We start from the raw sequence: 70931 nt of genomic DNA, 5'->3' as shown, positions 1-70931 counted from the left end.
AAATAAAAGTCCTCACTAGCAAGTTAGCATTGTTAGCATGGTTAGCATAGTTAGCATTGTTAGCATAGTTAGCATTTTTAGCACAACTGCTAAAATGATTAGCTAAGTTAGCTAATCAACGTGGTTAGCATTGTTAACATAGTTAGCAATGTTAGCATAGTTAGCATTTTTAACAATACTGCTAGAAATCATCAGCTAAGTTAACTTATCAACCTGGTTAGCATTGTTAGCATAGTTAACATTTTAGAATACCTGTTAGAAATTATTAGTTAAGTTAGAACAGGAATGTTTAAGCTTTAACATGTCTACCTTAACACTATCAACTTTCTTTAAACTATGCAACCACCATGTTTACCCTAGCTACACCTTAGTAGCCATATCTACAATTTTTTGCATTTTCATGCACTGGTAATTCCTTGGAATTGCATTTCTAGTTATTAAACTTCTTCTAACGCTCGCAATTCAGCTTCAACCGTTTAACGTAGAAACTTCATTCAAACTTTGTTGCGTAGGTCTTGCTTATGCCATATGTGCTTTGTATTTTTCAACTTTGTAACTTTTATACTTTTTAAACTATTAGTTAAAAACTATCACCATTTCCCCCATAGACTTAACATTGCTCATTATGACATCACGGCAGCAATTAGAATGTTACCCCAGCTGGTCAGCCACCTGGGCACCAACTGTCAGTTTCTCTCAGGCTCCTCTCTGAAGACTACATATTCTGTTCCCCTGTATCCTCTGCGCACAACAGTATCAAAATAAGTCCTCCTAATTCCATCCAACTTTATATCCATTCATCTTCTTCAAACCATTCACTCATCCACCCATTCTAAACAGTCTGCCTATCAACAACATCAATTAGACACTCTACATTGAACTTTTAAACAATCTACTCTGTCTCAGGCTGGCTCTCTTAAGACTAGCCAGTTAAATTGATTACACCTGTATCTGTATCCACTACTCTCAGTAGAGAGCTGTGTCTCTCCATTCTACAAGAATATAAGGCACATTCCATCCAACATTCTATCCATTCATCTTCTTCAGACCATTCACTCATCCACCCATTAAACTGTCTATCAACATCTATTAAACAATCTGTCTATCAACATCCATTAAACTCTCTGTCTATCAACATTAATTAGACTATCTACATTCAACTTTTAAATTATTTACTCTGTCTCAGGCTTTAAGATACTCTGGCTCTCTTAAGACTAGCCAGTTAAATTGATTACACCTGTGTCAACTACTCTCAGAGAGCTGTATCAGTGTCTCTCTTAACAAGAATATAAGGCACATTCCATCCAACCTTCTATCCATTCATCTTCTTCAGACCATTCACTCATCCACCCATTAAACTGTCAATCAATATCTATTAAACAATCTGCCTATCAACATCCATTAAACATTCTATCTATCAACATTAATTAGACTATCTACATACAACTTTTAAAGTATTTACTGTGGGTCCCTCTCAAGCAGCGTTTATATGTCCTCCCTCGCTCCTCGATCCTCAATGATCTACATAAAGAAAGATAGAAGAAGGGCTAGACTATCCCATTGTTGCCGCTCCATCATTCTTTATGTAGATCAGTGAGGAGCGAGAGAGGACGCGTAAACGCTATGAGAAGCACCTTCTGTCTCAGGCTTTAAGCATACAATCTCATTAAGACTACAGATCCTGTTTCACTACTTCCTCTGTCCACAACTGTTTCAAAATAAAGGTCCTCACTGCAATAATACACTATTAAATCATTTAACCATTGAAACTACTCAACTATTGAACTGTTCAACCATTCCAACTGTCAGTTATCATCCACTATGCCTCCAGTCAACTACATGAAACCTCCATGTACCTAGCAACCAACATAGCAACCATTAAAACGTGTTTATGACCGTTTCCATAGCAACCAACATGATTATACTGCAGTAACTTCTTGTTTCCTGATAGTGGCCACCATGGATACCCTAGCAACAAATGTTTCAAAATAAAAGTCCTCACTAGCAAGTTAGCTAGTTACCATGGTTAGCATAGTTAGCATTGTTAGCATAGTTAGCATTTTTAGCATAACTGCAAAAAATCATCAACTAAGTTAGATAATCAACCTGGTTAGCATTGTTAGCAAATTTAGCATTGTTAGCATAGTTAGCATTTTTAGCATTACTGCTAGAAATCATCGGTTAAGTTAGCTAATCAACCTGGTTAGCATTGTTAGCATTGCTAGCATAGTAAGCATTTTTAGCGTAACTGCTAGAAATCATTAGCTAAGTTAGCTAATCAACATTTTAACATGAATAGAAATCATTAGTTAAGTTAGAACTGGAACGTTTCATCTTTAAACTGTCTACCTTCACACTATCAACTCTCTGTAAACTATGCAACCACCATGTTTACCCTAGCTACACCTTAGTAACCATATCTACATTATCTATCTATTTTTGCATTTTCATGCACTGGTAATTCCTTGGAATTGCATTTCTAGTTATTATAGTGCATGAAAATGCACTATACTGTTCTTCCAAAGTATTCTTATTATTAGAGTGCATGAAAATGCACTCTACTGTTATCCGGTTTCTTCTTATTAGAGTGCATGAAAATGCACTCTACTGTTATCCGACATCTTCTTATTATTATTAGAGTGCATGCAAATGCACTCTACTGTTATCCGACATCTTCTTATTAGAGTGCATGAAAATGCACTCTACTGTTATCCGATTTATTCTTATTACAGTGCATGAAAATGCACTGTACTGTTATTCCAAGTCTTCTTATTATTATTATTATTAAACTTCTTCTTCTAACGCAGCCAATTCAGCTTCAACCGTTTAACGTAGAAACTTCATTCAAACGTTGTTGCGTAGGTCTTGCTTATGCCATGCCTGCTTTATATTTTTCAACTTTGTAACTTTTATACTTTTTAAACTATTAGTTAAAAACTATTACAATTTCCCCCATAGACTTAACATTGCTCATTATGACATCACGGCAGCAATTAGAATCTTACACCAGGTGGCCGGCCACCTGGGCACCAACTGTCAGTTTCTCTCAGGCTCCTCTCTGAAGACTACATATTCTGTTCCCCTGTATCCTCTGCGCACAACAGTATCAAAATAAGTCCTCCTAATTCCATTCAACTTTATATCCATTCATCTTCTTCAAACCATTCACTCATCCACCCATTCTAAACAGTCTGCCTATCAACATCAATTAGACAATCTACATTCAACTTTTAAACAATCTACTCTGTCTCAGGCTGGCTCTCTTAAGACTAGCCAGTTAAATTGATTACACCTGTATCTGTATCCACTACTCTCAGTAGAGAGCTGTGTCTCTCCATTCTACAAGAATATAAGGCACATTCCATCCAACATTCTATCCATTCATCTTCTTCAGACCATTCACTCATCCACCCATTAAACTGTCTATCAACATCTATTAAACAATCTGTCTATCAACATCCATTAAACTCTCTGTCTATCAACATTAATTAGACTATCTACATTCAACTTTTAAATTATTTACTCTGTCTCAGGCTTTAAGAGTACTCTAGCTCTCTTAAGACTAGCCAGTTAAATTGATTACACCTGTGTCAACTACTCTCAGAGAGCTGTAGTGTCTCTCTTAACAAGAATATAAGGCACATTCCATCCAACCTTCTATCCATTCATCTTCTTCAGACCATTCACTCATCCACCCATTAAACTGTCAATCAATATCTATTAAACAATCTGCCTATCAACATCCATTAAACAGTCTGTCTATCAACATTAATTAGACTATCTACATACAACTTTTAAAGTATTTACTGTGGGTCCCTCTCAAGCAGCGTTTATATGTCCTCCCTCGCTCCTCGATCCACAATGATCTACATAAAGAAAGATAGAAGAAGGGCTAGACTATCCCATTGTTGCCGCTCCATCATTCTTTATGTAGATCAGTGAGGAGCGAGAGAGGACGCGTAAACGCTATATGAGAGGCACCTTCTGTCTCAGGCTTTAAGCATACAATCTCATTAAGACTACAGATCCTGTTTCACTACGTCCTCTGTCCACAACTGTTTCAAAATAAAGGTCCTCACTGCAATAATACACTATTAAATCATTTAACCATTAAAAACTACTCAACTATTGAACTGTTCAACCATTCCAACTGTCAGTTATCATCCACTATGCCTCCAGTCAACTACATGAAACCTCCATGTACCTAGCAACCAACATAGCAACCATTAAAATTAAGTGTTTATGACCGTTTCCATAGCAACCAACATGATTATACTGCAGTAACTTCTTGTTTCCTGATAGTGGCCACCATGGATACCCTAGCAACAAATGTTTCAAAATAAAAGTCCTCACTAGCAAGTTAGCTAGTTAGCATGGTTAGCATTGTTAGCATTTTTAGTATAATTGCAAAAAATCATCAACTAAGTTAGCTAATCAACCTGGTTAGCATTGTTAGCAAATTTAGCATTGTTAGCATAGTTAGCATTTTTAGCATTACTGCTAGAAATCATCGGTTAAGTTAGCTAATCAACCTGGTTAGCATTGTTAGTAAAGTTAGCATTGCTAGCATAATAAGCATTTTTAGCGTAACTGCTAGAAATCATTAGCTAAGTTAGCTAATCAACATTTTAACATGAATAGAAATCATTAGTTAAGTTAGAACTGGAACGTTTCATCTTTAAAATGTCTACCTTCACACTATCAACTCTCTGTAAACTATGCAACAACCATGTTTACCCTAGCTACATCTTAGCAACCATATCTACATTATCTATCTATTTTTGCATTTTCATGCACTGGTAATTCCTTGGAATTGCATTTCTAGTTATTATTAAACTTCTTCTTCTAACGCTCGCAATTCAGCTTCAACCGTTTAACGTAGAAACTTCATTCAAACTTTGTTGCGTAGGTCTTGCTTATGCCATATGTGCTTTGTATTTTTCAACTTTGTAACTTTTATACTTTTTAAACTATTAGTTAAAAACTATCACCATTTCCCCCATAGACTTAACATTGCTCATTATGACATCACGGCAGCAATTAGAATGTTACCCCAGCTGGTCAGCCACCTGGGCACCAACTGTCAGTTTCTCTCAGGCTCCTCTCTGAAGACTACATATTCTGTTCCCCTGTATCCTCTGCGCACAACAGTATCAAAATAAGTCCTCCTAATTCCATCCAACTTTATATCCATTCATCTTCTTCAAACCATTCACTCATCCACCCATTCTAAACAGTCTGCCTATCAACAACATCAATTAGACGCTCTACATTGAACTTTTAAACAATCTACTCTGTCTCAGGCTGGCTCTCTTAAGACTAGCCAGTTAAATTGATTACACCTGTATCTGTATCCACTACTCTCAGTAGAGAGCTGTGTCTCTCCATTCTACAAGAATATAAGGCACATTCCATCCAACATTCTATCCATTCATCTTCTTCAGACCATTCACTCATCCACCCATTAAACTGTCTATCAACATCTATTAAACAATCTGTCTATCAACATCCATTAAACTCTCTGTCTATCAACATTAATTAGACTATCTACATTCAACTTTTAAATTATTTACTGTCTCAGGCTTTAAGAGTACACGCTGGCTCTCTTAAGACTAGCCAGTTAAATTGATTACACCTGTGTCAACTACTCTCAGAGAGCTGTATCAGTGTCTCTCTTAACAAGAATATAAGGCACATTCCATCCAACCTTCTATCCATTCATCTTCTTCAGACCATTCACTCATCCACCCATTAAACTGTCAATCAATATCTATTAAACAATCTGCCTATCAACATCCATTAAACATTCTGTCTATCAACATTAATTAGACTATATACAACTTTTAAAGTATTTACTGTGGGTCCCTCTCAAGCAGTGTTTATATGTCCTCCCTCGCTCCTCGATCCTCAATGATCTACATAAAGAAAGATAGAAGAAGGGCTAGACTATCCCATTGTTGCCGCTCCATCATTCTTTATGTAGATCAGTGAGGAGCGAGAGAGGACGCGTAAACGCTATATATGAGAGGCACCTTCTGTCTCAGGCTTTAAGCATACAATCTCATTAAGACTACAGATCCTGTTTCACTACTTCCTCTGTCCACAACTGTTTCAAAATAAAGGTCCTCACTGCAATAATACACTATTAAATCATTTAACCACTGAAACTACTCAACTATTGAACTGTTCAACCATTCCAACTGTCAGTTATCATCCACTATGCCTCCAGTCAACTACATGAAACCTCCATGTACCTAGCAACCAACATAGCAACCATTCAAATTAAGTGTTTATGACCGTTTCCATAGCAACCAACATGATTATACTGCAGTAACTTCTTGTTTCCTGATAGTGGCCACCATGGATACCCTAGCAACAAATGTTTCAAAATAAAAGTCCTCACTAGCAAGTTAGCTAGTTAGCATGGTTAGCATAGTTAGCATTGTTAGCATTTTTAGCATAACTGCAAAAAATGATAAACTAAGTAAGCTAATCAACCTGGTTAGCATTGTTAGCAAATTTAGCATTGTTAGCATAGTTAGCATTTTTAGCATTACTGCTAGGAATCATCGGTTAAGTTAGCTAATCAACCTGGTTAGCATTTTTAGTAAAGTTAGCATTGCTAGCATAATAAGCATTTTTAGCGTAACTGCTAGAAATCATTAGCTAAGTTAGCTAATCAACATTTTAACATGAATAGAAATCATTAGTTAAGTTAGAACTGGAACGTTTCATCTTTAAACTGTCTACCTTCACACTATCAACTCTCTGTAAACTATGCAACCACCATGTCTACCCTAGCTACACCTTAGTAACCATATCTACATTATCTATCTATTTTTGCATTTTCATGCACTGGTAATTCCTTGGAATTGCATTTCTAGTTATTACAGTGCATGAAAATGCACTGTACTGTTCTTCCTAGGCTTCTTATTCTTCTTCTTCTAACGCTCGCAATTCAGCTTGAACCGTTTAACGTAGAAACTTCATTCAAACGTTGTTGCGTAGGTCTTGCTTATGCCATGTGTGCTTTGTATTTTTCAACTTTGTAACTTTTATACTTTTTAAACTATCAGTTAAAAACTATTACAATTTCCCCCATAGACTTAACATTGCTCATTATGACATCACGGCAGCAATTAGAATCTTACGCCAGGTGGCCGGCCACCTGGGCACCAACTGTCAGTTTCTCTCAGGCTTTAAGCATACAATCTCTCTGAAGACTACACATATCCTGTTAAACTGTTTCCTCTGTCCACAACTGTTTCAAAATAAAAGTCCTCACTGCAATAATACACTATTAAATCATTTAACCATTGAAACTACTCAACTATTGAACTGTTCAACCATTCCAACTGTCAGTTATCATCCACTATGCCTCCAGTCAACTACATGAAACCTCCATGTACCTAGCAACCAACATAGTAACCATTAAAATTAAGTGTTTATGACCGTTTCCATAGCAACCAACATGATTATACTGCAGTAACTTCTTGTTTCCTGATAGTGGCCACCATGGATACCCTAGCAACAAATGTTTCAAAATAAAAGTCCTCATTAGCAAGTTAGCTAGTTAGCATGGTTAGTATAGTTAGCATTGTTAGCATAGTTAGCATTTTTAGCATAACTGCAAAAAATCATCAACTAAGTTAGCTAATCAACCTGGTTAGCATTGTTAGCAAATTTAGCATAGTTAGCATTTTTAACATTACTGCTAGAAATCATCGGTTAAGTTAGCTAATCAACCTGGTTAGCATTGTTAATAAAGTAAGCATTGCTAGCATAATTAGCATTTTTAGCGTAACTGCTAGAAATCATTAGCTAAGTTAGCTAATCAACATTTTAACATGAATAGAAATCATTAGTTAAGTTAGAACTGGAATGTTTCATCTTTAAACTGTCTACCTTCACACTATCAACTCTCTGTAAACTATGCAACCACCATGTTTACCCTAGCTACACCTTAGTAACCATATCTACATTATCTATCTATTTTTGCATTTTCATGCACTGGTAATTCCTTGGAATTGCATTTCTAGTTGATATTTTTCTTCTAACGCTTTTTGTGCGTCTAATTGAGCTTCAACCGTTTGACGTAGAAACTTCATTCAAACTGCGCTGCGTAGGTCTTACTTAGGACACTTCAGCTATATATTTTTCAACTTTGTAACTTTTACACTTTTTGAACTATTAAATAAAAACTATTAAAAATTCCCCATAGACTTAACATTGGATTATGACATCATAATAGGGCAATTAGAATGTTATGCCAGGTGGCCAGCCCCACCTGCAGCAGCTCTGTCTCTCTCAGGCTTGAAGCATACAATCTCTCTGTGAAGACTACATATCCTAAACTGTTTCCTCTGTCCACAACTGTTTCAAAATAAAAGTCCTCACTGCAATAATACACTATTAAATCATTTAACCATTGAAACTACTCAACTATTTAACTGTTCAACCATTCAAACTGTCAGTTATCATCAACTATGCCTCCAGTCAACTATATGAAACCTCCATGTACCTAGCAACCAACATAGCAACCATTGAAATTAAGCGTTTATGACCGTTTCCATAGCAACCAACATGATTATACTGCAGTAACTTCTTTATTCCTGATAGTGGCCACCATGGATACCCTAGCAACAAATGTTCCAAAATAAAAGTCCTCACTAGCAAGTTAGCTAGTTAGCATGGTTAGCATAGTTAGCATTGTTAGCATTTTTAGCAAAATGCTAGAAATCATTAGCTAAGTTAGCTAATCAACCTGGTTAGCATTGTTAGCATAGTTAACACTGTTAGCATAGTTAGCATTTTTAGCATAACTGCTAGAAACCAGTAGCTAGGTTAGCTAATCAACCTTGTTAGCTTTGTTAGCATAGTTAGCATTGTTAGCATAGTTAGCATTTTTAGCATAACTGTTGGAAATCATCAACTAAGTCAGCTAATCAACCTGGTTAGCATTGTTAACATTGTTAACCTACTTAGCATGTTTTGCATTACCGTTAAAAATCATTAGCCAAGTTAGCTAATCACCTTGGTTATCATTATTAGCATAGTAAGTATTGTTAGCATGGTTAGCATTGTTAACAAAACTGCTAGCAAACATGAGCTAAGTTAGCTAAGCAATCTGATTACCATATTAACATTATTAACATTAAACATTCATTAAACTATATCTATTGGCATCCATTTAAAATGATTTACCTATCAACATCAATTAAACTATCGGTCTGTCAACATTCATTCGATTATCTTTTTATCAACAGCTTTTAAGCTATTCACATTAAATTTTAAACTGTCTATCTTCGCACTATCAACTTTTGTAAACTAAGAAACCACCGTGTCTACCCTAGCAACACCTTAGTAATCATATCTACATGATTTATCTGTACATTTTTGCATTTTCATGCACTCGTAATTTCCCTGGAATTACATTCTCTAGTTATCGATATTATTCTTCTTCTAACGCTTTTTGTGCGTGCAATTCAGCTTCAACCGTTTAACGTAGAAACTTCATTCAAACTGCGCTGCGTAGGTCTTACTTAGGTGACTTCAGCTATGTTTTTTTCAACTTTGAAAACTTTATCGTTGAATTTATATTAATTTTTTAAAACATTTTTTCTCCCATAGACTTAACATTGGATTATGACATCATAATAGGGCAATTAGAATCTTATGCCAGGTGGCCAGCCCCACCTGCAGCAGCTCTCTCTCTCTCTCAGGCTTTAAGCATACAATCTCATTAAGACTACAGATCATGTTTCACTACTTCCTCTGTCCACAACTGTTTCAAAATAAAAGTCCTCGCTGCAATAATACACTATTAAATCATATAACCATTGAAAATACTCAACTATTTAACTGTTCAACCATTCCAACTGTCAGTTATCATCAACTATGCCTCCAGTCAACTACATGAAACCTCCACGTACCTAGCAACCAACATAGCAACCATTACAATTAAGCTTTTATGACAGTTTCCATAGCAACCAACATGATTATACTACAGTAACTTCTTTATTTCTGATAGTGGCCATCATGGATACCCTAGCAACAAATGTTTCAAAATAAAAGTCCTCATTAGCAAGTTAGCTAGTTAGCATGGTTAGCATAGTTAGCATTATTAGCATAATTAGCATTTTTAGCATAACTGCTAGAAATCATTAGCTAAGTTAGCTAATCAACCTGGTTAGCATTGTTAGCATAGTTAGCATTGTTAGCATAGTTAACATTTTTAGCATAACTGTTAGAAATCATCAACTAAGTTAGCTAATCAACCTCTTTAGCATAGTTAGCATGGTAAACATTGTTAGCATAGTTAGCTAATCTGGTAATCAGGTTAGCTAATTCAATTTTAAACTGTTTATCTTCGCACTATCAACTTTCAAAAACTATGAAACCACCATGTCTACCCTAGCAACACCTTAGTAACCATATCTACATGATTTATCTGTACATTTTTGCATTTTCATGCACTCGTAATTTCCTTGGAATTACATTCTCTAGTTATTATTATAGGCGATTATTCTTCTTCTAACGTTTTTGTGCGTGCAATTCAGCTTCAACCGTTTAACGTAGAAACTTCATTCAAACTGCGCTGCGTAGGTCTTACTTAGGTGACTTCAGCTATGTATTTTTCAACTTTGTAACTTTTATACTTTTTGAACTATTAAATAAAAACTATTAAAATTTCCCCATAGACTTAACATTACATTATGACATCATAATAGGGCAATTAGAATCTTATGCCAGGTGGCCAGTCCAGCTGCAGCAGCTCTCTCTCTCTCAGGCTTAAAGCATACAATCTCTCTGTGAAGACTACATATCCTGTTAACCGTTTCCTCTTTCCACAACTGTTTCAAAATAAAAGTCCTCACTGCAATAATACACTATTGAATCATTTAACCATTGAAACCACGCAACTATTTAACTGTTCAACCATTCCAACTGTCAGTAATCATCAACTATGCCTCCAGTCAACTATATGAAACCTCCACGTACCTAGCAACCAACATAGCAACCATTAAAATTAAGCTTTTGTGACAGTTTCCATAGCAACCAACATGATTATACTACAGTAACTTCTTTATTTCTGATAGTGGCCATCATGGATACCCCAGCAACAAATGTTTCAAAATAAAAGTCCTCACTAGCAAGTTAGCTAGTTAGCATGGTTAGCATTGTTAGCATAGTTAGCATTTTTAGCATAACTGCTAGAAATGATTAACTAAGTTAGCTAATCAACCTGGTTAGCATTGTTAGCATAGTTAGCATTGTTAGCACTGTTAGCATTTTTAGCATAACTGTTAGAAATGATTAGCTAAGTTAGCTAATCAACCTGGTTAGCATTGTTAGCATAGTTAGCATTGTTAGCATAGTTAGCATTTTTAGCATAACTGTTAGAAATGATTAGCTAAGTTAGCTAATCAACCTGGTTAGCATTGTTAGCATTTTTAACAACTGCTAGAAATCATTAGTTCAGTTAGAACTGTAATGTTTAAGCTTTAAACTGTTTACCTTCACACTATCAGCTTTCTTTAAACTATGCAACCACCATGTTTACCCTAGCTACACCTTAGTAACTATATCTACATTATCTACTGTATCTATACATTTTTGCATTTTCATGCACTCGTAATTTCCCTGGAATTACATTCTCTAGTTATTATTCCACTACTTCTAACGCACGCAATTCAGCTTGAACCGTTTAACGTAGAAACTTCATTCAAACGTTGTTGCGTAGGTCTTGCTTATGCCAGGTGTGCTTTGTATTTTTCAACTTTTATACTTTTTAAACTATTAGTTAAAAACTATTACAATTTCCCCATAGACTTAACATTGCTCATTATGACATCACGGCAGCAATTAGAATGTTACGCCAGGTGGCCAGTCCAGGTGCAGCAGCTCTCTCTCTCTAGCTGCGTTTCCATTACAAATATGCGCAAAAACTTTGCCGATATTGTCTTAATGTCGAAAATCACAATTTTCGCAATTGCGGTGTTTCCATTACATTCGGCTAACTAAATTAATTCTCGCGTGCTGTCATCAATCATTAGGAGACATGGCGGTTATCAACATAACCCAGATTTACACTAAATGCATTCGAAATAGCCACCACGGCACTAACGCTGATTATCAGTCATTAGGCTATTAAGCCATCAGCGGAAGAGGCCTACGTTTTGGTGGGGCAGAAACATAAAATTAAAAATGACATATTTCACAGGAGTTTGTTGTAGGCCTATGCTTAAATCATGTCACAGCCATGTCAATGGACTATTTCGTAGATCAGCCCAGTTGATTAGTTTCTAGAACTAGAATCTAGAATCTAGATCTCTTTCAGCATCGTTCTCATCACGTTAAACCAGCAAAGCATAGCAACGTTGTTGCTATGGGTAAACAAAACTAGTTGAGCGGTTGCGTAGCCTATGCAGCGTTTTTGAGAAGGTGTTGTCGGTGAGTTCACAGAGGAGCTGTGGATTCAACATTTTAGAATGACACGAGCCACTTTTAATGAAAAATATATTATTTTTTTTACATTATTCTCCCGGTGCCACTTCCTGTTGACAGTCTTCTTCGTCGGTTTCGTTCCTCCTAACATCCGGCTGTTGGATCACGTGACTAGTCAGATGCGAAAAAAGTGTTTCCATTGCAGTTTTGCGAAATATACACATTTCGATACGCTCGAAATACCACCTCACCCGAGCGCAAAAACTTTTTATCGAAACATGTGAGTTTTTTCGAAATGTGCGTGTTTCCATTAAGCACATTTATTTTCGCAATTCTTAATTTGCGCAATTTAATGGTCAATGGAAACGCAGCTTCTCTCAGGCTCTTGAGACTACATTTTCTGTTCCCCTGTATCAACTGTATCAACATAAGTCTTCCTAATTCCATCCAACTTTCTATCCATTCATCTTCTTCAAACCATTCACTCATCCACCCATTCTAAACAGTCTGCCTATCAACATCAATTAGACGATCTACATTCAACTTTTAAACAATCTACTCTGTCTCAGGCTTTAAGCAAAGTAAGCAAGCTCTGTCTCTGGCTCTCTTAAGACTAGCCAGTTAAATTGATTACACCTGTATCTGTATCCACTACTCTCAGTAGAGCTGTGTCTCTCCATTCTACAAGAATATAAGGCACATTCCATCCAACTTTCTATCCATTCATCTTCTTCAGACTATTCGCTCATCCACTCATTAAACTGTCTATCAACATCCATTAAACTCTCTATCAACATTAATTAGACTATCTTCATTCAACTTTTAAATGATTTACTCTGTCTCAGGCTTTAAGTAACACACTGGCTCTCTTAAGACTAGCCAGTTAAATTGATTACACCTGTATCAACTGTCAGTTTCTCTGGCTTTAAGCATACAATCTCTCTGAAGACTACATATCCTGTTAACTGTTTCCTCTGTCCACAACTGTTTCAAAATAAAAGTCCTCACTGCATAATACACTATTAAATCATTTAACCATTGAAACTACTCACCTATTTAACGGTTCAACCATTCCAACTGTCAGTTATCATCAACTATGCCTCCAGTCAACTACATGAAACCTCCATGTACCTAGCAACCAACATAGCAACCATTCAAATTAAGCGTTTATGACCGTTTCCATAGCAACCAACATGATTATACTGCAGTAACTTCTTGTTTCCTGATAGTGGCCACCATGGATACCCTAGCAACAAATGTTTCAAAATAAATGTCCTCACTAGCAAGTTATCTAGTTAGCATGGTTAGCATTGTTAGCATAGCTAGCATTTTTAGCATAACTGCAAAAAATCATCAACTAAGTTAGCTAATCAACCTGGTTAGCATTGTTAGCAAATCTAGCATTGTTAGCATAGTTAGCATTTTTAACATTACTGTTAGAAATCATCGGTTAAGTTAGCTAATCAACCTGGTTAGCATCGTTAGTAAAGTTAGCATTGCTAACATAATTAACATTTTTAGCACAACTGCTAGAAATCATTAGCTAAGTTACCTAATCAACATTTTAACATGAATAGAAATCATTAGTTCAGTTAGAACTGGAATGTTTCAACTTTAAACTGTCTACCTTCACACTATCAACTCTCTGTAAACTATGCAACCACCATGTTTACCCTAGCTACACCTTAGTAACCATATCTACATTATCTATCTTTTTTGCATTTACATGCACTGGTAATTCCTTGGAATTGCATTTCTAGTTAATTCATTTAGTGTGTTGTAGTGTAGTGCAGTGGTAGCACAGTAGTAGCCTACAGTATAGTATAGTATAGTTTAGTATAGTGAAATAGTAGCATAGTGAAGAAGCTCATTGTTCAACATGTATTTGTTAATGAGTGTGTGTGGTCACACGTTTTTAATTCTCAGGTATAGAGTCATTCCAGTTTCAACTGTCAGGATGCTGGTTGTCAAATATGAGTGGGGACATTCAAAAGCAAAAAAAGGGTTAGCAGAGGCACTCTGAGATTTTTTTTAAATATCTGTTTTATGAGTGGGGACATTCTTTAGCCTCTAGAGGGCAGCAGGGACTCCTCAGGCTGGTTGTGAGCCTTGGTCCTAGTCTTGAGCTCCTGACTCTCTCTCTAGTTTAGATCACTGTTTATTTAGTAGTTCATCTGTCATCCCAAATCCAACGTTTGCACATAGGATACATGCATTTACATAAACATAGAATAGAATAGAATAGAATAGAATATATACTTTTTTGATCCCGTGAGGGAAATTCAGTTCTCTGCATTTAACCCAATTTAACCGAATTAGTGAACACACAGCACACAGTGAACACACAGTGAGGTGAATCACACAACCCAGAGCAGTGAGCTGCCTGCCCAACCAGCGGCGCTCGGGGAGCAGTGAGGGGTTAGGTGCCTTGCTCAAGGGCACTTCAGCTGTGGTGGACTGGTCGGGGATCGAACCGGCAACCCTCCGATTACAAGCCCGATGCGCTAACCAGTACACCACGGTTGCCCTCAAAAACATAAACATATACTTAGCATCGCATCTGAGAGTCCTGTACACACACACACACACACACACACACACACACACACACACACACACACACACACACACACACACACACACACACACACACACACACACACACACACACACACACACACACACACACACACACACACACACACACACACACACACACACACACACACATTTGGTTTAGGTTAAATCATTAACAAGAAGTTGTGTTTGCTTAGATTCCTTTCGTTTTCTACTTAGAAGGGGAACTGCCCAAACTGGATATCATAACCGCATACGTATGTGTATGCCATGTCCAGTTATCTACAATCTAAACTTCAAATGATACCTCCAGCTCAGAGATTTTGTAGATAATTGCTAGATAAATGCTCAGTCGGTGAAACTCACCTAAGTATTTATTTTGATCTATTTACCACTTACCGGGATCTGGCTTATTGCCTCTAATTCTCTTTCTTTGCCTCTTCAACTTCCTAAAGCCTTCTCATTAAGTAGAAAGTATCTTCCATTGCTTTTTTTGCGATGATATATCATTTCCAGTATTAGTTGTGGGTTTATCACTCTTTCATTCTCAAATGAGATACCTTTTTGTATATTTATCTATTACCCATCTCAGAGGCCCATCTTTAGGGTCATTGTGCTGTTCTTATTGTCCCGATGGATACCACTATAGTGTTTTCCCAACCTTCCTGCCCAAAGAGCCCTACATGTAAATAGCTCCCCCTACCACCTGCATCTCTGAAACAAACACGAGGAATACTGTAGATAGAGGATGAACTGGTATGAACAACTGATGAGCCAGACAGATACTGAACAATGAAGACTTTTTTCTTTTAAAAGACTCATGATGCAACAGCAGTGTTTTCTTTGTTTTAGACCAGTGTTTCAAAACCATCTCCCTAAATATCCCCCCAAAACAATACTTACTTCAACAGCATAATACAAAATACTTGCTCAACCATTTTGAAGTCTTTGTACCATGCTTGTGTCAAAAGGATTTATTTTATATTCATTCAACTAACCCTGTCTTGACTCATCACATAAATTTAAGAGTAACATGACGTAACTATTCACTTGGGCAGCCGTGGCCTACTGGTTAGGGCTTCAGGCTTGTATAACCTGAGGGTTGTCGGTTCAATCCCCAACCAGTCCACGGCTGAAGTGCCCTTGAGCAAGGCGCCTAGTAACCCTTCACTGCTCCCCGAGCGCCGCTGGTTGGGCAGGCAGCTCACTGCTTTGGGTTGTGTGATTCACCTCACTGTGTTCACTGTGTGCTGTGTGTTCACTAATTGGGTTAAATGCAGAGAACTGAATTTCCCTCACGGGATCAAAAAAGTATATATTCTATTTACCTGTCTGGCGAGGTTTGTCTGAGACATAACTTCCCAAACTACACCAATTTAAGTTTTCGATTTCACAAAAATGCCTGTACTCTCAAAAAAGAGAAGGCTCTGTCAAACAGCGCACTTCATCTGTTCTGATCATTATTATGACTGTCTGAAGGGGAAGGGCCAGGGCTCACTCAAACCAGACTGACGGCATGTTTCAACGGTTTGTCAACACGTGAAGAGGAAACGATATCACAGAAAATTATTTGGGAGTCTCGTGTGTCAAAATGAACGCCAAGTGATTTGGTGTGAATTTAGACAACAGTCAATGTCAATGTCAATGTTAATTTATTTGTATAGTACCAAAAAACAGTGCCAAATGCTATACAGTTATATGTGTGTTAAGCATTGATAGTTTGGAAAAAGATAACATGAGTTTTGCTATTAAAATGGTCTTTCTGTCCAGGTAACATCAACATTTAAGGCATTCAGAACTCTGTTTAGATTTAGCTAAAAGCTCAGAAGATATGGGTTGTCAAAGCTATTAACTCTAATAAGAAATTATTTGATGATTTATGGGAAAGACAACAAGACCACAATATTACTTATGAAATCATTGGATGGGTGGATTTTAATATCAAGATGCAAAACAAGTGTTGAGAAGAGTAATAATATGGTTCATCATTGATGACATACAGTAGAACAGCCTTTAGTCATACATATTTAAGTACTGTCATTTATTAAATTATTTACAGCTTCAGTGGCATATCAAAGTTCATACAGAGTATTTACTTTAAATTCATCATCAAACTGATTTCAGTACAATGACACAGTATCCATATTCAATCAATAATTCAGGCAGATGTACAAAAGATTCATTTAAAAAAAAAAAAACATTTTATGTTTGCTATACGACTAATGTACGTTTATTTAGCTGTAATGATGAGGTGGTCTGTGTTATTCCTTACATATACTTTGCACAATATATTTAACAAATAGATTACACATTTACATGGTTTACAGTTGCTTTTCAATCCATTTCCTCTATCTCTAAGTCCGCAACTGACCCAAATCCTGATGTCCCATGATGCATCCATTGGACGACCTTTCGAAATGAGTGATCCAGGTCATGCATATCAGCTTCAGATGAAACATCTGCTGGTTTTAAAACATAAATACTATACATACAACTTCATATATTCAAAGTCAATATGTTTAGAATTGAAAGACAGACATTTTATATGGACTTGTTTTTCCTAGAGACAATTCAAGACAATTCAAAAAAAAAAATATGAACTATTTAGACATGCAGTCTTACCCGATTGTCTTAAGTCTGATAACATACGCTGCCATCTCTCTGTGATTCCCGTCTCCCATCTGCTCCACTCCATCTCCAGCATTTGTTTCATTTGCTCCAACTGAGCAGCGTGTGTCTCACCAGTCTGCTTCTGGCCTTCACATCCTGGTTGGTCACATGGGTGAGTATTAATGACACAATAAAACTCACTGAACATTTCACTGAAGATGCTGACAAAACCTTTGTTGAGCGGAATCACACAACGCAAACACCACACATTTGATTGTGACTGAGGCAGACTATAACATCAAACCATTCCTACTTAAGCAATATGACATGAGTGGGAGTGGGGTAGGGAAAGGATATCACTACGGCTGTAGTACGAGGCCGAAGGCAGTTACAGCCATGGCAATAACGTTTACCTGGCGGGATAACGACAAATGCATTGACAGCAAAGACAGTGCCTCACGCTTTGCACTGCAATGCACCAGGTCTAAGATGGGATCCTAGGACATTAGTGTAACTTTTGTATTTTTAAATTCTGGTCAGCTCTTCAACCAAAAAATTATTAAAAATGGAGGAATATTAAATGCATGAAAATAGAAGATCTACAGTAAAGCTGTCCATTGTGGTAATACTCTTTTAAAGATATTTTGAATTATCCACCTGTGAATCCTGTAGATATAGCTGTAGATTCCTTGATGTAGGATTGAGCCTTAGAGGATCTCAGTGGATTTGTACCCTTTCCTGAGTTGATTTCCTCCAAAGTACCTTCAGAAGATGGATGACTGCTACTAACTGATTACAGAAAACAAACCATTAGAACTAGATGGTATATTTTCACTGTTTAAGCTATCACAAAATACACACAAATTGACAGACATAGGAATGTTGAGTAGATAGAAAGATGTGAAAGAAAAGAAAATAGACAAGATGAAAACGTACAGTCCATATCAGCAGTCTTGCTTGAAGTAGTTTCCTTCCTGATGATATTTTTTATCTTCTCCTCCATTTCCTTATCCATTCTCTGCCATTTCTGATCCAACAAACATGCCATCTGTCTTTGCACTTCTTCCTGTTCCTCTGTAGTTTCTTCAAGCACCATTTTCTGTGCTTTGGGCTCTGGACTAAGTAAACTGTTACTGGCCACCATTTCTTCGGTCTTCCTCAGCAGCCCCATGACTTTATCTTCTTTGTCATACCAACTCTGGACATGGTATCTGTTCCTACATTTCTCCACAAGCCACTGCAGTGGTTCTCCTTCACTCTCAATGTGCTCCTCAATGGTTGTGTCTCCTAGCACATCCCCACTTGTGAACAGCACCATGGTGTGCCTCCAGATATCATCACCAAACATCTTCATGTTGTCTTCGGTGATTTTCCTCTGATCTTCCCGGAAAGTTGTGTCAACCGGCACTGCCAGAAGAATGGCATGGGGAGCTTTGGAATCAAGGACCAGCGCTCTCTGCAACTCCGTCTTCACCCATTCTGGATTGCATTTGGCAGGTAAGTACTTCCACCAGCCAGGTGTGTCCACCACAGAGACTTGTCTTCCAGCAACGTCTCCAGATGTTCTCTCAGACAGAAAAGGTTTAAAACTCTTTACAGCGTCCACGCCCAGAATGGTATTCTTTGCAGATGTTTTTCCAGAGGCTTTCCACCCCAAAAGAAGAAACCTTAGCTCTGGTAGTGAGTGGATAACCCCTAAAATGGACAGATTTGCAAATAGTAAGATTTATCATTTGCACATCTGTCATTCAGTTGTCTTCATAGCTTTCTCTGCCTGTTTAGTGAATAAGTACATGAAATAATCTACGTGTGTGTGTGTGTGTGTGTGTGTGTGTGTGTGTTTGTGTGTGTCATCAGTGAAAACTATGGAACTCTGGAGGGGTCATTGCAAGACATTTTTTGGTAAATGTCCAGAAAACATGCACTCATTTTACTAAGCTGTGCGCATTTTACATTTCATGCACACAATTGTGTTCTCAATTTAGTAAATTGTGCGCAATGATACCTCCTGAGCTCACAGATGAAGATCTGATCATATTTCAAGTCAAATGTGTACCTTAATGTTTATCATTCCAAAGGGATCAATTACTTATTCTTGTCGGTTATTAAAGCTATACTCACCATATTTATGTAGCATTTCTCTTTGGTCCATTATCTTCTGCTGTCTCATCTTTGCTCTCTCCCGATCAGTGTTCCTTTTCTCCTCAACTTCCCTCAATATTTCCTCATCAAGCTTAAAACTGATGTTGCCATACTTTGCCACAATTCTATCAATTTGAGCCAGTATCTTACCTACTTTATTACAACCTTCTGTTGTGTCATTGTTAAACATGTGGCACCTGTTCCCACATTTCTCTACCACCCACTTCAGAGCCTCTCCCTGACTTGCTATATGCTGCTCTATGGTTTTACCCTCCAGATACTCTCCTTTCGCGAACACCATTATGGTGTGTTCCCAAACTTTCTCGCCAAAGAGGCCTACATGCTCCTCTACAGACCTCCTGTTCTTCTCGGTGAACGGGACATCAATGCTAACTATCAGCACAAAAGCATGAGGTCCTGGTGGACACTTTGTCACACTCAGCACAAGCTCCTGTTTAATGAACTCAGCTGTCTCAGTCAACGGATAATCCCTCCACCAGCCTGGGGTGTCAATAAGGATGAGCTTCCTGTCATTGACCTTCCCCTCTCTCCTCACACAGGAAGCAGTTCTTTTCCCGACCTCTGGCCCTGTCTGACCGAGTAGAGTGTTTATTACTGAGGCCTTACAAGACAAATATGCACCCACCACCACCACTCGCAGCTCTGAAAAAAGAGAGAACACATTGGTTGACACTGGTCTTTTAATGTGCGTATGCCATTATACAATAGCGGGCCACATTACATTTTATTTTTAGAATTCATGGCTATTTCCAGTAATCAAATTGTTTCCTGAATATGAGTCTTTCAAAATATATTGAATAATTGTATTTGTTTTATTGTCCTTTATGAACAGTGGGTCTTACTACCTCTTGTTTTTAAAAATGTCCTTGTTTCAGAAGGCAGAGGGCTGAGTGAGTCAGGGAGGGGTTTTCTCATAATTTCTTATAAATAATAAAGGGGTAGTTAGTCTTAACAAATTCATGATCAATTACATAAGCCTGTCAGGATCTGATCCTGTGTTCCTGCCATGTGTGTTCACCTGTCTGTCATCTGTCCTTGTCTCCGCCCTTGTCCTTATATCTGCACTTCCTGTCTTGTTAGTTTTCCCTCCATTTTCTGCTGCCACCTGTTCCCTGTTATTGTCTTTTTGGTTTGTCCAGTTGTTTTGTCATTCTGTTACTGTAATTAGTCTGTGTATTTTAACTCCCCTGTTCCTCTATCCTTTGTTGGTTCGTCTCTTTGTCTGTCTTCTCTGTCACTTAAGTCTGTAAGTAAGTTAAGTCAATTTGTAAAACGTGTTTGATTTCAGAAAGAGTCTTGCGCTTGGGTCCATCCCCGTTTAACGTGACAAAGCCAATGAGGTTATCAGTTTGCTAATTCAAGCTTTTTGCATACTGCATACTATACTGTGTTTGTGTAAATGTAAATTCACCTATAGGTTCTCATTTCCCAATAAACCAGAGCCCTTGCCACATAACTTCTAAGTCATATTGTACTTTTGAAAGTGCATTCACACACAGAATTCCTCCACTGTATGACATCCTAGGGTAGGTATTCTCAATGCTAGTCAGATGGCTGAAACGATGGCTGCTCCTCATTTGCTCCTTTTGCAATAACTAGTCTAGTTTTTCAGTGTGCACGCCATATGTGCTTCCTCACATATTCCTTTCAACCGTAGTACTTAAAACATCTTTTTAAAAAATATCAATATCTGGGTAAAAGTCATGTAACATCAAGGATGACTAACAGTTAGAATATTGTTATTATTTTTCTAAATCAAGTTACATTATTCAACATCTCAGACAGTTGATATATATAGGACTTACCTCCCTGAGGAGAATGTTGTGACATTGTCTTCCTCTCCTTTCCTCACTCGGTCATCACAACTGGGCCAGCAGTTGACTTTGAGTTACTTTTCCCTCTCACTCTTTCAGCATAATTTTAACTGTAGACAAACATAATCTCAAACTTCGCTAAGTTATAACCTTTAGATCCTATTTCCTAGCCCCGTGATCCTGTGTGTGGGTGTGTGTGTGTGTGTGTGTGTGTGTAAGGGAATATCAATGTGACTTACTGTCAAGAGGTGTGGCTAGAAACCGGTCTGACTGCATTTTCAAGTTCAAGATAATATTGCAATCAACAAGATAATATTGACAATCAACAAGCATGCCATACCATTGAGTACACCGAGGTCATGTCCTCAGTATCTATTTCCTCAGGTTGCGTTTAACTCATTAAGTGCAAAAAGAGCTGGTGAGACAAACATCACTGCAAACTATCCCTGACTGCAGCTGGCCTGACACATACAGTACTGTAGTTCCAGATACAATCTGACCTCTCAAAACGACAGCACAATGTCCGTTGGAAATCACAGAGAGTGCTCTATTTATAGAACACATGTCTGAACTAATTAGGCTGTGGAACACACCGTAGAGTCTCACAGCTCACATACTGTAAACTTCAGCCACCTAGCCTACAAACCCGAAGTCCAACATAAACAAACTTCTTCTGATGTTTGTCATGTTAATTTCTGACTGATGTGTTGTCTATTCACCAAAGTAGCCTGACGTTGTCATACTCACAATTCTAGTCAGAACCAACCTTCCCGACCTCAAATGTTGTGGGCAGGGCTAAGTTTGGCTGGCACCCAGGCTACCAACAAGCCAAACTAATGTGTATTACTGTAACTAACAGAAGTGGAGCTACAGACACAGAGAGAAGGTGAGAAACTGTAAGGTTACTGCCAGTATTGAGATGCTAACTTATTGTGCTGAAATTCAATGCAGATGCCAACCTACACAGATAGATTACTTCATTCTCAAAGAGAATAACTAATCATAAATTGACTAATGTTATTTTGGATGGATGGTAAAATGGATGAATTATATTTTTCATAAGCATGAACCCATGGCCATTTTTGACCTTGGGATTTGAGAAATCCTGGCTACAGCAATGTCAAGAAGTATCACTGAAGAACACATACAAATGTATATGAGAGTGTGATCCTTTTGTCCAAAACATCAATAATGTCACACCAATTAGTCCTCCACCAAGAGTCGGCCTTGAGCAAAATTGGATCCCCCCACCACCACCAATAATATTGGCACCTTGTGTATTCACACCATTATCATACCAGCTAGAGCAGATAAAAGTTGAACGTTTTGGATTGCGAGTTTTTTTAATGCAACAAAAACATATTTGACATTTCACTTCGAAACTTTTTTAGCAACAATGATTGTTGAGTAACTTGAGATACTTGAGATAGGTTTTGTTAAATTAGAGCAGTAGGCTAACACAGAATAGAATTTCAATTTTGACTTTAGCCACACGTCCGTTCGTGTGGATGTGTATTGGCAGCTTGTTTCTGAAATGTAAATGTTTTCTGAATTTGCAATGCGTTTTCTAAATGATGCCCACGAGTTGTGATGAAGATGAAGATGTTTTCCTAAGTCGTTTGTGTGTTGTCTATTTGCACGTGTTTTGTTGATTTGCATGTGTTGTCATAAGTTGCACGTCGTTTGCACCTGTCAGCCACCATACTACAGAGACAAAGGGCATGTTTTTCACATAGTGAAACTATGCACTAGTGTTTTTTGTGGTTAAATCAAAAACATTTTATTTGCAACTCCCAGTCAACACATTTTACCAACACAAAGGTACAGGACAATATCTTTCTGATAACCAGCTATTGTCAGGAGGATGAACCTTTATTAACCAAACTGTCAAATCTATGCTGATTTTGCATTTCGGATTTAATCTGTTTGAGGACTAAAATCAGTTATAAACTTTTGTTCTATCTTTTTTTCAATCCAGATTCATAGACATCAAGTAAACTTATCTCCCTTAACAATGGGATTCTCTTCTCTGATTGGCTGCGGAGTGGCCATTACAGTAACACACCATACCATACAGAGACAAAGTTCCTTGTATATGCATGACCAAGATAAGTATGCATGACCATGGAAGCCTGATTTACATTTGCATACAAAATAGAAGTTCAATCAGAATCAATTTATTGTGAAATATACATACTGATAAAAACAATGATATCAGACAATATAATAAGAATGTTGCTCGTTGATTACACTGGCATATTGTTTAGATAGTGCAGATAGAATGTGTTCTGTAATTTCTATAGTGCACAACAACACATCTCCGTCTCTAAGAGTCTCTTTCCATGTTTGACTTGTTACATTTTTGTATAGCTATACTATAGTAGCTGTGCCGTGCTGCTGAGTGTAAAGATGGAGCAGAGTTGTGGACCTAGTTGCCTGCCTCAAGAAAATGCTTAAAAAATATCTAAATATTTCGGCTTTTCAATAACCCATGTTTAGCAGTAAAGATACGTGAGTACAGATACCAAAACTGTCATTGTTTTTGGTTTGTTTGTTTGTTTTTTTCAACTGTTTTTTTTGAAGTCCTCATAAGACCCGTGTCCTGATGATGCATAAATCCACCTGACAGTCTGTCTTAATTAACGGTTAAGGTTTGGCACATCAGCTTCAGATGACATACTGTATCTGGGAGGTTTAAAACATACATGAATGAGTATACTTGCAATAATCAAAACAAGTCAAAAACATTTTACATTTAACAATTCATAATTCGAATTACAAAAAAAAAATACAAAATACAAAAAAGAATGTGACTAGATTACTGAACAATGTTGTTTTCAAAGGCAGTTGATGTCATTTTGACACGTACATGAACTTACCATATTCCCTTCCATCTTACAACAGCGGCTGAAATCTCTCTGTGACACCTACTTCTAGTCTCCCACACTCCCTTTCAAAGATCTCTCTTATTCTCTCCATCTGGCCAGGGTGGATCTCAGTGGTCTGCTCTTGGTCTTGATATGCTGATCGGTCACATCAGTGAGTATTAGTATTACAGTAAAACTGCCTTTATTTCAGCACTTGTTTTATGCCAGGACAGAAATTGATGGACATATAACTGTACAACAATACAGTGCAACAATAACATTGCAGATACTTGTTATATACTGTAGATAAACTGAATACTAATACAGAGTACTTTAATTTCCATGGTTGGCCTCGTTCAGGCAGAGATTATGACAACAACAGAATGTAAATGGTAAGGATATAGAACAGCGGGAGAAAGCAGATTAAAATGAATACCTGTGGTGGAATTACTAGGGCTGTGGTCCTTCGTGAAGCATTTCGGGAGGTTCAGTGGACTGGTGTCCTTTCCAGAATTGTTAGAAGTATTCTCAGAGGACGGCTTACTGTCATGAACTGGTTACATGAAGAGCTACATAGTTATAGTTGTAATGATACTGTTTAAAAAGCTTATGTGGTTATTACAAAAACTTTTAAGAGAAACAAGAACATTGGCTCCCACAATCAGGACGTACAGTAAGTTTAGCAGTGTAATTTAAGGGGAAAGGCAACTTACAGTTTACATCAATGCTTATGCTTCCTTTCTTCTGTAGTTTGGTGTGTCTAGTTTGATTCCATATCTTCTTAATCTTCTCTTTCATTGCTTCATCCATCCTCTCCCACTCCAGATCCAGGTATTGTGCAGTCTGTTTTTGTATTGCCTCTGGTTTCTCAACAGTCTCTTGAGATACATTTTTCTCCAATTCTCTCTCTGGACAAAATAAGCTGTTGCCTGCCACCATTTCCTCGATCTTCTTTAACAGCTCCACGACTTGGTCTTCCTCATCACTCCAACTTAAGACATGATATCTGTTCCCACATTTCTCCACCAGCCACCGCAAAGGTTCCCCTTCACACTCAATGTGCTCCTCAATGGTTGTCTCTCCCAGCAGATCTCCACATGTGAACAGCACCATGGTGTGTTTCCAGATCTGCTCACCAAACATCTTCATGTTGTCTTCAGTGATCATCCTCTGTCTCTCATGAAATGTCGTGTCCACTGGTACGGCGAGAAGTATGACATGGGAATTTTTGGAATCAAGCGTCAGCCCTCTTCGGATTTCAGTCTTCACCCGCTCAGGCATGTATTGTGAAGGAAAGTACTTGTACCAGCCGGGGGTGTCCACAACCGAGATTTGCCTTCCAGCCACAAGTCCAGACTTTCTTTCTGACCGTTCCGTTCTTCTCCTCTCTATATCTTCTTTTAAGCCCAGAATGGTATTTCTTGCAAAGGTTTTTCCAGAGAACAACCATCCAAACAGAACAACCCTGAGTTCTGGCAATGAGTGCACCACACCTAATAATAGAATTAGTAGAATTAAATAAATAAATAAACACGTTAATACTAATCATGCAAGTATTTTGAACTGGCAGAGAATAAAATGAGAGCAGACAGTTCCTTCATCCATTTAGTTGAATACATAAATCTTAAAACCATGCCATACTCACCATGTTCATTAACGATTTCCCTCTCACTATGAACCCTCTGCTGCCTGGACATCCCTCTCTCCAGATCAGTTTTCCTCTTCTTTTCAACACCCTGTGATGCCCTCTCATCAAACTCAAAATACCGATCTCTGTTCTTTGCTACGATATCGTCAATCTTTCCCAGTAGCTGTGTGGTGTCATGAAGACCTCCAACACAATGACTGTAAAAATTGTGACACACATTCCCACATTTCTCTAGTAGCCATGTCAGAGCCTCCCGCCCACTCTCAGTGAACTGCTCTATTCCTCCGTCACCTAGAGCACCCTCTATGGTGAACACTACAATGGTGTGCTTCCAAACGCTCTCCCCAAACAGACCCAGATGTTCCTCAATGGCTCTCCTGTACTTCTCAGTAAATGGGCCGTCAGTGCTAATCACCAGCATGAAGGCATGAGGTCCTGGTGCACACTCAGTCACACTCAGCGCGATCTTTCGTTTGATGAACTCTGCCGTATCAATCAAAGGATAACTCCTCCACCAGCCTGGGGTATCAACACATATGAGCCTCCTGCCGTCAACCACACCCTCTGTCTTCACACAGTTACGTGTTCTTCTCACACACTTATACTCTTTCTGACCAAACAAGGTGCTTATTACAGATGTCTTCTCTGAGCCATTGGCACCCAAAACCACCACTCGCCTCTCTGAAAGATAGATGAATAAGAGGTTTTTTTTTTTTAAATGATTACACAATACAAATATACTGTGGGTGTACAGGGTGCACATCATGTACATTCTGATACAGTTCCAACTTCCAAGTCTACACTCCTAATCCAATTCAAAGGTATAAATGGCTCTGAAAACAATGGATGGGATACATCTTGTAATGGAATAGCCGAGAAGAATGCATGGAACTGCCTCTAAATTAATCTCCACACAATCCATTGTTTGACAGAAGAAAACAATGTTGTGGTTGTATACTGCCTTTGTATTTACAGTATATGATGAACATAAACAGGACCTGTTATTCAACTTGTAAAATCTACCATTCATACCAATTCTTAAGTTACTGTATACGTTTTGAAAAGGTTAGAAGCGTGGTATCAACACTACTCTAATTTATAAAAAACACTGTCATGAAAACATGTATTACTACAATTGTGTTTAATCCCCCTCCGGACAATTGTATTACCCTATCCCACCCATAGCATCTATTTATGTTTAAATGTACACAAAGTGTTTGTTCATTTATTCTAATGCATAGCTTACTGCCCTTATTCAATTTTGACTGTTTTTATACTATTGTTGAGTGTTGCACTTGAGAGCAAAGTTTAACCAGAGTCAAATTCCTTGTTTGTTTATGCAAACCTGGCCAAGAAAGCTGATTCTGATTAAATGTGTGGTTCTGTAAAATTTGCTGATGTCTGCGTCTCTTTCTTAGAACTGCACTGAAACAGCTGACGTTGCACGAAACATTGTGGTTTAACACTTGCTCTAACCTTCAAAAGAGATTATAAATTCAAATATTTAATAGTTTTGACTTTCTTTTAAATTAGGGGCTTCGCCCTTATCATTTAATTTTAAATAATTTTCATAAACACAAAGAAAGTTTTGAGTGAATCTGAATGGCTAACTTTGATTTAGGATTTTAGATTTCCTTTAGGTTCCATGGGTCTGATTTAGGACTTTAGACTTCAGGTCTCTTTAAATCTGAATACAAATATGATGATATGAACAGTTAGCAATAATCAATAATTTGATCATTAAATCTACATCTCTATATCGCTATCTTGCTTGTTCTTAATAGCAGTGTGTTCACTTACCATCCATGACAGTTTGTTCTAGAGACATTTTCCCTTGCCTTAATTACCACCAAAATATATCACAGTCACCAGGACCAAAATCCAACAACTCACTCCAGCACTCTAATGCGTACTTGCTTTAACATGTCAACAAGTCAGCGCTCCCCAGTATGTATGACAAAATAAAGAAGTGATTTACTCTCTTCACAAAGGGGGATGAGACTTTGAGCACTTCTTCTTTCTGGTATAAGTCACAAGTTAGTTTCCCAAAAAGTACAAAATGTTATTCACCTTGTAAATGTCACACTACAGCAATATAGTTTGTGCTGGTTAAACTGCGTGCAATTACTTTTGAAACATTTTTTTTTTACTTCCAATACATTTATTTCATGACATTAATTTCCTTTTCTATCTTTTTCAGAACCGACATAATTACAAACTTTTCGAGGAAACTGTACAAATGTTTCGAGGAAACCGTGAGATATGCAGCCTGTTGCAATCTTAGATGGCGCTCTATTTTGGTAAGGTTTTCATTTGTACTGGCAGAATAAGTGTGAAAAGCAGATGTACAGGCTATTAAAAGTAGTTTTTTTCCCTTATTGATGTCTATGCCCTCATAACTTCATGCACAAGCATTGCTCCCACCACCTCCAAGTATTGGGCTTCACTGAATCGTGGCTGGCATGATATTACTGTACAGCACATTTGCATTAATGACAAATCAGTAGGAAATCAGACAAAAAAAGGACTCTAGCTGTCAATTATGGTTTCATGTACAGTGTATTTAAAGGGATCTTTTACACCGCATACAGTCTACTTGTGTTAAAACTTAATTAACTTTATTTACGTAACATCATAGATAGAAAAGATAAAATATGTCTAAATAAGAGTATTATGGATTGTCATATTGATGGTCATTTTGATACCATAGAGAAATGAAGACCCAGACAAGCAATAGTAGGAAAATCATAATGCTTTATTTACAATGAAGTGCATCAAGGAAGAGACAGCTTGACTTCACATAGATCCACCAGCTGTTCTAAAGAAATTAGTGCCAACCTGATTACATCCTGATTAGTGCCAGGTTACATTTTCAATGGCTTTCTTTTGTGGTATTACGCTAGTGTTTCGATAGGCCTATTAGTGTGTGTATGTTGTTGTGCACAACATTTGTATACTTCTACCACCTTTGGGGATAATGGGGGTCGCAAGTCACCGGCACCGTTATTTTACGGGTCGAGGGCTGAAAAGTTTGGGAACCCCTGTAGAAGACATGCAGTATATCATTGCTCATCAAATTGTTCACACTTCACATGTTCTCCTCATGCTCTCCTGTGTCATCGTCCATAAACGAGCCGTGCCCCGATGAACCCTCAAACCATTTGACAACCTTTCTGATTGAGAGTTCCAGGTCATGCACATCAGCTTCAGATGATATACCTAAACGGTTTAAACAAGTACTTGTAATAATCATGGTACAAATCACAGGTAAAAACAATATTTTGGATTTCATACAATAAATTTACCATTCAAACTTAATCACAGGACAGTTGTTTATAACTGCCAATTGTGTAGTTTCCATTAGTTTGCCCCTACCTCTGAAATTCGCCTACAACAAGGAACCAAAGCTGCTGTCTTTGCCCATATAAGGAGCCAGTATGGCACTATGGCAAGCAGAATTGAAAGTTAGCTCTCTGGGGTCGCAAAAATAAAATGTGCCGTCTTAATGTACCAAAAATCGCAATATCTACTATAAGACAAAAGTGTGTAGAGCAAAATGTCTGCATTTACTATTCCTTCGTTCCAGCGAGAGTTTAACAGGTGTGATAATTAAAAATCCCTGTGTTATTTTTCCATGGAAAAAATCTCAAGATACCGTACCTCTTCATATGGGCAAAGATGATAGCTTTTTTGTTGGCGAACTTCAGAGGTCTATTGGAATGCTTACATTAGTGTTAGCATGGTTAACTAGTGCTGTCATCATCTTGGGATGCCTATAGCATGTGACATAGTGAACAGGTCAGGACGGATTACATTTCCCAGAAAGCAAAACTGGGGTGAGTGATGGCTGTCAATCATCCCCTATGGGCTCCTTCTAAACTTTAGAAAACATTAACATAGTCTTACCTGTACAATGACATTTCTGGACTAATAAGCAGTCTCACCTGATTGCCGTAGATCTGATAACATATTCTGAAATCTCTCTGTGATTCCAATTTCCCGCCGACTCCACTCCCTCTCCAGCATCGCTGTTAAGCACTCCATCTGAACAGCACTTATCTCACACGTGTGCTCTTGGTCTTCCTGCCCTGGTTGGCCACATGACCACATACTGTGAGTACATACTGTAGCAGAACATACATTTGAAATGAAGGCAGAACATATTAATCAAATCATGTGGATGAACAGATTATTTTAAAGATGATCCTTAATACCCATGGTGGCCTTTGTGATGCCAGATTCCTTGATGGAAGACTTACCCTCAGGGGGTCCTTGTGGACTGATACCCTTTCCGGAATTTTCCAGAGTCTTCTCAGACCACGGATCATTGTCACCAACTGATTTTGGAAAGAATTATCGTGAGCTTAGAATTATAAGGTTCTATCTCCGTTTAGGGTAGTTCTGAGATATTGAGCATCAAAGTTTTACATAGCTAGCAAAACTGTACTGTAGTACTTTTTTATTTTGCTAATAATTAACTTTTTTTTTTTTTTTTTACAAAAATAACACCACACAGGCATTAATAAGCACCTAATGGATCAGATGATGTCAAAAACTCAATTTCGACCAAAATGGAGATAGAACCTTATAATTCTCAGCTCACGTTATGTTAAAACAGTATCTATTTTGTTGCTTGCAATGCTTCTAATAATGTCTATCTAATCTAATAACAAGTCATTGCAAGATAAGAATGTTGGCTTGGAAGAGTGGTAACAGAATAGGAACTTCTGTAGTAACATAAAGTAAGTAACAGTAACTAAATACTAATTACATTTTCCCACTCTCCATCCCAAGGGAGGAAAATCAACCAAACAAACAACTCACAGTCTATGTCAGCATTCTTGCTTCCTCTCAGGTTTGATGTAGGTTGGTTAGATATTCTCTCAATCTTCTTCTCTACAGCTGTATCCTTTCTCCGCCATTCCAGATCCAAGAAATCAACCAGCTTTCTATTTTCTTCCTGTAACTCGTCAGTCATGTCTTTGACCACACTTCTCTGAGCTTCAGTGACCTCCAGGCAAAATAAGCTGTTACGAGCCACCATCTCGTCTATCTTCTTCAGCAGCTCCACGACTTCATCTTCCTTATCATTCCAACTTACAACATGATATCTGTTCCCACACTTCTCTACAAGCCACTCAAGATGCTCTCCTTCACACTCAATGTGCTCCTCGATACTGGTATCTCCCAGCAGGTCTCCACATGTGAACAGCACCATGGTGTGTCTCCAGACATCATCACCAAACACCCTCATGTTGTCTTCAGTGATCTTTTTCTGCTCTGTAGAAAATGTTGTGTCCACAGGAACAGCCAGAAGAATGGCATGGGGAGCTTTGGAGTCAAGGGTCAGCCCTCTCTGCAACTCTGTCTTCACCCAGTCTGGAGTGCATTTGGCAGGTAAGTACTTCCACCAGCCAGGGGTGTCCACCACAGATACTCGTCTTCCAGCAACTTCTCCAGATGTTCTCAAAGACTGATAAGTTCTACTTCTCTTAACATTGCTTCCTTGGCCAATAATGGTCTTGCTTGCTGATGTTTTTCCAGAGAACAACCACCCTAACAGATAGATCCTTAATTCTGGTAGTGAGAGTATAACCCCTGAATGAAGGTGGAAAATGTGACCTTAGTAATATATTGTATAAAACAAATTGTGTTATAGCTTTGCATATATTTAAATTGTTGGTGAATTTAAGTCATTGATAAGATATAAGAATAGAATAAGGCCATAACATGTTTTTCTCTATGTTGCTTTGTTTCGATTAAGCCACTCACCATGTTTCTGTAATATTTCTCTTTGATCCTGAACCTCCTGCCGTCTCTGTTGTGCTCTATCCCTGTAGGTGTTCCTCTTCTCCTCAACTTCCCTTAATATTTTCTCATCAAGCTCAAAATGGCTGTTCCTAGTCTTTGCTAAAATTTCAATTTGTTCCAGTATCTTACCTACTTCATTACAACCTTCTGTACTGTCATTGCTAAACAGGTGGCACCTGTTCCCACATTTCTCTACCAGCCAGCTCAGCGCCTCTCCCTCGCTTGCTATATGCTGCTCTATGCTTTTACCCTCCAGATATTCTCCTTTGGCGAACACCACTATGGTGTGTTCCCAAGCATTCTCCCCAAAGAGCCCTACATGCTCCTCTACAGACCTCCTGTTCTTCTCAGTGAACGGGACATCACTGCCAATGACCAGAATGAAAGTGTGTGGTCCTGGCGGACACTTGGACACACTCAGCAAAAGGTCCTGCTTTATAAACCCTGCTGTCTCAGTCAACAGATTATTCCTCCACCAGCCCGGAGTATCAATGAAGGTAACCTGATTGGCAGCGACCTCACTGTCTCCCTTCTCACAAGCTGCTCTTTTAAAAAGCTCAAACTCTGCCCGACGGTGCAAAGTGCTTATCACAGACGTCTTGCCAGACTGATTTGCGCCCAACACCACCACTCGCAGCTCTGGAGGGGGGAAAATACAAGCTTGTTGAGATTGAAGAGATTTTGTTGTGAAGAGAATTTGTTTCTAAATGTACAGATACAGAACTTTTGAAACTTTACTTTGATTGCCTAACTGAGAGTCCATTGAAATTACTTTCATCTTAATTTTGATCTGGTTGGAATTATGTGGGATAAACACACTAACATACAATATTCAAAATTCACAAACTAATGCCATGATGTTCTTTAATTGCTATGTCCACACACACACACACACACACACACACACACACACACACACACACACACACAGGCACACACACACACAGTTGCTGTGGTCTCACATGATGAGGGTTTGAGTCACGTGTTAGTCCTGTGACAGACGTCAAAAATGCTGTTCTCACATCCCATAATTATCTGTAATGATCTGTTTTTGAATCACGTGTTGATTAACAGTTTAGGCCTATTATATTTCACACTTTTCACTAAACTCTCAACAAATATTTCCAATCAATATGGAAATCATCCAATCCTCATCTCTGGCTGTATAAACAATATGGTCTTTTAAATTATAAAGAAAGGTTTGATTAGCAGTTCACTTACCAGTTAGGTCAGGTTGTCCAAGAGACATTTCCTTCTTGATGTATCAAACTGTATGAAATTATGAACCGGGACACAAAGTCCATCAACTCTCCATGTGTACGTGCAAGTCAACTCGCTCAGTATGTAAAATAGAGAAATGTGTTATTTTCACATTGGGTTGCTCTCTCTGGTTTGAATACTTCTTCTTTATCTGGTCACGAGGTAGTTTCCCTAAAAGTGCAAACGCATGTGTTTCACCCTGTATATATTTTTCACCCTGTAGATGTCACATTCAGCACTAGTTTTTGCTATATAACCTTCAAAATGTATTACATTTTATAAACCAAAATCCTACTCACTCATTTTCATGTGCACATATTTGTACATGTTGTTCAGCCATATAGTCTGCTCTTAGAAGGTTACTGCTAATACACTGCACATATTTATATTTATATTTACTTAATATTACTGTAAACCAACTGTATACTATACACGGCCCTATATCGCCTGCCCTGTCTACTTTGTATACAGTATCACACTGCACCTTTCTGCACTTCTGGTGAGGCACAAACTGCATTTTGACTGCGTTTTTGTACTTGTATTTAAGTTGAATGACAATAAAGTTTAATCTAATCTGATCTAATCTAATCTGCCAACATTAAACAGCTTTGTAACTAAATACAAGCAGAAGTCCTCAGTAGGCAGATGAGTGCAGGTTTCCCAACATGATCTCACAGCTCATCATAACAAATCAGACGATTACGTCACCCCTCATTATCGTAAGAGTTCCTACGATCCAATCGTAAAAAACAGTACGATAGCCTGCAGGAACGCCTGCAGGTGTACGGCATAAGAACTATGTGTATCGTGCAACAACAAGAGAGAATTTCTCCTGTGTGTATTCACACCAATTGGCCTACCGTGAATAATTCCAACGCTAAAGCACGCTGCACTTGTATCAACTGTCGTATTTCGTGTTCACAATATATAACTTCAAATTTATGGTAACACGTTTGTGACTTTGCTGTGCGCATGTGAAATCTGCACCAAATAAACATTCATCCACTTTATGGCTCCCATTGACGTCCATTGAACACATGTAAACAAAATGTAAATGATGGGCTTAAACTTGACTTGTTGATTTGCTTTGTATTATCCTGTTTACACTGTAGTGTATGTTGTGTGTGGTGTTTTGAATTATCCCTTGGGGATCAATAAAGTATCTATCTATCTCTATCTATCTATCTATTAAAATGAGCATGATGATTGACAAAAATAAATTGGTATGATGTAGTTTTAATAAACCTCTAGGCGTATTCGAGTTCGGACACGGCTGACTTCGGCTGGCTTCATACGTCAACGTGAGCTTGAGAGTCTTTCCCAGGTCTCACGGGGAGAAGCGAAGATGGTCCCGAACATGTTTCTGCAAAATGTGCCTGATGTGAATCGCGTGAGACCTCATGGGAGATATCGCAGGATTTTGTGTGCATTAAATACAGTATAACTTTCATTCTTACTCATTAAAATGAGCATGTGATGACTGACGAAAAATAAATTGATAAGATGTAGTTTAAATAAACCACTGTTGTTATACAGTCAACAGGCCTGCATTGTAGCACATTAATTAAATATTAAGTGTTTTCCGTGTGTATATTTAATGAAAGGGGGCCCAGTTATGCCTGTAGAGTTTATGCACCTCTCAAAAGAGTTTAATCACCAATTCAAGCTCCACCATCATCAAACACATTCTGAAAGCCTTTTTATAAAATCCAATAGGCCTACCGCATGGCGCAGTCCACCTCACCGAGATCACAGAATCATGCATCGTGTTCAACCCAGCATGCATCACATCAAGTCAGATCTGCGCAGATCTTCATGAAGTCGAATGGCTTCATGATGTCGCTGTAAATTATTACTATTATTGTAAACCAAAAGACAAGTAATTAAAACAGTTAAAGACAGATTTAGTTTTGATTTTTTTTTTTTGATTTTGTAGGCCTATTTGATATTTTGATTAATTGACTTATGTTTGAATTTGAAAAAGTATTGTTTGAACATTTTGGCACAAATCACACTCCATAAACAATAACACAACCTGTAAGAAATCGGAAGGACATGACAGCCTAGGTCCGTGTATGCTTCGTTCATTTGATATTCAATTAAGAATCCTTCATTCAACTTTCGACCTATAACCCATGTTGAACTTGCAAAAACTACTATCAAATCTGAGATTTCTCAACGACACTTGGGTGAAAGAGACAAATGTAGCCGTCTAGCTCCATAAACTCCCATTCATTTTGCACTCAGGCGATCGCCCCCAGTGGAACTCTGGCGGGACTGCACTTAATAGGGAGTGGCTCTCCGTAGTCGGCCTCTGACGCCGATGTGATCAACACGGAACTGGTGAAAAGTAGTGAAGGAAGAGTTTACGAGGGCAAGTCGCACACATGCATTTTCCATCAATTATATGTCGGTAAGAAGGGTACAAAATTACAATCATGGTCGTAGGCTACTCGATAGATGTAGGCTATATTGGTGGCTTATTCGTGGACTGAAAAAATATGATAGGGCAGGGGTAGCCTACAGTAGGCTACTCAATTAGAAACTCAAAGATCCTCTCACTCAACAAATGTTTAATCTTTCCAGGGTCTGGAACAGTGTAGCCTATTTCCAAAATTAGAACCATGAACAAAAAAAGGCAGTAAATAAACGTTGTGTGGGTAATTGCTTTAAGTGGCATGCTTTGTTTAGCGTTTCATGTTTCCACTTTTGACTAGGGCAACTGTCTCATTAGATTAAACACATTGGTTTCGTGCTCCCCGCAGGCAGGACAAATTCATACTTTTGTCAGTAGCCTACCTAGGCTACACTCTTTCTTAAAGCAACACGGAAGAGGTTTGTTGTAGCCTAGCCTACCTTAAAATAGGCCTAATGTTCTCGAAATAATTTCAGTGGTTCATCAACATGCGTGAACGGCACTTCTGCACTTCGCGGCCCTCTATCGGCTATAACAGCTGGTTGTGGCATTCCATGTCACAATGTTTTGAAAATGCACATGCAGGAGATGCAGGGGAAAATTATGAATTGTAAGTGATGCAACAGCAAGCAAAACTGTTGTCAATTGTTAAACTAAACATAACATTTATTGTAAATCAATTTAACCATTTAAAAAAACGTTACAAGGAACGACATCAATCAATAGATTGTTTTTTTTTTCGTGATCGTACTGACGATACATGGTGACTTTGAGAAACGCTGATCTAGGCCTATGTAAAAAATGAACAGAATTTCCCTTTTAAGTTGTCATGTGCTCAAACTTACTTTGTTCAACTGGCATCTAACTTGTAGTGCATTTAAGTGATATTGGTTACATTTAAATTGTAACAAATAGTAGGCTATGGTTCACTGGTTAATAAACTGTTAATTCATTACCTTTCTTATATCTTTCTTATCTTTCTTATATCTTTCCCATTCATTACCTTTCTTATATCTCCCAGCGAGATCTGCCGGTGACAGCAGGGGCAGGGATACAACAAGCGCTGCTATGAAGTTGGACACTTTCTACTAGGCTGTGTCTGAAACATAAGTACACACGCTGGGCAGTGTGCATTTTCCGGAAATAACGTCAGAATAGACTGTCCGAAAGTCAAGCGCTCTTACTAGGTGGGTACTTCGTTTGACGTGATTTCCAAGCGTGCATCCATGCATCTTTTTTGGCCTCAGATATCCCATAATCCATTGCGCAGCGCAGGTCAAGCTCCACACGTCATGCAAATCGTCAACACACCCCCCTCCCCGAGTCAGGTGACTCCATAGTTAGTGCTGTCCAAATGTAGGTAGGGACGCATACTGAGGAGCAAGCTGACTAAGACGCTACTGAAAAGAAGGTACTATCCAGCGTGCGCGCTTGACTGACCACGTGATGAAACAGGCCCTTGTGGATATGAAGAGGCATCTAAACGCCAGCACATACGTCAGGGATGTAAAAGCCAATTAGGGCAAAGTCCCGACGTCATGAAGGCAGGGTCTAGGCCGGTCTAGTCTCCGCAGTACCTGGAGAGATACTGCGCTGCTGCGCAGCAGCCGCCTTGCTCCCGCGATAAGTTAAGGCCATGTGATATATCGACTGCAGAGTCGTAAACACGCCTATCTAGACCATGGTGGACAGATTTTTAACCACGTGCATCTTGTGCTGCGCAGTTCATCGATGTTGCACCATCAATGAGTAGCCTGTTTAGCAACCTTGCTAACCAAATCAGTATATCTCTTTTATGCCCCAAATTCACAATGTTAATTTGATGTTTCTTTCTATTTTTCAAGAACATGCTGCAGAACATAGTAAAAAAAATGACAGACGGACAACTCAAGCAACACCTTAAGTTCATCCAAAGAAAGAGGTGTGCCCTTATGCGCCAAGAACTGGAAGAGGAAAAACTACAGGATATCTACACTGACCTTTGCATTGTGGAAGGACACACTGGGGGGGTCAACAGTGCACATGAAGTGTCAACAATTCACCTGAAACAAATTGAGACTGGGGCATTTTCTGGGACCATGAACTCAGTGAATTTGTCAAACATATTCTCTGACTATGCTGGTGAATCTGTCACAAAGGTCTTGACTTTGGGAATAGCTGGAGTGGGGAAAAGTGTTGCTGTGCAAAAGTTTGTCTTGGACTGGGCAGAAGACCGAGAGAACAGAAATATAGAGCTTGTTTTTGTTCTTCCATTTCGAGAGCTGAACTTGTACAACAATAAGTACAGCCTATTTGACCTTCTCCTGAAACTATACCCAGAACTTGAGGAGTTCAAAGAAGCCATGGAATTTGAAAAGACAGTTCTTTTTGTGTTTGATGGTTTGGATGAAAGCAGAATCCAGCTGGACTTCATGGACAAGGACAACAGTGTCTGTGACCCAAAAGAAAAAGCATCAGTTGCCATGTTAATAACAAGTCTAATAACTGGTAAACTGGTGTCTTCTGCACTCATCTGGGTAACAACAAGACCAGCAGCAGCCAACAAGGACCTATGTGACCTTTTCCACTTGGTGACAGAGATCCAAGGCTTCAATGAACATCACAGAGAGGAGTATTTTAGGAAGGTCATTCCAAAGAAATCTGAACAAATTATAGCACACGTAAAATCAAAGAGAAGCCTCTACATAATGTGTCACATCCCAATGTTCTGTCGGATTACAGCAGTGGTGCTTGGGGAAAAGAAAAAAGAGCAAAGTGCCTCTGACCAGGAAATGCCCAAAACATTGACTGAAATGTACACACAATTCAGTGTCCTTCAGATCACCAGAATGAATGAGAGATGCGAGAAGAAGATTAGTACAGAGGAGAAAGGGCAACTACTTGTTAAACTTGGGAAACTGGCATTCAAACATCTGGAGAAAAGCACCTTGATATTCTATGAGAAGGACCTGGCAGAGTGTGGCATTGAGGTAAATATAGGAGCATTGCATGCCGGACTTTGTACAAAGATCTTCATAAAGGAAAGTGCTGTAAGTGGAGAGAGCATATTCAGCTTTGTGCACCTGAGCGTACAGGAATTCCTGGCAGCTCTGTACTTGCTCCATACACATGCAACTGATAAGAAGAATCTCCTTATCACGACTCGATGGGAGAAGCTTAGATGGGTGGTCAATAACTCAAGGTTCAACCTGTACAAAATATCTTTGGACAAGGCCTTACTAAGTGAAAATGGACAATTGGATCTTTGTGTACGCTTCCTTCTTGGACTGGCTCCAGTGTTGGAGCCTGACGTTCGGTTCCCCCTGAATAAAGTTCTGCCATCTTTGGGCATCAGGCAACTGAGCATCAAGAAAACGGTTGGATACATCAAGAAAAAGATCAGCGAAAACATCGCACCAGAACGGGTCATCAACCTCTTCCACTGTCTGAGTGAACTCGGAGATGATTCACTGGTTGAGGAGATCAACAGGTAATCAAAAGGATACTTTAAAGGCACTCTTATGTCACCTCAGTTTGGAGTGTTCCTCTCAGCATCACCTTATGGCTGGTTTACAAGCGACAAGAGTGCAGCAGAAGTGCCGTTCAGTAATCCTAATCCATCTTACAAATAGCATATTTATTGAGGTGTACAGTACAATTCATTTTAAGAATTTATTCTGTTAATGGCTTTTAAAGCAGTGTATGGTCAGACTATAACTCTCTGATCCCCCACTGATTTGAGGAATATGCTGAAATGTTCAAATATGCCTCTCTTATGTTACACAGCTACCTGAGCTCAGCAGACGAGGAGAATAAGCAACTGACTCCAGCCCATTGTTCAGCTCTGGCTTATGTGCTGCTGATGTCCGCTGAAGAGCTGGAGGAGTTTGACCTGAAGAAATGCCTGAGATCAGAGGAAGGGCTCCACAGAATGCTTCCTATAGTCAGTGTCTCCAAGAGGGTTTGGTGAGTGAATTTGTGTCTTACACTGATAACTCTGAACACTTCAGAAATGTTTTGACACACTGCAGGCCCTAATTGGAATGAGGGGCCAAGTCTAACTAAAGATGATTTAATAAGCAAAGAAAAATCTAAATATAGTATAACACCAATGCAAAACCCTAACGACAAACACTGATAAGTCAGCACAATGCTCCCATATGTCATTTGATAGCTATAGTTCATGGATGAGAACTTGGCCTTTAGATAGCCTGCTCTTCGATCACCATTTCAATTAGGGCCCTAGTCTCAGAGATGATTTTTTGCAAAGTATACAGGTTGGGGTTGGTCGATTTGGATTTTGCCCTGCAGCTCAGGCTGGAAACCTGCACATCTGTCTCTCCTGCTTCCTGTCCACATCTATCTCTCCTGCTTCCTGACCTGTCCTTGGTCCAATCACAAACTAGCTTATCCAAAAAGCGCACCCGGATTGTTGGCCTGATTCAGATTGGTTGAATGACTATCCAAAAGTGTACAGAGTCATTTGAACTATGCCCATTGATCACGCCTCTTGTGCAGTAAAAATAAAGTGCAGACTCCTCACACTAATATTTAATCTTATAAGCTTGAGCTTAGTATGGTGATAGCCAGACTAGGTCGGTCTGTGAGAAAGTCCAACATCAAGCTGCACTGTGAGATGTTGATGTCTAGTGGGCCACATTCTCTTACCAAGTGCCCATCTTGTATTCAAGATGGGCTGGGCTCAAGTGAAGTGCTGCCCATATGGCATCATCAGTGGAGCGGTTAGGGCAGTGTGCAAACTAGAGTTGGTCAAACGTTGCAGGTAGTCTGGATGTTTTGAGGTCCTTGACAAGCCTTTCAAAGCACTCATCATGAGGGAAGTATGTGCTATAGGATGGTAGTCATTGGGTGTTGATGTGTAAGGCCCTCTTTACATAAGCTGGGTCAAGACAGTACTCCATTGTCCAGACTGGGAGGGGCTTTAATTTAATTGTTGTATTGTTCTTTTCCTCAGACTGGCTGAAGTAGGTGTTTTTGAGGTCGTGTAATCCATTTGTCCATCATGCTAGTCTTACAAGTACTAAGTTGTATGAAAAAACAAGTTGTGCAAAATTACGTGACTGCACTCCCCCCTAAAGTCATCTGATGAGAGGCGATTTCGTACAAATTAAAGGGCATTTTTCTTACTCCTACATCACCTGTATTTGTTAAACAGGCTAAATCAGTGTCACCTCTCCAAAGCAAGCGGTGAAATGATGGCATCAGTGCTGCAGAGGACACCTTCCCATCTGAGAGAACTGGACATGAGTGACAATGATCTGCAGGATGAAGGAGTGGAGCTGCTCTGTGTGGGACTAAGAGGACCGCAATGCAAACTGGAGACACTGAGGTCAGTTGTTCAAAACATTTTTTTTGCGCTCAAATTGTTCTACTGTACAAGAAGAACACTCATAAAAGAGGAAAGAATCTGACTTCATGTTGGTAAAAATATTGTACACCAAAGTGAAACATGAGAAAAGAACTACAATCAAAGATCCTTAATTACTGACAAGATAGAGCAACATAATGCATCTCTATGGAAGAAAAATTCGAACAGTTCCTCTCTGCTTAAAAAGGCGTGTCCCAAAGACATCATAGTGGGATATCGATGTCTGTCAGATTGGCAAGCAGTTCAGTTCGAATGTTAACAGGTCTGCTTAAAGGGGGATTTAGGCCCCCCTCCCCTTTGCGAAGACCGAACGCGGAAAAGATCGAACGTTTGCGCCTCTCGCTCCGCTTTAACCCTCTCTGGTACAATCAAGACACAGAGTTTAATACAGCTGTATATTATACAGGAGAGAGGCACATGCGGAGCACGGTGTACTCCAGAGTATGCGTTTCTGATTTGATACAGAATTATACAGGGTTTAAATGCACAACAACAAAGGACAGATAATCGTGCAATAACAGTGGCAAAGCCAGGAGACACTCCGTCTACTCTTGTAGGAGCCATTTATGACATTTATATTTTAGTTCATGTAATGCCCCCTGCTGGTGACTCATGACCCTGTGATCTTGGAAGGCCTTTGCATTGAAAGGGTTAAATGGCATACCCTGTGCCAATTTGTGGCACAAAGGGCCCTTCTCGTTCGTCTTTTTATATATCCTCCCTTCCTTCCTCGGTCCTCTTTCCCACTGATCTAGATAAAGAATGATGGGGCGGTAACAATGGGATAGTCTATCCAGTGTTATTTATAGATCAGTAGGAACGAGCCTGGAGGACAGATCATCGAGAAGAGAGAAAAGGGGCCAAAGAGTGTTTGGAAGAGTTTGGAAATGGTCATTGGAATCGCATGGACGCCAGCAGGCACATGGTTTTCAATCTAGTTGTCCATTTGTTTGCAAGTTCAGATGTCAGTTTATTTCACAGTTTATTTATCAGTTTATTTGGCAGTATTTTGTTTTAGTGACGTTGGAATAAAACAAGCACTTTATTGAAACCCCTGAGGCGTCCGGAAGTGACTTATTGGAAGGCACTACAACTCTAATCAGTGGTTGTTGACGTGAACAGACATGATAACCCTGGCGCCTTACAGTATATCCATGTTTAGGAATAGTACAGATATCATGCAGTGCTATTAGAAAGTCAAAGTGACCCACTAGTGACCCACTAGTGTGAAAGACAAAGTTTTAAATCACACTTTGGAATATGGGCCTAATTAGAGCATTAAACAACATATTAGAATATTGGACATAATTATCAATTCCACCTTCTCTCAATAGTTTAATGGTTTCTTCAATATTTCATATTTGTTTATAGGTGGCAATTGTAAATAGATGTGAGTAATATGGAAATGTTCCATATCCATCCATATCATTCTCTCTGTCTTCTGTGAGAGTAAGGTTTTATGGAATCATGACATTATGTCTGGAACATTGATCTTTGACTTTATTTAGAATATTACTTATGGCGATTGTATTTTTTTTACCTTGTTGAATGTCTGAGTTCTACTTGGCAAGAATTACACATTGCTTGCCATCTCTTATGTGATGGTCTGACAGGATGATTGATTGATTAGGGGCTCCACTATTAATGGACATGGAAAATAGTATTGTAGGCTAGTAAACGGTATTCATCACCATTCATTTTCTAAACAGGCTAATTCAGTGTCACCTCTCTAAAGCAAGATGTGAAATGATGGCTTCAGTGCTGCAGAAGACACCTTCCCATCTGAGAGAGCTGGACATGAGTAACAATGATCTGCAGGATGAAGGAGTGGAGCTGCTCTGTGTGGGACTAAAAGATCCACAGTGCAAGCTGGAGACACTAAGGTCAGTCATTGTGTGTGATGGAATGCATCTGAATATGATTGTGTGATGCTGAGACATGCCATTTTGTCTTTGTAAAGTCAAACCATATTTCATCCAATATTACATCTCTGCAGTGTTATGTGGGTATAGGTTGTTTTTCAAAATAAATGTGTGTTGTTTGTTTGTTTGTTTGGTTTTTTTGTTGTTGTTGCTTTTTTTAAGGTGTCTGATCACCCAGAAGGGCTGTGCTGTCTTGTCATCTGCCCTCAAATCAAATCCTTTTCCCGGCATGAAGTCAAGCTTTGTGTCTGAATATTGTTCATGAATCATGTTTTGCTAAATATATTAATGGGAGTATCAGTCATAATTACAGAAGGGTCATTCCACGCCAAATCAACCAGAGCCCACGCACTTGCGTCTCAAAAAAATCTGAAAAAAATACCATGTGTGCCTATGTTACCCAGGAGACACTCTGTAAAATGTTTTTGTGCTAAGATCAATACTTTTCAAGTAACAGCCAGTTTTACAGGGGGAGGGGGGTGTCAAATTTGTTCTACCTCTTTTTTTTGTCAAAGTTCACAAGCTCATTGCTCAAGAACTAGAATCTGTAGGAGGGTCAAATTTTGCAGGCTGGTGCATAAATAGGAATAGTATGCAGTAAAATCACCACGAGTAGTCTGGATGATCCTGCATGGTCATATCAGTCCCTCAAAGTTGATCAAAATTTTATTGGAGTTCTTGGCTGGGCTCTGTTTAGGCTTACAGAAGACATACCTTTACTCAACATAGGCTCTTGATTTTTTTTCTCTTATTGAGATCAGTAGAAACACTCTCCGAAAAAGCAATGAAGAGAAAAGAAAATCCATCAGGGACTGAACAGCAGACCTCACAAATTTGAAAAATAATTTTGGATCTCATATTCAGAGCACCCTAACACCTTGTGGGAATATACAAAGATTTTTTTTATATTTTTTTCGTTAATCTGCATTACCTCTTCTTTTTAAAAACACCAATTTGACTTGTCTTATGCAAATCTTTCTTTTTCATTTTCCACCCTAAACATGGACAAAATGCACCATTGAGATCAATATGTTTTGTCCCCACCCGGCAATTTCAGTGATTCAGTGATTTTAGTGGCACCTAGTGGTTACTCTATACAAAACAAATCTCTCAATAGATCTCTATGGTGCATTTTGCCCTTGTTCAGGGTGGGAAATGAAAAAGAAAGATTTGCATAAGACAAGTCAAATTGGTGTTTTTAAAAAGAAGAGGTAATGCAGATTATAGAAAAAAATATAAAAAAAATCTTTGTATATTCCCACAAGGTGTTAGGGTGCTCTGAATATGAGATCCAAATTTATTTTTCAAACTTGTGAGGTCTGCTGTTCAGTCCCTGATGGATTTTCTTTTCTCTTCATTGCTTTTTCAGAGAGTGTTTCTACTTATCTCAATAAGAAAAAAAACCCAAGAGTCTATGTTGAGTAAAAATGTGTCTTCTGAAGACCTAAACAGAACCCAGCCAAAAACTCCAATAAAATTTTGATCAACTTTGAGGGACTGCTATGACCATGCAGGATCATCCAGACTACTTGTGGTGATTTTACTGCATACTATTCCTATTTATGCACCAGCCTGCAAAATTTGAGCCTCCTATAGATTCTAGTTCTTGAGCAATGAGCTTGTGAACTTTGACAAAAAAAAGAGGCAGAACAAATTGGACACCCCCCTCCCCCTGTAAAACTGGCTGTTACTTGACAAGTATTGATCTTAGCACAAAAACATTTTACAGAGTGTCTCCTGGGTAACATAGGCACACATGGTATTTTTTTCAGATTTTTTTGAGACGCAAGTGCGTGGGCTCTGGTTGATTTGGCGTGGAATGACCCAGAATGAATTTACTAGTGTATGGTAGTACATGTTAAAGGGATAGTTCGGGTTTTAAGACACGAAGTTATATGGGTTCCCTGTCAGCAACGTTGTGCATCAGCACTGACTTGCCCCCCGACAGCGTCCTGTGAGCCTAGATCCAGCCGGTTTTTGATCGTTTTTGATGCCGGACTATTTTCTTCAGCAAGTTTCTGGGGTCACGAAAGTAAAGTGTTTTTCTTCTCAAAACCATATGCGTTCAACAGAGTGATATATTTGCACCACAAAAACGTTGTCCAGCTGTCAGTAGCGCGCAGTGATAGGAATCGCGAAAAATAAGTAAGTGATAACGAGGTTTGAATTTTTCCTGGACAACGTTTTTGTGGTGCAAATATATCACTCTTTTGAACGCATATGGTTTTGAGAAGAAAAACACTTTACTTTCGTGACCCCAGAAACTTGCCGGACTACTTTCTTCAGCATCAAAAACCGGCTGGATCTCGGCTCACAGGACGCTGTTGCGGGGTAAGTCAGTGCTGATGCACAACGTTGCTGACGGGGAACCCATATAACTTCGTGTCTTAAAACCCGAACTATCCCTTTAATGCTTTTTCATTCTCTAATAATGAGGAAAGCTGATCTTCTGTTTCAGACTGTCTGGTTGTCAGATCACCCAGAAGGGCTGTTCTTTCTTGTCCTCTGCCCTCAAATCAAACCCCTCCTACCTCAAGCAACTGGATCTGAGCTACAATCACCCAGGAGACTCAGGTGTCAAACAGCTCACAGAGAGACTGGATGATCCCAACTGTAAACTAGAGACTTTCAGGTGAGTGCTGGGTGTTTATCTGAGTTTGATGAGTTTCTAGTGGAGCTGGTCATCCATTTGTATCCTCTGTTGGAGACTGTTCTGATATTCTCATGTTTCCACATGGTCTCATCCCACATATTAAACTGGGCATGTTATGGTCCTTTAAGTACGTTGAATTTTGTCAGCAACCATTTCACTTCAATAGTAATAAAGTACATTTTTACCACTGGACTGCCACCTGAGCAATGTGGAGAGCAGTAATTGCTTATCTGAACATTATTCCATGGTAATAAGAAAGTGTAGGCCTAGCCCTGATAAAGACAATGGTCCTAGTGGTATTTGGGGGGCCTTGTCATGGAAAAGTTTGAGAACCCAGACAGTCAGACAGGCACATAGCCAGTAGATGGCACTAATGCACTAAAAAGGTCCAAAGTACAGTGAAATACTGCCATCTGGTGGCCATTATAGCAAATGCACACTCTAAAATCTTGTCTAAGGAGCTGATAGCTTTCACAAAATTGGATCGTGGATTTCTGTTATTCTTGCTGTATATATCTTTAAACCACTGCCCTCATAGTTGAAAACAAGGTGCAAAGTGTCCTCAAAAGTGTCCCATTGACCGGCCCTATAGTGCCACTTCAAACAATAATTGTGAAGAAAGTGTCTAGGTGCCCCTTAAAATCGTCTCTACTTAGCGTTTCCAGGGGCACAACATGTCTCACATTGGGAAAGACACTGAAACATGAACTGTAAACTGTAAATGTGAATAATTGGTTTGTTTAAAATATCTGGTCTAAACAGAATTGTCTGAATTTACACTATTCAGACCTGACTAGTTCCTGAGTCTCACAGCAGTGCAGTTAAAAAGAGCAGAACTCCTGAGCAGTGCTGTTGTCATATCACACTGTCAGGCTGCTTGGTAACACACTCTCAATGCCTGGAGAAGTATGTGGGAGGACTTTCATGAAGTTCAGCTGTTGGTGGTCATTCTGTAGATGAGCTGATCTGTGATGTCCAACCATGTAAGGTCCTCACTGATGTGACCTTTGAGGAATTTTGGCCCAGCTAGTCCACTGGCCACTGCAGAACAGTTTCAGCATATGACAATACAACGTTTAATCCAAACACAAAAGTGTAGACTGAAATTGAAGTGTTTGATGGCATCCAATCACAGGGAGATGATTTTAGTTCCCATAGCAGCATGTCACTGAGCTTGATACCTCACTCCTGAACAGTGTCTCATCACCATCAGGGATTCAGCCTATGACAGTGGTGCCATCAGGCTCAGCACACAAACCTGAGGGCGGCCAGTGTTCATGATTAGTGTCTTTGGGGGAAGAGGTCCAATGCTAACCTGTGGTCTACCAGTGAGGAAGTTGATGATCCACTTGCAGAGAGAGGCTTCCCATCATGAGAAGTTTGTCTGTTAGTTTGAAGGGGCTGAAGCTGTTGAATGCTGAGATGGAGCGAGTGAACAGCATTCTAACATGGCTGCGTTTATATGCAATGGAAATCCCTGCATGATCTGATGTGTTGATAAGATGTGTCTGTGTCTGTCTGTGTCTGTGGTGTAAAAAAACTTGATGTGTATGTCTTTGTCTGTCTGTCTCTCTCTCTCTCTCTCTTCTCTATCAGTCAGGATGGAATCTGTTTGTGTTTGTGCTTTGGATAAATACACACTAACACACTTAATCCCTCTCTAAGCCACTTTACTTTTACTTTCCTTTATGACAAAGATATCTTGTATAATATCCTGCTTGATTTACTGACTCTAAAGTATATTACTGTCTTAGTTCACATACTAAACTCAGTTTTGTGTCAAACATGTGTTTTATTCTCTCATCCTTCTTAAGGTATGACTATGGAGGAGAGGGCAGGATTAAACCAGGACTGAGAAAATGTGAGTGATTTTACTGAAAAAGAGCTATGATTTACATGGAAGTATACGTTTGTGTGTGTGTGTGTGTGTGTGTGTGTGTGTGTGTGTGTGTGTGTGTGTGTGTGTGTGTGTGTGTGTGTGTGTGTGTGTGTGTGTGTGTGTGTGTGTGTGTGTGTGTGTGTGTGTGTGTGTGTGTGTGCTGTCCCTGCTCCCATCCTGTGATTGTACCGTATTTGTGTCTGTGCGTGTGTGTGTGTTGTACACATGTCCTTTCCTACCCCATGTTCTGATGAGGCTGTTCTCTCCTTTCTCCTCTCTTGTGTGCAGATGCCTGTGAGCTCACACTGGACCCAAACACAGCATACAGAAATCTCTCTCTCTCTCAGGGGAACCGAAAGGTGACGCGTGTGAGTGAGGAGCAGCCGTATCCTGACCACCCAGAGAGATTTGACGCCAACTCTCAGGTGCTGTGCAGAGAGGGTCTGACCGGACGCTGCTACTGGGAGGTCGAGATCAGTGGTCATTTCGTTTTTACAGCAGTGGCCTATAAGAGCACCCAGAGGAAAAGGGACGACAGCGAGGACAGCTGCGTGTTTGGTTGGAATGCCAAGTCCTGGAGTCTGGAGTGCTCTGGTAAGAGTTACTCTGCCATGCACGACAGCAAGAAGCCCGTCCCTGCTCCCTGCCCCCGCTCCAGCAGAGTAGGAGTGTACCTGGACTGGCCAGCAGGCACGCTGTCCTTCTACGGCGTCTCCTCCAACACTCTCACCCACCTGCACACGTTCCACTCCACATTCACTGAGCCCCTCTATCCTGGGTTTTGGGTTAGTAATAATAGCACCTCAGTGTTCCTGTGCCAGATCACATGACCTGCTAATCCTGCAGCAGAGGAGAGCCACACACCTCTTGTTCCTCTTCTCTCTGACTGTGTTTTCTACTTCTTTCTACTTCTACTTCTACCTCAGTTTCTCAGGAAATCTCAGGAAGACACTTGTGTTCCATAACACGTTAATCTCACAGTTGCGACACACCTACAGTACCATGAAAAGAAAATGAAAGGAAGACAAATAATATCCAAGGTCATTGCTGGAAACATTTTGAAAAAGTACCGGTTAGTGTATGCAGCGCACAAAGAGCTGGGGATATCATACAAAACAATGAGAAGCAAGACGATAACATCTGGTCTTCAATATTCCAGAAAGAAGCATAGCAATGTGATAAGCAACAGAGCAAAAGACAAAATTAAAGAATTCATGGAACGTGACAACAATTTGCGTGCTACCACAGGAACAAAAGACACAATAACTAAACAGAAGGTCAAAAAGCAGAAGTGTTACCTGAATGAGTCTCTTTTCAGACTGTATGGACGTTTCAAGGAGGAATATCCTCAGGTGAAAATCTCTTACAGCAAATTCTGTGAGAATCGTCCTTTCTGGATAGTGAAACCCTCTATTCAGGACAGGGATACCTGTTTATGCAAGACCCATGCAAACATTCAACTCATGGCCGATAAGTTGCTCTTTTTGAAAGTGATTAGTAGCAACAGAATTGAAAGCATAATGCTTTCACTCTGTTTTGAAAGTCCAAATTATGCGTGCATGTATAGAGAGTGTGTCCGTTGCCAGGACAAAGTAGTGCAAACGGCAGCATTTGAACCTGGTGAGCAAACACAGTGGATGGAATGGCGGAGCAAAGCTCAAATCAGGGAGAAAAAGAAAGGTGGCGAGAAAGTGACATTCACTGCTTCAGAATTGTTGAACTGTCAGATTGAAGTTGTTTGGGATACTTAAAATTAATATTGTGATGTCAGTGTTTTACCTGGGGCCTGTACTACGAAGCGGGGTTACTGGCTTAGCTGGGTAACTTCGAGAGTATGTTGATCACGTGTGGTGTAACTTCCCGGTTAACCCGTACTACGAAAGATGGATAGGTTTTAACCGAGGTATGCTGCCATGGCAATTTACGCTGCATCTCAAACCTGCTCCGAGCAGGTTATGATCTTGGTTAACCCGAGGTTTGCGGTTAACCACACCCCACAATGTCGACGTAGGCTACTTGGAAGATACATTATTGGAGCGCAAATTGTAAGCGCCTCTCTTCGCAAGGCGAGGGTTTTTAAAGACCGCCAGAATCTTTCTCCATATAATATTCTCTATGAAAATATATACATTCTCAGCTGAGGGAATTCGTTGCATTTGTCAGCTGATCGAGGCAAAGTGGAGGCTATAAGCATTGGCAATATAACATATTTTCATAATTAAGAAATATTAATGCAAGCTATAACTAGGCCTATAAACCTTCTGAATGTTTTTGAGTTTCATTTTCACCTGTTGCCAGCGGCACTGCCGTTGCATCTAAAATGTTCACAGGATAGGCATACACTAAATCAGTCAATGGGGCTAAACATTCAATTATCCTTTATTCATAGTTATTAATATACATGGCATGAATTGTTTTGCATCTGTAGGACTCTTATGAACTCAAAATGTATTTATTCCAACACATTTCAGACATTCCGCAAGCTATTAATCCTCCGTAACACATAGGCTATTTAAGGAACATGAAATAAAACTTTACTTTCATATATCCGATCTGCAATAGCCTACGTTGCCAACAGCCTTGTCTTGCTTTGTTTGCTGCCGACGTATTTGATGTATCGTAAAGTGGGTTTTAATTCCTCGCAACTTTTTATAATCATTGCGCATTGCTTATCCGTAAAATAACGTGATCGCGTCATCATTAAAAGTGATGATTTGCGCTGCAACCCGCCCATTTTATGTGAACGCGCACCAACTCCGATGAGGTTAACTCCAGTTCAACAAATCAACTTCTTACTCAGCGTCGTAGTACCGATTAACACCAATGAAGATAACCAGGTTTTGTCAACCCCGGTTTAGCAAAGTAACCCTGGGTTACATATGGGTAGGTTGAGCTCCCTTCGTAGTACAGGCCCCTGGTCTAACTGCCCTCCTCTTTCATGTTTTTTTTTATTCAACATGGTTATTATGACATTATTAAATAGTCTGTTTAGACTATAATTATACTGAACCAATCCTGTTCACAAGGAACACAGTTCATGTTTGGTCTTCCATAATCAGATTAAACTTGGTTTTGATGTAAACAGATTAGTTGGTGTTTATTTTGGTCTGAAGTCAAACAATGAATGCAGTGAAAGCTCTTAAATTATAGTATTATAATAGGTCACTATCAGTGATTTGTTATCACCACAAATTTACCAAATTTGCCATTTACCAGAACTGCAGTGTCATACATATGTTTGCCAATAAATTGTGTATAAATTACAAAACCATGCAATTATATTATTATATTGACAATGTTGGACAGTCTAAATGAACATGTGATTTTGTGATTTGTCATGACCGCAACAAACTGTCAGACTACCAGAACTGCAGTGTCATTACCATACACATTTTTGCCAATAAATTATGTATAGCCTAAATAAAAAAAACAACCAACAATTATATATTTTTGACAATGATCTAATGATCTAAATGATCACTGTATTAGGGCATTTACTTAAAATAAGTTTACATTCCAAGCCAGGGTAGATTGATGAATCGGAAATGTCGATACTTACAGTGGGTATAGTAAGTATTCACACCCATGCTAAAGTTGACTAAAAAGAGGAATATAAAATCATCTTTTGAGAATTGATTGTAATGCCTTAATTCAAAAAATGAGTAAAAATCAAACCGCTAAGGACACTAATTTTCTTTGTGATTGAAGAATGTATCGTAAATAGATAAATGTTCTTCCTTAAATACAGGTTGCATAAGTATTCAACCCCTATGTTAAATTCCCATAGGAGCAGGAGGATTTTTTATATGTTTTTATTTTTAAAGGCCAGCTATTTCATGGATCCAGGATATTATGCATCCTGATAAAGTTCCCTTGGCCTTTGGAATTAAAATAGCCCCACATCATCACATACCCTTCACCATAGCTAGAGATTGGCATGGTGCTTTTTCCAGTTAGCCTATTAGCCTGTTTGATTTGCATTGAGCTCAATGAGCATCAAACAGGCTAATTGGCTAACTGTAAAAAGCACCATGCCAATCTCTAGCGATGGTGAAGGGTATGTGATGATGTGGGGCTATTTTAATTCCAAAGGCCAAGGGAACTTTATCAGGATGCATAATATCCTGGATCCATGAAGCTGGCCTTTAAAAATAAAAACATATAAAAAATCCTCCTGCTCCTATGGGAATTTAACATAGGGGTTGAATACTTATGCAACCTGTATTTAAGGAAGAACATTTATCTATTTACGATACATTCTTCAATCACATAGAAAATTAGTGTCCTTAGCGGTTTGATTTTTACTCATTTTTTGAATTAAGGCATTACAATCAATTCTCAAAAGATGATTTTATATTCCTCTTTTTAGTCAACTTTAGCATGGGTGTGAATACTTACTATACCCACTGTAAATGACTACAGTATATTTCTATATCCCACTAAGCTTAAGATATGTTTTATGAGAAACAAGAAAATGTTTTAAAAGCACCGATTTATAATTTAAGCTTTATTTTTTTCACATTTTTGATGATGTGATAGTAATGACACATTTGCTTGACATAATTAATAAAATGGCAAAAAATAATGAATTCCCTTATGGTCTCAACCAAGCTCATAACATCACTCCTGACTAAAGGACCAATAATTTGATGTCAATTAGTCAAATTTAGAATTTTGATTTTCAAAACGTCAGCAACCCCATTTGTTCCTTAATCTGAGAAACGACCATAAATGAATATTAAAATAATAAAGAAATCATTCAAACACATGGTTTTAATAGCCTTCTTATTCTTATTATTTTTTCCTGAAATGTAGACTTATGTAGGCCTATGTAGTATTTCATCAACAATATTAGCAAATTAATAAATGAATCAAGTAGAAATGAGAGGGAAGATTTCTGCTTTCATAAAAAAAAACAAATAAGACATGGCACCTCCCTCCTCTCTCCTCGGTCTTGCCTCCTCTGGTGACGTCGAGCTTTGAACGATTTCCGGGGAAAGAGCTAGTGGACGGAGGACCGTGAAGTTGCGGGTTGCGGTTTGTATGTGGCATAGACAGTAAAAGATAGGTATGTGGTCGCTTCTTTTGGGCTTGCTTCGTAGGCTAGGCCTAGGCTACTTGTTGTTTCTGCGTAGAATCCACGCAGCGCCTGCATATTCTGAGAGTGCATTTTAAACCTATGCCTCTGCGTCGACTCGAGCTGTAACTGTCAGCTCCTCATGACATCCCCAGAAAAGTCGCCAGGAGTTCGGGGAGGGGATGCCAACTTGGTCGCTTCATTAGGGCTTATTTTCAGAGACGTGCTGCGTGTTTTTGCGCAAGTGATTTTTATTTATTTTATTTATTTATTTATTTTTGCGACACTGCTCTTATGTTGGCAAGTAGCCTAACATAATAATAAGTGCCATTTAATGAAGTAAATCGATTAATATAGTATGATGATGTTGTCTTGAACTGAAGACTCAAGATTTAGCCGACATAGAGGGGCATCAGTCGAAGATTACACGGTTTTTTTTTTTTCACAGGTTTAGCTCTGGCTTGTAGGCCTACTTGTTGTGCCAACATTTTCATCATGGTTTTCATACCACATACTGTAGGCCCAGGCTACTCCATCTCCTAAACATGCTGGAGTCAAGCTATTACGCCAGTGACGGCCTAGGCTTGACGTTAGTCACGCAGTCAAGCAAATAGCCTACAATAGTCACTCGCCGAAAAGGCCTAGGCTACAAGAAAGGCAAAGAAAGACCACAACAACGTACACAATCACGTAGCAGAGTTCATAAAACGAAATACCTCTCATAGCCTGGGCCTAGGGTCTACATGACTCGGAGTCGGATCACTGCACAACTAGGCCAGGGATAACTGGATAGGAATCTATTCCCAACGGCTCTTCCACATAGGTTCAGGGGTGTGACACTTCCGTTTTTAAACGGAATAGCCTACCGTTTTTTTTTTTTTTGGTCTGGAAGTGAGACCAATTCTAGTTAGAACTGCGCAAGCTTAGCCTTGTCCGTTCACTAGTGGATTTCATTGAAAGTGAAAGCAGACGGGTAGATCTGCTGCGTTCTGAAGAGTGTTTGATTCAAGTTCAAAGTGTTTCCTAGTAGAAGCCATCTGTTTTTTCATGAAGGTATCTTAAGCCGTTTATTGAAGAGCACCCTGAACAAAAGATTTTTTGACCCAAAGTAGCCTAGCGTTCCTTTCTCTTCTTTTTTCTCTGACAAGTATATTGAAGTATAATGGAAATCAATATGCATATAACCATTAAATCTTAACATTTCACAAGATATCCAAAATTAAAAACAAAAAAATATGTTCCATACTTTAAATATAAGCAAATGGTTGCATATTTCAGTAGAAAATGGTTTGAGTAGGCCTACATAACAATTCAGAAAACCTTGAAGTTATAATAAAACAAAATATTGACTAAATGTAAAGAAACAGCTGTGGACGTTGAGCTAATCTGAATTGAGTCTACAAAAACAATTGTGAGACACCATCCCTGCATAGACCCAACGGCTTAAGATACCTTCATGAAAAAACAGAAAAATTGAGGCACTCCTATTTAGTAAAAAAAAACTTTAATACAAAAATGGCTACATGCCAACGCGTTTCAACACTTTGGTTTTCATCAGGGCATGACTGTATACTTGTCATTTCAGAGCTTCTGTCAACAAGTCTGTTAATTATTGAGCAGAAATGGGTCCACAGATCTGATCAGTCCACACAGCTGATAAAAGCTGATTTTCCTCATCAACTCCTCTTGGGCCTTTTTTCTTTCTCTATCTCTTTGTCATCTCTTTGCTTATATGTATACAGTATGATATGATATGATTGATTAGGATGGATCTCCCTCAAGAGGGTGAGGATGCTGTTGGTGGAAATCAGACAGGCAGAGCAGCGTGTGCTGTGTCCAGCCACGAGTCCCTGAAGGATGACGAGCCTGTTACTGATAAACATCAGGGGGTCAGCACAGGACAAGTGCTCTCTTATCCCAGGTGAGTTGTCACTTGTGTTACCTTTTCAGTAATGTTATACCGACTTGCAATAAAAGCCCCACCACACCAGCAGTGTAACAAGACAATAAGGCAACTAGTCAAGATATCAGATACCGTATGCCGGTTTAGGCTGACACGAGCTGAAAACATCTTCAACATGAGGTGTACTCAAAACATTTCCTCAGTGTTGGCAGCTGTTTTCATTTAGCTTCATATGCTGCAACAGTTGGGTACAGGGGGCAGCCGTGGCCTACTGGTTAGGGCTTCGGGCTTGTTGCCGGTTCGATCCCCGACTAGTCCACGGCTGAAGTGCCCTTGAGCACGGCACCTAACCCCTCACTGCTCCCCGAGCGCCGCTGGTTGGGCAGGCAGCTCACTGCTCTGGGTTAGTGTGTGATTCACCTCACTGTGTGTTCACTGTGTGCTGTGTGTGTTCACTAATTCGGTTAAATTGGGTTAAATGCAGAGAACAAATTTCCCTCACGGGACCAAAAAAGGATATATACAGTACTATGCTATATACAAATCCACAGTCAATATGAAATGAATATTATTTTTGGATAGCATTGCTTTTTTGAACATGGTGGGTTGATTTTGTTTTAGATAAGTCGATGCTACTTGTTTACTTTTGTTTTTTTGTGTGTGACAGAGAGAATTTGTGTGTCTATTTATGTCTTAAAATGTTTTCTGGCCGCTTGATCCACATTTTGTTTTAGACACGTCAACAGCACTTGAAGTGATGGTATTTCTTTATGTTAGACAAATGTTGTACAAATGTTTGTGTTTCTGTGGGTGTGTGTGTATGAAGGACCGGGTGTGAACACTTCCTGACCTTACCAACTGTTGTGGAAATGGAGGTGGAAAATTGCGGCTCAATCTACTATGTGTGTTGTCTACTCTCCTTGTGTATCCAGACCACAGACACACAGACCAGTGTCTCCAGTGCCCGGCGATGTGTCCATGAAGAGTGACTGGTCCATGGATCAGCCTCCCCATCTCAGCAGTGGACAACCACAGTCTGATCCAAAGTGAGATTTCAGCAAGTGTTTGTGTTTTTATGTGTAATCTGTGTGTGTGTTTATTACTGTGTATGTGTGGGACCACAGTTTGACCCGAAGTGAGATTTCAGCGTGTGTGTGTGTGTGTGTGTGTGTGTGTGTGTGTGTGTGTGTGGTGTGTGTGGTGTGTGTGGTGTGTGTGGTGTGTGTGGTGTGTGTGTGTGTGTGTGTGTGTATGCCTGCCTGCCTGCAGGTGTGTGTTTGTAAGTGTGTGTTGCGTCAAGATGAATAATGTGTGTCTTTGTGCTATTATTGTGTCTCTGCTGTGGATTTAGGAACATCCTGACACAGGATCAGTCCAGGTGTGGAGTGTGTGAGCAGGTGCTGAGGGACCCAGTCATCACCAGCTGTGGACACAGTTTCTGCAGGCAGTGCATCAGCATCTACAGGAGCCAGTCAGGTCCATCAGGAGACTACGACTGCCCCCAGTGCAGACAGAGACCCAGAACACAACCTGCAACTGAGAATGCTCCAGTCAAAAGGGCCATACTTACAGGTGAGGCTTGAAGACCAGAGTCTAACTGTGCATTCAGACCGAAACCGTCAAAAGCGTCAAAATCGCTGGTGAAGCTCATAGCCCGACGCTCAACCCAGTTCAGCGCCGAAAGCGTCAAAGCCACGACGTGAAACATTCGAACAAACCACAAGCAGCAATCCTGCGAGTCCTCCGAACCGTGTCATAGCTAATTAGCATAAAGTTAACTGAGGCTCAACTTTTTTTTGACGCCCGTGACGCTCATGAAGCCATGCTCAAGCCCAGAACGATTTTGACGCCGGTAACGCCGACTCTCCGTAGAAAATGAATGGTTTCCGGCGCTCTTGACGCTTTTGACGGTCTTGGTCTGAACGCACAGTAAGAGCAAGATTCATGCTGACTACGAAGACCATTTTTATTTTGAAGATGTCAGAAAAATGGTGCTGACATTTTATCAGCTGATATTGTTACACTTGGTCTACACCGGGTCTGCATTCTGGAACTGAAGCGCTCCATCTACATGGCGTAATAACAGTTGTAGAAGACTGTGCTCTATCTACATAGCGTAATAATATTTGTAGAAGACTGTGCTGCATTCACATATTTGTAAAAGACTATGCTCCACAGCATATTAATGACGTTCCATTCACATATTAATGGTTCTGGAAGAAGGTTTAATTTTTTCAAACATTTGGTGGCTACCACGTCTGGTGTAGCCAGTTCTAGCTTCTTATTCATTAGTCCTGAATTATACTGTACATTCATGTCTTTCACGCCTATTGCATGAGACTTGAGAATGTTGCTCATCTGTCCGTTTGTTTGTTTGTCTGTCTGTGTATTGCCAAATAGACAACCATGTCCTGAAGAGAGTACTGATGACCCATAAAGCCAGCATGAAGAGGAAGTTTGAGAGCATATGTGAAGGTGTCATAAGGTCAGGGACTCAAACACTCCTGAACATCTACATGGAGCTCTACATCACAGAGGGGGAGAGTAAAGGGGTGAATAATGAGCATGAGGTTTGGCAGGTGGAGTCAGCATCCAGGCCACACACCACAGAAGACACAGCAATCAACTGTAATGACATCTTCAAGCCCTTACCTGGACAGGAGAGACACATCAGAACGGTCATGACCAAGGGGATTGCTGGCATTGGAAAAACTGTCTCAGTGCGGAAGTTCATCCTTGACTGGGCAGAGGACAGAGCTAACCAGGATGTAGATTTCATGTTTGTGCTTCCGTTCCGTGAGCTGAATTTGGTCCAACATGATCAGTACAGTCTTCACAGGCTCCTGCTTGACTTCCACCCTGAGCTTAGAGAGCTACAAGGTGGTGAATACAAAGATTGCCACATTGTGTTCATTTTTGATGGTCTGGATGAGAGTAGACTTCCACTGAATTTCCGAAAGAACCAAAAGTTATGTGATGCAATACAAACATCATCAGTGGATGTGCTGATGACGAGCCTCATTCAGGGAACTCTGCTTCCCTCAGCTCTCCTTTGGATAACCTCCCGACCAGCAGCAACCAGTCAGGTCCCTTCTCAGTGCATCAGTCAGGTAACGGAAGTACGAGGATTCAATGACTCACAAAAGGAAGAGTACTTCAGGAAGAGAGTCCGAGACCAGAATCAAGCCAACAGAATCATCTCACACATTACAGCAACCAGGAGCCTTCACATCATGTGCCACATGCCAGTCTTCTGTTGGATCTCAGCCACTGTCCTTCAGAAAATACTGGAACAGGATGATGGGAAGGAAGCCCCCAAAACACTGACAGAGATGTTCACACACTTTCTGCTCATCCAGACCACCAGGAAGAACCAGAAGTATCAAGAGGAAAGTGAGACAGATAGACAGAGGCTCCTAGAATCCCATAAGGGTGTCATATTGAAACTAGCAGAGCTGGCGTCCAAGAATCTGGAGAATGGCAATCTCATGTTCTATGAGGAAGACCTGAGAGTATGTGGCATTGATGTCAGCCAAGCTTCAGTGTACTCTGGCATGTTGTCTGAGATCTTCAGGGAGGAATGTGTGTTTCACCACAAGAAGGTGTACTGCTTTGTCCATCTAAGCATCCAGGAGTTTCTTGCCGCACTTCATTTGTTTGCCTCCTTCTTGAATAAGAACATGAAGGTCCTGGAGCCATTTCTTAGCGCAAAGTCGACGTCTTTCCCAGATGTGCCTCTCGATGAGCTGCTGAAGAATGCAGTGAACAAAGCTTTGAAAAGCAAGAATGGGCACCTTGATTTGTTTGTCCGCTTCCTTCATGGCATTTCTCTGGTGTCAAATCAGAAACTTTTGCTTGGCGTCCTGACACACACACACAGCAACCCAGAGAGTGTGAAGAAAACAATCAGGAACCTGAAGGTGATGCAAAGGCAACATATCTCCCCTGAGCGGTGCATCAACCTGTTCCACTGCCTGGTGGAAATGCATGATTCTTCTGTTCATGATGACATCCAAGCTTTCCTGAAGGCAGAGAAAGGTGCCGTGAAACAGCTCACACTGGCTCACTGCTCAGCCTTGGCTCATGTGCTTCTGATGCCTGATGAGGTGCTGGATGAGTTTGATCTGAAAAAGTACAAAACTTCAGCTGAGGGACTGAGGAGACTGGTGCCAGCTGTAAGATGCTGCAGAAAGGCACTGTGAGTATCACAATGAATACTTCAATTAGATAGATACTGTAGTAGATAGATAATTTATTGATCCTCAAGGGGAAATTCAAGACACAATTGCTACACATACTGCACAATCCTGACATTTTTTGCTAGAACTCATGATTGATATATACAGTAGGGTCGATATAGAAGAGTAGTTTGCACAGAGTTTTTTTTAATTACGTCCCAAAACAAGGTGTGTGCGTGTATGCGTGTGTGCGTGTGTTTGTTAGGGCAAGGGTGGGGGTATAGATTTTTGCACATCTCAAAATTTGACAGTATCTTATTTTCCAGTTTAAATAACCATTCAGAGGTTTCCTGCTATTTATCTATTTCCTGTTGTGTGAATGTTCCCATCATGAGAATATTCCATCTCTGCACCTGATCAAATCAAATCAGCATGCAGGTGCAAATGTTCCATGTTTATATATTATATATATATATATTTATATATTATATATCTCGTGCTTCTCATGCAGCGTTTATACGTCCTCCCTCGCTCCTCGGGCCTCGATCCTCACTGATCTAAATATAGAAAGATAGAAGAAGTGATAGACTATCCCATTGTTGCCGCCCCATCATTCTTTATGTACATCAGTGAGGATCGAGGCCCGAGGAGAGAGGGAGGACGCTGAATGAGAGGCACCCATAGTGTTGCTTTGGGTCTGGCACATACTGTATGGGGGGCACTCGTATTATTTTCCTCCCTCACTCTTCCTGCAGATTTAAACATGATCCATTCTTTGCCTCTTCTGCAGACTTGCTGGCTGTAAGCTAACAGAAGAGTCCTGGGAGATTGTGACCTCAACTCTGCAGTCTGCAAACTCCCCCTTAAGAGAGCTGGACCTGAGTCAGAATGACCTGCAGGTGTCAGGAGAAAAGCTGCTCTCTGCTCTACAGAGTCCAAACTGCAAACTGGAGACTCTGAGGTCAGTAATATCGTAGACTGTATTTTGAAAAACATGCTTATAAAAGCAGACTGTGTTAACCAGACAAGAACAACATTGCTGTTTACTTGCTTTGTCCTCTGATTTCGGTCTCATTTTCATGTTTGTTTCATTCAGACTTGTTGGCTGTAAACTGAGGGGAAGATTTCTGGCCTTGGCTCTTCAGTGGGCAAACTCCCACCTAAGAGAGCTGGACATCAGTGAGAGTAAGATTCAGGACTATGAAGGAGAATTGCTCCATCAACCACTGACTCAAGACTGTAAAGTGAGGTCTGTATCTTTGCGTAGTGCACACAGACATGTGCTTTCTGTTTGATTAAAAAAGAGTCCATCTTTGTATTATCTGGCATTTCATATGTGTGATTATAGAGAGTATGAAGGACATGTTGCTTATGGTGTTTTCCTCTCTCACTGTAGACTCATCAGCTGTAGACTCAAACACAGCTCCTCTGAGGTTGTGGTCTCAGTTCTGCAGTCATATATTTCTCAACTGAGTGAGTTGGACATGAGTGGCTGTGATCTTCAAACATCAGAAGAGAAGCTGTTCTCTGGTTTTAGAAATCCAAACTGCCAACTGCAGAGACTGAGGTCAGTAATACTCTGAAAGTCTGTCCACAGATGACTTCACATTTTGGCTATCATATAATGATAATCAAATAACCATTTGACATTGTGGAAGTGTCAAACGTGTTCCAACAGCGCATTCCACTTCATGTAGCCGTCTTAGGTTGTGACAGGCTCCCTTCCTGCATGTCCACAGTAGCTAGCAGAAACATCAGCTGGGCAGAGTGACCGATCTAAGGCAGCGGCCAAAGCCTTTCCTGCCACAGTGCATCTCAGAGTCGTGTCAGCATGGGGTTGGTCCAGGAGGACAGATTATCCCCTTGGATTATTTATCCACACACACACACACACACACACACACACACACACACACAGACAGTTTATGAACCTGTTCCCTTTGTTTACTAATCCACGTGCATGGTTCCTAACATGTCCCCTGTTTCTGATCTCTAACATGTAACATGGTGGTCATTGAACAGGTTTGGACTCTTCACTGGTGTTTTGTACTTTGATGGATTGATTAGCAGTAGATTTTATTAATCACACAATGACAACAGTGCTACTTTACATTTCAATTCAATTGATATGTCTTCTCTGATTGTCACTTATTGTAATTCTTTGTTACATGGGTTATGATCTTACAGACTTGTTGGCTGTAAACTGAGGGGAAGATATCTGGCCTTGGTCCACCACGGGGCAAACCCCCACCTGAGAGAGCTGGACATGAGTAACAGTGAGCTTGAGGACCATGGAGGAGAACTGCTCCATCAACCACTGAATCAAGACTGTAAAGTGAGGTCTGTATTTTGCACAGTGCACACAGACTGGTATTTCTGCTTGAAGTAATAAACGGCTAGCATAACACCTTTATTTACCATTTCATATTTGGGAATGTAAGGAGTGTAGAGGACATGTTGCTCATGGTGTTTTCCTCTCTTTCTGTAGACTTACCAGGTGTAAACTCAAATACAGCTACTCTGAAGTTGTGGTCTCAGTTCTGCAGTCATATATTTCTCAACTGGGTGAATTGGACATGAGTGGCTGTGATCTTCAAACATCAGAAGAGGAGTTACTCTCTGGTCTTAGAAACCCAAACTGCCAACTGGAGAAACTGAGGTCAGTAGAACTCTGAAGTACACACAGGCCTTATCTACACATTCTCATGTTGGACATAGAAGAGTGTCACTGTTATTTCCTACGGGAATCAAAATAAGAATTTGTGAAGCAGTGTCTTTTATTTTTGTGTCAATATTGATGTGAGAGAGTTGGTCCAAGACCTGTTACTGTAGTATCATACTCCTTCCTGATGTGTCCCATATAGAGCTCAGTTAACTGTAGAGTATATTAATAGGACAACAACAAAATCTGTGTCACTCTTGACTGGTCTCTGATTGCATGTTTTGTGTTACATGGTCTATATTCTTACAGACTTGTTGGCTGTAAACTGAGAGGAAGATTTTTGGCCTTGACACTTCAGTGGGCAAACTCCCACCTAAGTGAGCTGGACATCAGTGACAGTGAGCTTCAGGACTGTGGAGGAGAACTGCTCCATCAACCACTGAATCAAGACTGTATAGTGAGGTCTGTATTTTGCATAGTGCACACAGACATGTGCTTTCTGTTTGATTAAAAAAAGAGTCCATCTTTTTATTATCTGGCATGTCATATGTGGGATTATAGAGAGTATGAAGGACATGTTGCTTATGGTGTTTTCCTCTCTCACGGTAGACTCATCAGCTGTAGACTCAAACACAGCTCCTCTGAGGTTGTGGTCTCAGTTCTGCAGTCATATATTTCTCAACTGAGTGAGTTGGACATGAGTGGCTGTGATCTTCAAACATCCGAAGAGAAGCTGCTCTCTGCTCTTAGAAACTCAAACTACAAACTGCAGAAACTGAGGTCAGTAATACTCTGAAAGTCTGTCCAGATTTGTATGTGGGCAGTATTGAATTATGGAATAATTGTTTGTAAAAACAGAAAAGACAGTAAGAAAGTACTGTTAAGTATACAATATAACGATGCAATAAAATGTACACATCTACAAAAAAATATACAATAACAATTGAGGTGAGGGAAGGAATAGTGCAATATCGGTATAGTCTGAGATTTAAGATTTTAAATATATGCAAGGCGGTTCAATGTCAATGTCCATGGCAGGCACGCACATGTCAATGGAGGCCACTCACTTGCCTCTTGTGGCCCGGATGTGGCCCGCGGGCCGCCGTTTGGGGAACCCTGCAGTAGGCGATTTGTCAAGCTGTTCTCTAAATGTAATAATCTGTGCTGACAAGACCCACTCTTCCCACTGTGTTTGCTCATCTGTAACATGGCATGACATTGGGTAGTGTTTGGTTCTTCATTGGTGTGATGCACTGTTACTGGACTCTCCCCATATAACAGTTATTTCCCTTGACTCTCGTGTGACTCTCCTGTTTGATTTGCAGACTTGTTGGCTGTGGACTCACTGAGAAGTCTGGGGATATTTTGGCCTTTGCTCTGCAGTCAGTAAACTCCCATCTGAGAGAGCTGGACCTGAGTAAGAATTATCTGGGGGATTGTGGAGGAAAGCTGGGCTCTGAAGCACTGAATCCACTCTGTAAGATTGAGACTCTCAGGTTGGTGTTATTGGGTGAAAATCTTGTAACAGCTTGTGTTACATAATCTCTTTCTCTACTCATATTGTTGCCGATAATAACAAGCATGTTGTCGACACTATTTTTCTCTTTTGCAGACTTGCTGGTTGTAAACTGACAGAGGAATCCTATGAGGTTGTAGCCTCTGCTGTGCAGCACATGGTCTCCCTGACAGAACTGGACTTGAGTGACAATCACATGAACATCACTGCAGTTCAGCTTCTGATTGCCTGGATAAGTCACCCCAACTGTAAACTGCTGATATTAAGGTTGAGTTTTGACTTTCTTTTTGTTTTTTATCTTGTATCTGAAGTGTGTCCTTCAGATATGGGCTGTTTATTTGCTACAAAACAAAGGTAATTGTGTGATGAAGACCAGACTAAGGGCGCACTCACACTGGGCACAGGTCACTTGTACTGTGCCAGAGTACGGTTCTCTCCCATTCTTTCTCCGCACTCTTAAGGCCCGTTCACACCAAGAACGACAACGATAGCGATAACTATAAATAAATATCGCTCCCGTTAATATGAATGACAAAGTTCACACATGAACTATAACGATAACGACATGAAGAACGATAACGTTGTTGATCACTTTCACAGCGATTTTGAGAACGATAAAAAGCTAACAGCCAATCAGAACCCATAATATTCTAGCCATCACATTCATTAACATGAGGAGAGACTTTTCTTATCGTTGGCCAGTGTGGACGCTTTTATCGTTATGGTTATAGTTATCGTTATCGTTCTCGGTGTGAACGGCCCTTTACTGCACACAATCAAACTGTACCCAGACACGGTTGACCTGCTGTGCTCTAGAATCTTTGCATGCGTGATCTGTGCTAGGGGCCACCGGCTCAAGCGGTAAGGTTAAGGGGATAGTGTGTTGAGTCTTCATTCTCCTGGTATGAGATGTTTATTTGATACACAGCTTAATACATTGATGCTTTGGTAAGGGGCCTCTTGTGTTCAATGTCAGACACATTCATGTCCGTTCATGCACAGAATCTCCTGATACAGTACATGATTTAGAATCTGAAGAATTTCTCGGTCACGTTCCTGGTGTGCTGAGGGAAGCTACACAATGTAGGAAGGAACCAGAATAGTGTTCATATTCATAAATATGTCAGAGGTCAAATTTTACTCCCACAAGTAACAGCGGCTCTGGAAATAACACTGTTTTATCTACACAATTTAAATTTTGCAACCAATCTGTGGTTCACTTGATAAGAATGTGTCATATTGTGATATTAATGATAAAGGTGATGACAAGTTTACATGTACTGCAAAATGGGCAGCTTACAGCTTACAGAATGAAAACAAAGATGACTAACTGTGGAGTTCAAGCTTTAGACGAGGAAAAATAGTTCATGATTGTCAGGATCAAGTTATATTTTTGTTGTGTTTGTTTGCACTGCTCTCAAGACTGTACGTTGACATGACTTTGGTGAATAGTACTATTTCCATACCATCATTCATATGCTTATTACCAAAAATGATCATGATATTGTGGTATAGCTTTAAGTATATGTTGCCCATCCCTTCTCCTGACATATGTTAGGATTTTCTATGAACTTCAACAACATTGTGATTATACAAATGATTTAATTAAATGATATCATTCCTTTCTGCCTTTTTCACTCTGTCTTTGTCACTCAATGCAGACTTGCTGGTTGTAAACTGACAGAGGAATCCTATGAGGCTTTAGCCTCTGCTGTGCAGCACATGGTCTCCCTGACAGAACTGGACCTGAGTGACAATCACATAAGCATCACTGGAATTCAGCTTCTAGATTCACTGAAAAGTGTCATCAACTGTAAGCTGCATACATTGAGGTTGGTGTTTTGACTTTGCTCAGGCTTTTAAACAGTGTCTTTTGATATATAGTTTCAGTACCAGTATGTTCACCACACAACATTATGCCAGTCAGTAAAAATGGGTTAGGTGTGTGGAGTGTGTTGAGAATCACTGTAGTCGTGTCGGAGTCCAGTCTAGTGTCTGATATAGTCAGTGATACATTATAACCTGTTGATGTAACAACTGCAGTTGCTGGGTTTGATATGACATCGGTCCACCCTTGATCCAGATGTAACCGCTTCAACTCTTCTGGGAAGGCTTTCCACACTGTTTAGGAGTGGAGCGCTAATGTTCTGATATTCTCCCTCTATCTCTCTCTCTCTCTCTCTCTCACACACACACACACACACACACACACACACACACACACACACACACACACACACTCTCTCTCTCTCTCTCTCTCTCTCTCTCTCTCTCTCTCTCTCTCTCTCTCTCTCTCTCTCTCTCTCTCTCTCTCTCTCTCTCTCTCTCTCTCTCTCTCTCTCTCTCTCTCTCCTTTAAAGATATGCCGGTGGAGAACTGAGAAAATGTAAGTTGATCTACTGTTGAGTGTTGTACTGTTATGCTTATGATGTTGAACTGTTCTTTATTAAGCAGCTATGTCACTGTGGCGTAGGTCACCACTGTGTGTGAAAGGCCTTTAGAGCATGTGTGAGGGTCTGTGGTGTCCTGCAGAAACAGTGGCCCTCATTTATGAAACGTGCGTACGACCAAAAACAGGCGTACGCTTGTTTCTACGCAAAGCATGGCATTTACCAATTTGAACGTGATCGGTGGCTATGCTCAAATCTCACGTCTAAATTAACAAGGTTCAGCTGGAAGTCACTGTGGCTCGAGATCACTAATGATCTCTTTTGGACGTATAATGCACCTTCATGTCGCAAATTCTAGGGGCGAGGCCATGTTTTAAGTTTCAAGATTTAATATTGTTGCATGTACTTTGCAATTCAGTGAAATTTGTATGCCATTTGTTGCAATAGTGCAAGGATAAAAGGGGTAAATGCAACTCTATATGAGACAATACAAAGACTGTACACACACACACACACACACACACACACACACACCCCCTACACAACCCCTACACCTATATGTAGGTCGACTACATAAAATCACTGGCCCAGATCTCTTTATGGGAAACTGTACATGCAGTGCTGTGGGAATTACAGTTCAGTCTTCCTACACTTCCTGACGTTCCTGTCTTTTGGGCCACAAATTGTCATATGACAACTTTTTCAACCACTGTATTTGTGTGTGTGTGTGTGTGTGTGTGTGTTGCACACATCTCCTTTTCTACCCCATGTTCTGATGAGGAAGTTCTCTCCTCTCTCCTCTCCTCTTGTGTGCAGATGCCTGTGAGCTCACGCTGGACCTAAACACCGTAAGCCGAGAACTCGCTCTCTCTGAGGGGAACAGAAAGGTGACTCTAGTGGATCAGGAGCCGCTGCCGTATCCTGACCACCCAGAGAGATTTGACTCCTATCAGGTGCTGTGCAGAGAGGGTCTGACTGGACGCTGCTACTGGGAGGCTGAGTGGAGTGGCGAAGGGGCTGATATAGCAGTGGCCTATAAGAGCATCCCGAGGAAAGATGAGAGTGAGGAGGACTGCGCGTTTGGACTTAATGCCAAGTCCTGGAGACTGTACTGCTCTGGTAACAGTTACTCTGTCTGGCACAATGATGAGCAGACTGCCATACCTGCCCCCTCCTCCCGCTCCAGCAGAGTAGGAGTGTACCTGGACTGGCCAGCAGGCACTCTGTCCTTCTACAGCGTCTCCTCTAACACACTCACCCACCTGCACACGTTCCACTCCACATTCGCTGAGCCCCTCTATCCTGGGTTTTATGCTTATTTTCGCTCCTCAGTGTCTCTGTGCCAGATCACATGACCTCCTAATCCTGCAACAGAGGAGAGCCACACACACCTGTTTACACACTCGTGTGTGTGTGTGTGTGTGTGTGTGTGTGTGTGTGTGTGTGTGTGTGTGTGTGTGTGTGCTTCCCTCCTGTGTGTGTGTGTGTGTGTGTTGCCCCTGCTCCCTTCCTCCTCTTGCCTCCTGTCACTGTTCTCACTCACTCATTCACTCACTCACTCACTCACTCATTGTCACACACACACACACACACACACACACACACACACACACACACACACTATCACTATCACTTGCTCTCCTGTGTGTGTGTGTGTGTGTGTGTGTGTGTGTGTGTGTGTGTGCTTCCCTCCTGTGTGTGTGTGTGTGTGTGTGTGTGTGTGTTGCCCCTGCTCCCTTCCTCCTCTTGCCTCCTGTCACTGTTCTCACTCACTCATTCACTCACTCACTCACTCACTCACTCATTGTCACACACACACACACACACACACACACACACACACACACACACACACAGGAGAGCAAGTGATAGTGATAGTGTGTGTGTGTGTGTGTGTGTGTGTGTGTGTGTGTGTGTGTGTGTGTGTGTGTGTGTGTGTGTGTGTGTGTGTGTGTGTGTGTGTGTGTGTGTGTGTGTCCTCTTCTGTGTTCCATCTTCCCTCTGACTGTGTTTTCTACTCCCTCAGTTTCTCTTTTCTCTACTACATATAAATGAATAAAAATAAAATGTAAAAAGTGTGTTATGTTCAGTTTCATGGCACATGTGTATTCTTTTTTGTGCTTGACCTTGACCTAAAGTAATTAAATTGAAATAAAATATAAACAAATGTTTGGTGTGTGAGTGTGTGTAGTATTGTGTTCAGTTTCAAGGCGTGTGTATTCTTAAGGAGTCTTTCTGCTTGACTTTGCCCTAAAAGAATTGTCAGGTCAAGTCCTCCTTCTATGTCATAACCCAGTATGGTTTTGATGTGGAGTTACTGTGGGGAAGAATTAGTGCAGGAGGTGTCCACTGCCTTTGAGACAATACTCACTGACAGCAGGTGTGAGTCTAGATAACAGACTGAAGATCCTCAGTACTCATGCCTCATGTAAAGGACGAGGCTGGTTCATTTATTCCCAGGGAAAGGTCCTCTAGCAATTGTGCAGGCACAGTGGAAGGCAATCAACCGACCAGCAGGTGGTGCCACACTGTGGCCGGCTAATACAACATTGAGAACACATTGATTGTCAAATTATGCCAGAGCAAGAAATTAATACTTAATCATCTTGATCAAATAAGTCATAAACACGTTGAAAGTGTTTTGTTCCAAAACCCTTTCTCCTGCTGGAAAGGGTGTTGATCTTCAGTCTCAATCACACACATAACAGACTGCATCATATTCCATAGTTTTTGCTTAGCCTGTAATATGTTATTAGAAAGCCTAATTCTTTAATTGTAGGCTACTGTTTTGTTTTCTGTGGCCCAGTAGAGATTGTCCTGCAACATTTGGTCATGTTTCTGTCCCATGCGGCCCAGCAGTGCTGGAAGGTGGCGTGCTGTCTGCAGCGGTGTCCAGCGGGACGTGGAGCCCAACTGTCAGTTGGTGAGGTTCCAGCTGAGCTGCTCCACCATGTTCCTGCTGCCTCAGGCCTACTGGGACGGCCCTGAACATCAGGGAGGTGAAAGTTCAGTCCTCACTGACTGCTGTGGAACCAGCTGTTGACCTCAATGCAAATGGAGGGACACTAGTGACCCTCAACAGAGTATCCAGCTGCTGCAGGTAAGCTGAGCAGAATGCAGTGCAGTCGGCCTGCTCAAAATAACACAGAGTTCAGTGAACAGGCACATCTGGGCTTCTCTAACACAGAGTCCAGTAAACAGGCACATCTGGACTTCTCTAACAGAGTCCAGTAAACAGGAATGAAAAATTAAAACACTATCTGGACTACAGTATGTAAACATGAAGCATTTATCATTTAAACAACTTTATATATAATGAGTTTTTTGTAAATGGGCAAAATGTATTTGTTGCCATATGGCAACAACATGCGAATATTGAACTTTTTATGTCCATTCAAATGAGTGGTATCATAGGATTACATTGCATAGTACTAGGATACTCTGGGAATATAAACAACTTTTGACAATATTTTGATGTAAAAAAAAACATTTTTACACTGTTATTTGTAATACCAGACATATTGGAGTCTTTTAGGACAATGTAAATGTTACCAATTTGCAAATTGTTTGTGGAATGAGGTTCAGATAGTATAGAGACTGGAGCGGTAAAGATGTATTTTGTGTTATATGTCACTACACAGTCAGCTAGACATGCTGTTTTCATCATTTTTGTTTAGGATTTTGGGGAACATAAGCACATTGTTGTCTTTTCCATCAAAGAAGTACCAGGATTAGCTATAATGCTGCAATGAGGAGAAAAACATTGATGTACAGTATGTAGCGGATAGAGACTGCAGTCACTCATCCTGCCTCTTTGGCTGCAGCTTTAGCACCTGAGGCCCAAAGTTCAAGGGCAAATGGGGTGACCCTTCTCTCCTCTCACTATAAATGGTGTAAGAAGTGGGCTGGCTTGCTGTGGAGCCATCCAAGGCATGCCTAGTGTGTACCTGTTGTATGAACCGCACTAGAGAACCCAAGGTTAGGTTGACTCTTGAATGTGGGACCCCAAATATGATTTAGGCATGGCTTTAGGGTAGGAGAAGCCTGTCAGGGGTGTATGTGAATGATACCTATGTCTCTCTGTGTGTACAGTATGGATTTGCACACTTTCTGAAGGGGAGGGCTCTATGACTGTGCAGTCCCACTACAGTTGATATGTCCTCTGACTGCAATAGAACCCTATGAATTTGGGGAATGAAAGTCATCCAAATGAAATACAGTAATTTAAATGATGACATTATTTAATATAAACTTTGGTTTTGATCACAACAATTACGTTATGGCCCTAAAGGAAGGCTACAGTATATATTTCCAAGGCGGACTACACTATGGCAATATAACCATGATATAGTCACTTTATTGTCCAAAATACAGTTAAATCTGTATTATGTTAGGTTTACAACTAGATGTATCAGAGCATGCCTAATGTAAGCTTAATTAGGTTCATTTCTAAAACATTTAAAATGAAATAAATGTTAGTTTTTAAAAGAAAAATGTGATTTTACAGCATTTTCCATGCTGTAAATGCCCCCCCCCCCCCCCTCCCTTTACATTTTTTAAAACTTTTTAAAAAAATGTTTTCATTATTTAAACCATTTTGAATAAGAAAAAAACATTATTATTATTTTTTTTAAGTATAGGTGATAATTCATGCAATAGAGGGTTAAGACAGCGTACAGTGACTTACTGATGGGGGAAGGAGTTATGTTCAATTCTTTGAACAATTAGGTAAATAATGAAATAAACAAATGACTTTAGGATACATGAATAACATCCTCAGCACACAGAGCAACAATAAAACACACTTAGATACTAAAATGAGCATCACAACTGTTCATATGTCCAACCCCCAGTGTACACTACCGTCACGCTATCCAGCAAAATATTCTTTGGTCTGACTGATTTATGGCTCCCGTTGAATCTCTTTCATCCCCCAAAAAAACAAATGGCGTTGAATTTTGTCAGCAACCCTTTCACTTTAATAGTAATAAAGTACATTTTTGTAGAATATAAGATACAGCAAGAATAAAGAAAATCCACTGGAGTAATGTGGAGAAATTATATAAAACTTATCTCCTAAGACTATGCCCATTGCTCAGAATTCGGACATTCAAAATGTACCGTAATGATACACCACAATTTAAATAGACCAGATGGATTAGAAGAATAATTGGTAATGAGGTACAACACTTTCACCCTTTTGCCTAAAACTATGGGTGATGTGAGACATTTTGCCCTCTCTTCATACAGTTCATGCTCTAAACTAGTGGTTTTCAAAGTGGGACCGTGAGTGTTGTTCAGTAAGTCACTGTACGCTGTCTTCATGATCTGTTGCCTGGGTAGATGGTGTGGTGTTATGAATTTTAGAACTGAAGAAGTGTAAACTATTCAGGAGCCTCATACATAAAGGACTTTGTACTTAAAGGACCATATATGCCCAGTTTAATATGTCGGAGACCATGTGGAAACATGAGAATATCAGAACAGTCTCCAACAGAGGATACAAATGGATGACCAGCTCGGCAGCTCCGCTAGAACCTCATCAAACTCAGATAAACACCCAGCACTCACCTGAAAGTCTCTAGTTTACAGTTGGGATCATCCAGTCTCTCTGTGAGCTGTTTGACACCTGAAATTGAAGTTAAGAGTATGTCCACCGTTACTTGATATTAGTAAAAATGGAGTTTGTTACTGCAAAGACTTTTCTGCTTGAGTGAGAGAGGGGCAGGGGAGTTCTTTTATTTTTACATGTTTGTATGTTTTATTTACC

General features: G+C 40.0%; 6 protein-coding genes across 8 annotated transcripts; 3 read left to right on the top strand and 3 right to left on the bottom strand.

Annotated features, from left to right (window-relative positions):
• Positions 1 to 16659: 16659 nt before the first annotated feature.
• On the bottom strand, positions 16660 to 21828 carry LOC134089482 (uncharacterized). Of its 2 annotated transcripts, none has more exons than XM_062543927.1 (6): positions 21603 to 21828; positions 19756 to 20439; positions 18571 to 19329; positions 18292 to 18423; positions 17647 to 17790; positions 16660 to 17486 (listed from the first exon to the last, which is right to left on the bottom strand). In XM_062543927.1, exons 1-6 carry the CDS (start codon positions 21625 to 21627, stop codon positions 17359 to 17361), a joined length of 1872 nt encoding a protein of 623 aa, XP_062399911.1. In that variant the 5' UTR covers positions 21628 to 21828; the 3' UTR covers positions 16660 to 17358. The 2 variants fall into 2 exon arrangements, with proteins under 2 accessions (XP_062399911.1, XP_062399919.1); XM_062543935.1 differs by having other exon boundaries at positions 16660 to 17483.
• A 1561-nt stretch (positions 21829 to 23389) lies between these two features.
• Positions 23390 to 28060, bottom strand: LOC134089514 (GTPase IMAP family member 8-like). Its single transcript, XM_062543961.1, has 6 exons — positions 27927 to 28060; positions 26124 to 26807; positions 25192 to 25971; positions 24915 to 25031; positions 24491 to 24634; positions 23390 to 24296 (listed from the first exon to the last, which is right to left on the bottom strand). The coding sequence occupies exons 1-5, from the start codon at positions 27952 to 27954 to the stop codon at positions 24507 to 24509; spliced, it is 1737 nt and encodes a 578-aa protein (XP_062399945.1). The 5' UTR covers positions 27955 to 28060; the 3' UTR covers positions 23390 to 24296; positions 24491 to 24506.
• An 884-nt stretch (positions 28061 to 28944) lies between these two features.
• On the bottom strand, positions 28945 to 33279 carry LOC134089499 (uncharacterized). Of its 2 annotated transcripts, none has more exons than XM_062543945.1 (6): positions 33159 to 33279; positions 31899 to 32576; positions 30951 to 31724; positions 30386 to 30463; positions 30071 to 30250; positions 28945 to 29345 (listed from the first exon to the last, which is right to left on the bottom strand). In XM_062543945.1, the coding sequence occupies exons 1-6, from the start codon at positions 33184 to 33186 to the stop codon at positions 29215 to 29217; spliced, it is 1869 nt and encodes a 622-aa protein (XP_062399929.1). In that variant the 5' UTR covers positions 33187 to 33279; the 3' UTR covers positions 28945 to 29214. The 2 variants fall into 2 exon arrangements, with proteins under 2 accessions (XP_062399929.1, XP_062399936.1); XM_062543952.1 differs by having other exon boundaries at positions 30071 to 30214.
• A 4262-nt stretch (positions 33280 to 37541) lies between these two features.
• LOC134078551 (protein NLRC3-like) lies at positions 37542 to 39562 on the top strand. The gene is made up of 2 exons (XM_062534572.1): positions 37542 to 39082; positions 39379 to 39562. Exons 1-2 carry the CDS (start codon positions 37545 to 37547, stop codon positions 39560 to 39562), a joined length of 1722 nt encoding a protein of 573 aa, XP_062390556.1. The 5' UTR covers positions 37542 to 37544.
• Positions 39563 to 40898: 1336 nt separating this feature from the next.
• Positions 40899 to 50701, top strand: LOC134089560 (stonustoxin subunit beta-like). The gene is made up of 5 exons (XM_062544018.1): positions 40899 to 40942; positions 42691 to 42864; positions 45362 to 45535; positions 47371 to 47417; positions 47724 to 50701. Exons 2-5 carry the CDS (start codon positions 42728 to 42730, stop codon positions 48263 to 48265), a joined length of 900 nt encoding a protein of 299 aa, XP_062400002.1. The 5' UTR covers positions 40899 to 40942; positions 42691 to 42727; the 3' UTR covers positions 48266 to 50701.
• A 1733-nt stretch (positions 50702 to 52434) lies between these two features.
• On the top strand, positions 52435 to 67004 carry LOC134089390 (NLR family CARD domain-containing protein 3-like). The gene is made up of 17 exons (XM_062543836.1): positions 52435 to 52503; positions 54278 to 54433; positions 55348 to 55461; positions 55767 to 55987; positions 56816 to 58613; positions 59384 to 59554; positions 59690 to 59842; positions 59990 to 60160; positions 60781 to 60933; positions 61082 to 61252; positions 61565 to 61717; positions 61865 to 62035; positions 62581 to 62751; positions 62868 to 63038; positions 64433 to 64603; positions 65132 to 65157; positions 65978 to 67004. The coding sequence occupies exons 2-17, from the start codon at positions 54279 to 54281 to the stop codon at positions 66514 to 66516; spliced, it is 4509 nt and encodes a 1502-aa protein (XP_062399820.1). The 5' UTR covers positions 52435 to 52503; position 54278; the 3' UTR covers positions 66517 to 67004.
• Positions 67005 to 70931: the final 3927 nt, after the last annotated feature.

The sequence above is a fragment of the Sardina pilchardus genome, chromosome 1 (assembly GCF_963854185.1).
Source record: "Sardina pilchardus chromosome 1, fSarPil1.1, whole genome shotgun sequence".
NCBI lineage: Eukaryota > Metazoa > Chordata > Actinopteri > Clupeiformes > Clupeidae > Sardina > Sardina pilchardus.
The sequence above is the reverse complement of the archived record's forward strand: the minus strand, read 5'-3'. Positions and strand labels throughout refer to the sequence as shown.

Coding starts and splice junctions, on each gene's coding strand:
- LOC134089482 (XM_062543927.1), bottom strand. CDS start 21,627: ATGTCACAACATTCTCCTCAGGGAG. Junction 20,440..21,602: donor ACAACATTCTCCTCAGGGAG/GTAAGTCCTATA, acceptor CTCTTTTTTCAG/AGCTGCGAGTGGTGGTGGTG. Junction 18,424..18,570: donor CAAGACTGCTGATATGGACT/GTACGTTTTCAT, acceptor TTCTGTAATCAG/TTAGTAGCAGTCATCCATCT.
- LOC134089514 (XM_062543961.1), bottom strand. CDS start 27,954: ATGTCTCTAGAACAAACTGTCATGGATG. Junction 26,808..27,926: donor AGAACAAACTGTCATGGATG/GTAAGTGAACAC, acceptor TCTATCTTTCAG/AGAGGCGAGTGGTGGTTTTG. Junction 24,635..24,914: donor CCCTAGTAATTCCACCACAG/GTATTCATTTTA, acceptor GTGACCGATCAG/CATATCAAGACCAAGAGCAG.
- LOC134089499 (XM_062543945.1), bottom strand. CDS start 33,186: ATGTCTCTTGGACAACCTGACCTAACTG. Junction 32,577..33,158: donor TGGACAACCTGACCTAACTG/GTAAGTGAACTG, acceptor TCCCCCCTCCAG/AGCTGCGAGTGGTGGTGTTG. Junction 30,251..30,385: donor TCCACAAGGACCCCCTGAGG/GTAAGTCTTCCA, acceptor GTTCTGCTACAG/TATGTACTCACAGTATGTGG.
- LOC134078551 (XM_062534572.1), top strand. CDS start 37,545: ATGCGCCAAGAACTGGAAGAGGAAAAACTACAGGATATCTACACTGAC. Junction 39,083..39,378: donor CTGGTTGAGGAGATCAACAG/GTAATCAAAAGG, acceptor TATGTTACACAG/CTACCTGAGCTCAGCAGACG.
- LOC134089560 (XM_062544018.1), top strand. CDS start 42,728: ATGATGGCTTCAGTGCTGCAGAAGACACCTTCCCATCTGAGAGAGCTG. Junction 42,865..45,361: donor TGCAAGCTGGAGACACTAAG/GTCAGTCATTGT, acceptor CTTCTGTTTCAG/ACTGTCTGGTTGTCAGATCA. Junction 47,418..47,723: donor TAAACCAGGACTGAGAAAAT/GTGAGTGATTTT, acceptor TCTTGTGTGCAG/ATGCCTGTGAGCTCACACTG.
- LOC134089390 (XM_062543836.1), top strand. CDS start 54,279: ATGGATCTCCCTCAAGAGGGTGAGGATGCTGTTGGTGGAAATCAGACA. Junction 59,843..59,989: donor ACTCAAGACTGTAAAGTGAG/GTCTGTATCTTT, acceptor CTCTCACTGTAG/ACTCATCAGCTGTAGACTCA. Junction 63,039..64,432: donor TGTAAACTGCTGATATTAAG/GTTGAGTTTTGA, acceptor CACTCAATGCAG/ACTTGCTGGTTGTAAACTGA.